At 53.5% G+C, this 53934-nt stretch overlaps 5 non-coding genes across 5 annotated transcripts; 3 read left to right on the forward strand and 2 right to left on the reverse strand.

Moving 5' to 3' along the window:
• Window positions 1–9209: 9209 nt before the first annotated feature.
• LOC120385245 lies at window positions 9210–9426 on the reverse strand. The gene has a single exon (XR_005589369.1). It is a non-coding gene; the product is annotated as a small nucleolar RNA U3 (small nucleolar RNA).
• A 9837-nt stretch (window positions 9427–19263) lies between these two features.
• Window positions 19264–19336, reverse strand: TRNAR-UCU. Its single transcript has one exon. It is a non-coding gene; the product is annotated as a tRNA-Arg (tRNA).
• An 8970-nt stretch (window positions 19337–28306) lies between these two features.
• Window positions 28307–28386, forward strand: TRNAS-UGA. Its single transcript has one exon. It is a non-coding gene; the product is annotated as a tRNA-Ser (tRNA).
• Window positions 28387–29615: 1229 nt separating this feature from the next.
• On the forward strand, window positions 29616–29688 carry TRNAF-GAA. Its single transcript has one exon. It is a non-coding gene; the product is annotated as a tRNA-Phe (tRNA).
• A 3379-nt stretch (window positions 29689–33067) lies between these two features.
• TRNAQ-CUG lies at window positions 33068–33139 on the forward strand. Its single transcript has one exon. It is a non-coding gene; the product is annotated as a tRNA-Gln (tRNA).
• The last annotated feature ends 20795 nt before the right edge of the window (window positions 33140–53934 follow it).

Below are 53934 nucleotides of genomic sequence, written 5' to 3' on the forward strand. Positions count from 1 at the left end.
ATTCATTTGTGCTCTGCACACGGTTTTGAATCCCATCTTCCTGCAATGCTTTTAGTTTTCACCCCTCGCTTTCTAGTAGACAAACTGATCTCCTCTCAAAGAAAATGACAGACTCAAACAATGTGTTACTTCTTGCAAACAAAAACCTTCTCAGAAACTCAGAACTCTCTTACTTTAAATAAAATGCTCTAAATCCCAGATTAAAAAAATTCTCTCAGTCCTGTATTTCTTAGTTTTTCTCTCTCAAAAGGGAACATCCTCATCATCTCCCCAAACACCCTCAGGACACCCAAATTATTAAAATACCCTCAGCCGATGCAAGGCCAGAGCAGTGAACCAGAGCTAGTGTCTAGGCTGAGCTGTTCTGAAGGAGTCAACTCAAACATTTTCTCCCTGCTTCCTTGGCAAGGTCTGACTGAGAAAACAAAATTCCCAAACTGAAAATTTTCTGCTGAAAACCAATACTAGTCTGTTTGGGGACTTTGGTTTGCAAGTATTATTGTTATTATTCTCTTCTGATTTCTAAATCAGTTCAGTCTTTGTCCTCAGGTGTGTTTCCAGATGTTGAGTTGTGGGAGAGGCCAATTCATGATGTCTCTTCCCCTCTTTCATAGTTTCTTCCAACTTGCTAGAAGCTCCTTTGCTACCATGTGAGTCAAGCAGTGTCCATTGTCTCTGCGCTAAAAGGTCTCGAGAGCCTGCATTGCATACGGTTCCTGGGATAGTCCTTGGGACTGTGGATCCCTTCAATGGGCCAGCAGCGAGTCTGGCTCCTCCATTGTCACACCTGAAAGACTGGTGGGGGCATTTCCCAACCTCCTAACATATCTCAGTAACGCACACAGAGCAAAACTTCATAACTTCCCAACCAATGCGAGCACACACAATCCAACACGATATTAATGTTCAACAGATGAAGACTTTTGAAATGACACCTCTACCAGGCAGACTTTGTACAAACCATCTCATCATTATATGAGAGTGGTAATATGGGGCTTGCAGGGTGCTGCTTTGAGCACAGCGTGCCACACCTGGGCTTCCACTGCAGTGGAGACGTACCCTTAGAGTCCATCGCTCCTGGGATAAAGATGGCAGCAGGGCTGGCCTGGGTCATCTGACTTGGGCTCCTGAGCTAAAGCTGAGGGCTAAAAACTGTGGTGCAGATATTTGTGTTCACACTGAAGCCTGGGTTCAGAAACCCTCATGGAGCCTCAGAGATTGGGCCTGCCCATATGTCTGCACTGTAATTTATAGAGGTTGGGAGGGAGTTTAGCAAGTGGAAATGGTAAAACCACATTGAGGGAACTGGACCACTGACCTATCAGCTCTAACACCCAAACTTTCAGTAACTCTATTATCAGTGCCTGTGAGTGTAATTTAAACCATAGGTCCATCTAGCTCTGAATCTTGTCTTCTGACAGTAGCCAATACCAGGTGCCACAAAAGCCACTCCTCAAGGTACTACTGGGAGTTCAACCGAGGATCTCCTGCTTACAAAACAAAGGTTTTAACCAGCTAAGCTATAGTACCTGCTATTATTTAAAGTATCATGTTTGCCCACACCTGACTTTCTGCCAATCCCCACTGGGCCCTGACAAGTGTTGCTTGTGTTTGGATTCTGTAAAGCAGAGGAGCAGATGAAGTTTTGCTCCCAAGGTGTGTGTGTGATTCTTTGGACAGGTCTACACTACAAAATTAGGTTGGTGTAATTACATTACTTAGGCTGGCAATGCAGTTCTATAAACGTAATCCCAGTGTAGATAGTGGCTCAGCAGTCAGAACTTTCTGGAGCTATGAAAGGGGAGGGGCCCAGACTCTGTAGCAGGAATGCAGGGCAGGTGAGTTCACGGCAGGCATGGTGGGATACTGGTGGAGGCCAGTTATGGTGATATAATGACCAGCAGCATTTACACTGACAATTTGTCACTTTAAGTTTGCTGCAAAAGCTCAAGACCTCTTGTTGAGGTGGTTTTATTTTGTCACCAAAACAGGGCAGTTTTGTCACCAGACGTGGCATTGCAGTGTGTGCACCAGCCACAAGCTGCCGACCGAGGGAGCGTTGTGTGTTTTTCACACACCTCAGCAATATAATGATGCTGAAGTAACCTTGTAGTGCAGACCTGGCCAAAGATATATATATACACACACACACACACACACACACACACACATACACACACACACACACACCTTGCAAGGAAAACCTCACCTGCTCCTCTGCTTTGCAGAATCCAAACACAAGCAAAGCTTGTCAGGCCCCGGTGGGGATGGCAGGGAGTCAGGTGTGGGCAAACATGATACTTTAAATAATAGCAGGTACTATGGCTTAGCTGACAGACTGCAGATTATAACGGTGAAGCCAAATCCTTCCCAAACTGACAGTTGAAGCAGAAGATCCCCTTGGAAAGATCAGGATTTTGCCTTTAAAAACAAGGAAAATGTGCATTGCTCTCTTCTGTCTACAGCGAGAGATTGAAGAAGCGCAATAGATTTCATTGACTGGAGGTTGAGAGGGGATTTAATCACTGTTTTTAAATACACAGTTTTAAAAAATTTCCAGAGAGAATATCTGATTTTAAAGGGTTCTTTAATTCACCAGATAAAGGTTAGAACACGACCCCATTGGTTTGCAGTCAATGTCACAAAATGCCAACTGGAAATTACCATTTTTTAACTGTGAGGCTAATTATCTAATGGAACAAGCTCCGTAAGGGACATGGTTAATTCCCCATCTCTGCCCTGTGTAAATGAAGACCGCAGCTCTTGCTGCAAGACACCTGGTGTGTGGGTGTCCCTGTTCCCTTCAGAACCTCTGGTACATGGTGCTTCCTCCTCCCAGTTCAAGATCCCCATCATGTGGGTGCTCCCATCCCGGATCCCCGGTGGGTGTCTCTGTCCCCCACCCCATGAACTAGCTCCCGTGTGTGGTTTCCCCTGCCTGCCCCCATCCGGGATCTGTGGGTGTCTCTGTTCCCCTTTTCAAGATCCGTGTTGCTTGGGTGCATCCCTCCCCCCAAATCAGAATCCCCAGCAGGTGGGTGCTCCCATCCCCCCATCCAGGCTCTGCAGGGGGTGTCTGTATAAAAAGAGACTGTGTCTCACTGTCTTGCCCAGGCTACACTGCAGGGGCTATTCACAGGTGCGATCCCACTACTGATCAGCATGGGAGTTTTGACCTGCTCCGTTTCCCACGACCTGGGCGGTTCACCCCTCCTCAGGCAACCTGGGGACCCCAAGCTTCCCCGGGATCACCATATTGATGCTGAACTTAGTGCAGACACCTGATCGGCACAGCCCCCTGCAGCCCAGAACTCCTGAGCTCAAGCGACCCGCCGGCTTCAGCCTCCCCAGGCGCTGGGATCACAGGCACCAGCCACAGGGCCCGGCTTGTTTCACAACTTGGCAGCTGGAGCTTTAAACTCTGCTTGTGAGCTCTGTGCCTTGGCCAGACGGGGACAGCCTGGAACTGGGAAATGCTCCTGCTTCACCCGCCCCCATCTCATGTTGAGCTGCAGGCGCCGCTGTAAATCCCAGATAAGATCCCGGATGTTCGGTGCCCCCTTCCCCGCCCAGCTGTCCGGTACCTCTGCCCCCAGACAGAATCCTGGATTAGCAGACAGACCAATGGAGAAATGCCGTTGAGTCCAGGGTAATACTCCACTGCCATTTTACCTTTTCAGCTTGCTAAACTCCTTCCCAACCTTGTAGGGTCCCAGAGCCTAGTATTGAGCCTGAGCCGAGATGTCTACAGTGCAAATTTACCACCGCAGCGCAAGCCCCGGGAGCCTGCACTGGCACAGGACAGCCGTGGGTGTTTCATTGCAGTCTTGGACATAGCCCAGCATTATGTCTACACTGCCATTAACACACCCAAGTCACTATTCTCAAACCCTGGGTCAGTTGATTCAGGCTTGTGGGGCTTCGCTGCAGGGTTATAAAATTACAGTGTAGACACTTGGGCTTGAGCCCAGCCTCCGAGACCCCACGAGGTGAGGGTCTCTGAGCCTGGGCTCCAGTATGAGCCCCAGGAGCCCAAATCAGATCATCCAGGCCAGCCGGACCACAGGGATTTTGTCACAGTCTAGATGCCCTCTCAGGGTATGTCTACACTGCAATGTAAGTCCAGGGTTAGCAGAAGTCATGTCAGCAGCCCCAACACATAAACATAAACCACGAGGAAAGACCCACCCCCAGATAAGCTGGGCACTGTCCTTCTCCCTACGGTTTGTAAGTCCAGCAACCAAAAAGTCCTTTAACATGAGCCATCCCCTCTCTGCACCCCACTCACAGCTGTTGTCCTTAGTCAGTGCAAGCCCAGGGTGCCTCTGTAGAGTTCACCTGCCATCCTGGGTGGAAAAGGGGAAATAAGAAGGCTCCATACTCACTATGTTGTCTAGGGACTCACTCATCCCTCCACTGCCACCCTGTCCTAAAGTTGGTCTAACACCTACATTTTAGTATTGAAACCCAGGCCCCAGCCCGCTTGCAGCTTTGGAACCCCTGTCCCTGCCTAGCAAGTGCTATTGAACTGAGGGTGAGTCCCTCAATCGGGGTCTGCCAAGCACAGTTGTGCTGCCCTCGATTCACACAACAAGGATAACAACCCTTTATTTCTCCTGCCCCTGTAACATGGAGACTGGGCATCCAACACCAGCCAAACATGATCATTTCGGCAAGCAACCCAACCTATTTCCACATACTGTAAAATCCACATGCAGACTCCTACCACAAAACCTTGCAAGAAAATCTTCCTGAGGGGGTCTGAAGCACTTGCTGCTGGAGGAAGGAGGGAGCTGTGGGTTGGGATTGAGGGCACTGGGAATAGGAGGAGGCTGTGGGTTGGGATTGAGGGGCACTGGGAATAGGAGGGGCTGTGGGGATGGGACAGAGGAGAAGGGTGAAGAGGTTCAGGCTCTGGTTGGGAGTGAGGAGCAGTGAGCATAGGAGGGACTGAGGGTTTGGATTGAGGGGCACTGGGAAAAGAGGGCACATGGGTTTTGGCTGAAGAGCATATTCTTTTGGGGATGCAGCAGGACAGTGGAAGGCAGCAGGTGATTCGAATTCCTTATGGATATTCTGTGTGTTTGTCTGTCTGTGTGTGTGTGTGTGTGCAGGGAGGAACATGCTCTATGCCCAGAGGCCTTTATTCCTCCAGGCTGCAAGGACAGAGGGCTGTCAGGAAGTTGCCTTCAAACCCACACACAAAAAGGCCCTTCTGAGGAAAGGGAAAATCCTGCAGAGAAAAAGTAACATCAAAGAGGATGTGAGAAAGACAGTTTAAGATCTTCATGAGTAGTTTATCACCTGACCATGGATTTGAACTGTGGCTCCTCAGATTAAAAGTCTGATGCTTTACCAACTAAGCTAGTCAGGCTCATGAAGAACAGGAGCAAGTTGGTGCAGAGGAGAAACTAGTCAAGAAAACAAGAGCAAGAAACAACAGGGGAAACCTGCTGCTCTCTCTGGCCCAGTCAACACTACGAGTTTATATCAAAACGTGTTAGTCTATAAGGTGCCACAAGACTCTTTGCTGCTTCTACCAACTGAGCTAGCCAGGCTCACATAGGAAAAGTGCAAGTTGGTGCAGAGGTGAAGCTAGTCAAGAAAATTCTTGGGTGAGTTCCCAAAGCCTGAAGTGTCAAAAATATTGTCACGGGTGGTTCAGGGTATATGTCCCCCCCACCAAAGGAAACGGAAAAAAATTGTTTCTCGCCTTTCTTCAATGTCACCGTATGTCTACTGGATGCTGCTGGCAGACACGATGCAGCAGTGCTACACAGCAGCATCCCCTTTCTTTCCCTTCCTGACGGCAGATGGTATGGGAGGACTGATATCTGTCATTGTCATCCCGTGAGTGCTCCTGGTTGGCCTTAGTGAGGTCGGACAGGGTGCCTGGGCAAAATGGGAATGACTCCCAGGTCATTCTCTTCTTTAAGCTTTGTCTAATGGAGATTCAGTCCTGCCTGGAATATCATAGCAGCTGGAGGCTGCCCTCCCCTTCCTGCCTTTGAGCTCTACTTGCAGAGGCAATAAAGACAGTGTTGTTTCAAATTCATGTACTATTTATTACTTCATCACACAAATGGGGGGATAACTGCCACGGAAGCCCAGGAGGGGTGGGGGAGGAGGAAGCAATGGATGGGGTTGTTGTAGGGGCACCCCCTAGAATGACATGCAGCTCATCATTTCTGCTAGATGTCTGGGGCTCTGACCTAGAGCAGCCATTTGCTTCTCTAGTTCTTTAGTAGGCTTGCCTGATAGTTTAGCCAGGACTACCTCTTCATTAAACAAAACTTAAAGAAGAGAATGATCTAGGTTGTCTGTGGGCGAGGACTGGCCTGCCACCCAAGGCCTGTGAAAGTGTGGGATCATTCTCCAGGATGGGTTGTAGATCCCTTAGACATACCCTTAGAGCCCCGACCAGGGCTATTCTATCTACTGCCCAAAATCCACAAACCGGAAATCCTGGATGCCCCATCATCTCGGGCATTGGAACTCTCACTGAAGGACTGTCTGGATATGTGGACTCTCTACTCAGACCCTATGCCACCAGCACTCCCAGCTATCTCCGTGACACCACTGATTTCCTGAGGAAACTACAATGCATTGGTGACCTTCCAGAAAACACCATCCTGGCCACCATGGATGTAGAGGCTCTCTACACCAACATCCCACATGCGGATGGAATACAAGCTGTCAGGAACAGTATCCCTGATGATGCCACAGCACAACTGGTTGCTGAGCTCTGTGCCTTTATCCTCAGACACAACTATTTCAAATTTGATGACAATATATATCTCCAGATCAGTGGCACCGCTATGGGCACCCGCATGGCCCCACAATATGCCAAAATTTTTATGGCTGACCTGGAACAATGCTTCCTCAGCTCCATCCACTCACGCCCCTTCTCTACCTACGCTACATTGATGACATCATCATCTGGACCCATGGGAAGGAGACTCTGGAAAAATTCCACCACGATTTCAACAGCTTCCACCCCACCATCAACCTCAGCCTGGACCAATCTACACGGGAGGTCCACTTCCTAGACACTACGGTGCAAATAATTGATGGTCACATTAACACCACCCTATACCGAAAACCTACCGACCGCTATGCCTACCTTCATGCCTCCAGCTTCCATCCCAGGCACACCACAAGATCCATTGTCTACAGCCAAGCACTGAGGTACAACCGCATCTGCTCTAACCCACAGACAGAGACCAACACCTACAAAATCTCCACCAAGCATTCTCAAAACTACAGTACCCACGAGGAAATAAGGAGACAGATCAACAGAGCCAGACGTGTACCCAGAAGCCTCCTACTGCAAGACAAACCCAAGAAAGAAACCAACAGGACTCCACTGGCCATCACATACAGTCCCCAGCTAAAACCCTCCAGCGCATCATCAGGGATCTACAACCCATCCTGGAGAATGATCCACACTTTCACAGGTCTTTGGTGGCAGGCCAGTCCTCGCCCACAGACAACCTGCCAACCTGAAGCATATTCTCACCAGTAACTGCACACCGCACCATAGTAACTCTAGCTCAGGAACCAACCCATGCAACAAACCTCGATGCCAACTCTGCCCACATATCTACACCAGCAACACCATCACAGGACCTAACCAGATCAGCCACACCATCACCGGTTCATTCACCTGCACGTCCACCAATGTAATATATGCCATCATATGCCAGCAATGCCCCTCTATGTACATTGGCCAAACTGGACAGTCTCTAAGGAAAAGAATAAATGGACACAAATCAGATATTAGGAATGGCAATATACAAAAACCTGTAGGAGAACACTTCAACCTCCCTGGCCACACAATAGCAGATCTTAAGGTGGCCATCCTGCAGCAAAAACTTCAGGACCAGACTTCAAAGAGAAACTGCTGAGCTCCACTTCATCTGCAAATTTGACACCTCAGCTCAGGATTAAACAAAGACTGTGAATGGCTTGCCAATTACAGAACCAGTTTCTCCTCCTTGGTTTTCACACCTCAACTGCTAGAACAGGGCCTCATCCTCCCTGATTGAACTAACCTCGTTATATCTAGCTTGCTTCTTGCTTGCATATATAAACCTGCCCCTGGAAATTTCCACCACTTGCATCCAAAGAAGTGGATATTCACCCACGAAAGCTCATACTGCAAAACATCTGTTAGTCTATAAGGTGCCACAGCATTCTTTGTTGCTTTTACAGATCCAGACTAACACAGCTACCTCTCTGATACTTGATACAGTACAGCTAATAACCATCTTTGCTAACTTGCAAAAGGCAAGGGGATGCTGGTGTGTAGCACTGCAGTACCACGTCTGTCAGCACCATCCAGTAGACATACAGTGACTGTGAAAAAAAGGCTGAATGGGCTCCATGGTTGCCGTGCTATGGCGTCTGCCCGGGCAATCCAGGGAAAAGGGCGCGAAATGATTATCTGCCATTAATTTCATGGAGGGAGGATTGACTGACGACATTTACTCAGAATCACCCACGACACTGTTTTTGCCCCATCATGCACTGGTATCTCAACCCAGAATTCCAATTGGTGGGGGAGAGTGCAGGAACTATGGGATAGCTACCCACTGTGCAACGCTCTGGAAATCGATACTAGCCTCAGTATATGGGCGCACACCGCCAAATTAATGTGCTTAGTGTGGCCGTGTTCACTTGACTTTATATAATCTGTTTCCAAAAACTGGTTTCTGTAAAATCGGAATAATCCCATAGTGTAGACATACCCTGAGACAGCTTTAGAACCCTCTACCCACTATACGGCCAAGAGACAGCAACTCTCAGATCCTGTGTGGATTATCTGATGGGCTTGGGGCCAAGAGCAAACTGCGTACCCCCTGGCAGAGCAGGAGAAGTAAAAATAGGGGCTTCCTGAAAAATGGGAAAGGAAGAAGAGAGAAGCAAGTGGAAAAGGAAGAGAACGTGCAGACACAGAACCCTACCTAAATTCTGAAATAGATTACAAGAAAAAAAGAGAAAGAGAGCAGCATAAAGCAAACTTAAAAAACTTTCAGTAAGAACTGAATTAGAAACCTTTAAAACACCAGTTTTCACACTACCTTTACTTTTCTTCCAAATTCTACCAAAAGAAATTAAGACTTGCCACTAAACAACAGCTTTAAACAAGCTCAGATAACAGAAAGAAAACCAAAACATTTATTTTTAAATTTGTTTTATAAGAACTAACCACTCAGTCTGCGTTCTCTTCTTCTCAGCTTCCCAAAAGGAAAGCAAGAACACTCATCAATAGCAGACAGCAGATGCATTAAGGCACCACTATCCACTTGCTTCATGCTCAGAAGAGAACAGTTTAACTTCTCATCATGGTTAGCAAGATCAGACGCTTTCAACCACACTTCTCTAGTTACAAACTATAGAAATGATCCCTGAAAGTACAGTTTTAACAAAGCTGTTCTCGGCTACACACCCAGGCTAATGTGGGCAAGCTTTCTTCCCATGGTGAATGTTTTCATACAACGGGTTTCACCCCCAGCGAATTAAAGAACAAAATCTAAAACCAGGTTCCCATTTCATTAAAGCACAATCGAGGCAGCTTTAGCACACTGGCCATTAGAAGATGTTTATGTCGCTATTTACAGACACACACACACCTCCTGATTAGCATGTGGAGCTCCTACCGACCAATCAAACCCTCTTGCTGTGCCATACCTCTCACAGGCTCCTCTGTGCCACATGACAGCCAGTCAGGCACAGACAATGCGGACAGGTCAGCCCTTTCTAGCATGCTCCGCAGCTGTTTCTCTCTGGCTTGCTCTCAAATTCATCTGCACTAGAAGTTTTTGCAGGGTTCTATGTTACCGGTGGTGCCTACACTAAATCAGTGGCTCTCAACCTTTAGAGACACCTGTACCCCTTTCAGGAGTCTGATTTCTCTTGCATACCCCCAAGTTTAACCTCACATAAAAACTACTTGCTTACAAAATCAGATGCAATATTTATAAAAATAAATCCCTTGAATATAAGTATTGTACTTACATTTCAGTGTATAGTAGAGAGAACAGTATAAACAAATCAATGTATGAATTTTAATTTGTTTCAAATTTGCTAGTGCTTTCTATGTAGCTTGTTGTAAAACTAGGCAAGTATTTAGATGAGTTGCTGTACCCCCTGGAAGACCATTGGATATACCTGTTTGAGAACCACAGCACTAAATCACCCTTGCTTTTAGAACCGGTGCCACTTGACCCAAGGCATTGTGAACCATTTCAGGGCTAGCAGACAGTGGCAACACAGCTGCACTAGGTCTGTTGTTCCTCCCTGCACAATTCCCACTTGGAAAGAAGAGATCTTCTGCTCTGACCCTATTTACTATTGTGAGCTGCATAGGCAACTTTCTCTGTTATATGAGCAGAATCCACACAATATATACTACCTGCATGCAGGGCCGGCTTTAGGCCAATTCAATCAATTCCCCTGAATCGGCCCCACTCCTAAGAGGGCCCCGTGCCTAAGCCCTGGTACTGCGTACTGGCAAGAGCTGGTGCGCTGTGCCGGAGTGGCCAGCTTCTCCAGGGGCAATTTAAAGGGCCTGGGGCTCCCAGAAGGGTTGGAGCCCCAGGTCTTTTAACTGCTACCAGAGCCCCACTGCTGGAGCCCTGGGTAGGGCTGCAGGGCTCTGGGGCTATTTAAAAGTCCAGGGCTTGCATTGCTTCTACCGCCCCGGCCCTTTAAATAACTCCCGAGCCCCACCACTTCCCCAGGGCTCCTCGGCTATTTACAGAGCCTGGGCAGGGGATGCAGGGAGCCCCGGGCCCTGTCAATAGCCCCTGAGCCCTGGGCTGATGCTGCTACCCGGTGGGGAGGAAGAAAGAGGGCACTCACTGTACAGGGTGGGCTGTACCCACACCCCCTGCCCACACCAGCCCTGCACCCCCTGTCCCGCCACCAGCCAGCCCATCTCCCGCCAGTCCTGCACCCCTGCCTGCCTCCTGCCCTGCCCGCACCAGCCCTGCACCCCTTGCCCTGCCTCCAGCCCCAGACCCCCTGCCCTGTCTCCAGCCAGCCCTGCACCCCTTGCCCTGCCCGCACCAGCCCTGCACCCCCTGCCCTGTCTCCAGCCAGCCCGTCTCCAACCAGCCCTGCACCCCCTGCCCTTCCTCCAGCCCCGCACCCCCTACCCTGTCTCCAGCCAGCCCGTCTCCAGCCAGCCCTGCACCCCCTGCCCTGCCCACACCAGCCCCGCACCCCCTGCCCTGCCCGCACCAGCCCCTGCCTCCAGGCAGCCCGCCCCCTGCCCTGCCCGCACCCGCCCTGCACCCCCCACCCGGTCTCCAGCCAGCCCCTGCCGCACCCCCCTGCCTGAAGCCAGCCAGTCCTGCATTCCTCTGTCTCCAGCCCTGCCAACCCCTGCCGCATGCCCTGCGACCCTGCCTGAAGCCAGCCATCCCACCCCACACACCCCTGTCTCCAGCCAGCCCTGCACCCCTTGCCCTGCTTGCAGCCAGACCCTACCTCCAGTCAGCCCTGCCCTGCCTCCAGCCAGTCCCATGTCCACTGGTGCCTGCAGTTCCCAGGGCAGTAACCCTGCACACCTGCTTCAGTGAGGCGGGCAGGGAGCAGCTGGGACCCACACATGTGCACACCCCCAGGGATTGGCGGTGACCCACACATGTGCACACCCTAGGGTGACCAGACAGTGAGTGTGACAAATTGGGACAGGTGGTGGGGTTATTAGGATCCTATATAAGAAAAAGACCCAAACATTGAGACTGTCCCTATAAAATCAGGACATCTGGTCACCCTAGCACACCCCCAGGGAGTGGCGGGGACCCACACATGTAAAACGGAGCTCGTTTCTAGTTCAGGCCCATCTTTTTAAAAAATAACTGTAGGTAGGGTTAACATAGAGCCGTATTTTCCCTGACATGTCAGGCTTTTTGGTTCTTAAATTGCCATCTGGATGTACGGTAACCCTATTGGTACAAAAAATACATACTGTGGCACATCCCTTAAATCAGAACTTTTTATAGGGAACCGGTTGCTAAGAAATGAAAGGCTTTTTTTTCCTTTTTTTTTTTTAATCATCCCTGCCGGGGCCCCGCCAAAAATGTTTGAATTGGGCCCCGCACTTCCTAAAGCCGGCCCTGCCAGCAGCCATGGGTGGCGGGGGAGCCCCCACAGCCCCACCCCACTGCGTATGGACCCTGCAGCTCCCAGCTCCTACGAGTGGACCCCAGAGCTCCCAGGTGCTGCGGATGGACCCAGGATTTCCCAGCAGGCATTGATGGCGGGAGGAACTTGCAGCCCCATGTCATTGCGAACAGACCCTGCAGCTCCAAAGACTCTGGAGCTCCCAGCCGCCACAGGCAGGAGAGGGAGCCCCCAGCGCTCAGACACCGCAGGCAGAGCCTGGCGTTCCCAGTCACCATGCGGGGTGAGGAGAAGCAGCAGCCAAATGCCATTGCAGGTGGCGCCGTAGCTCCCAGCCACTGCAGGTGGGTGCTAGAGCCTCCAGCTGCCATCGGGACCCCACGGCCCCTGGCCGCAATGGGCAGCGAGGGGACCCCACGGCTCCCAGCCGCCACGGGCAGCGAGGGGACCCCACGGCTCCCGGCCGCCACAGGCAGCGAGGGGACCCCATGGCCCCCAGCTGCCACGGGCAGCGAGGGGATCCCATGGACCCCGGGTGCCACAGGCAGCGAGGGGACCCCCCAGCTCCCAGCTCCCACGGGCAGCGAGGGGACCCCATGGCCCCCAGCTGCCACGGGCAGCGAGGGGATCCCACGGACCCCGGGTGCCACAGGCAGCAAGGGGACCCCACAGCCCCCAGCTGCCACAGGCAGGAACCGTCACCCAGCGACCGGCAGAAAACAGCAGCGGGCGAAGGCATCAAGCAAAACCTCAGCTTCTGCTGCTGCCACTCCTTCAAGTGGCTCTCGGTTTCCCCTGTTCACTCTGCGTCGCTGCCGCTCCACGGCATTGTCCTTCACCCTGCTGCTGAGAGCTCCTGTGTCGCCACCAGGGCCGGCTCTAGACCCCAGCGTGCCAGCGCGCGTGGGCGGCATTTTCCGAGGACGGTGGCAGGAGGGTCCGCGGACCTCCGGCAGGCATGCCTGCGGAAGCTCCACTGGAGCCGCGGGACCAGCGCACCATGTGCAGGCACTTCCCCCGGAGCCGCGGGACCGTCACCCGGCAGCGCACCCCCTGCGGCATGCCGCCCTGCTTGGGGCGGCCGGATTACTAGAGCCGCCCCTGGTCGCCACTTCCCCTGCTGTCACCTGCCTGTCTCCTGCAGCCTCTGCGCCGCCACCTAGTGGGGGAACCTTGCTACAAGTGCAGCCTGGGCAGCCTCTGTCATTGCAACACCATGGGCAGGGCGTGAACCGCCAGCTGGGGGAGACTAACGCCCTGCCCCGCCCCTTCCACCTGAGGCCCCGCCCCTTCTGCGAACACCCCTGTGCCCGGCGTACACCAGCCCTTAGATCCCTCTTGGTATTTCAATGCAGGCACTGACCTGTGAGAGGAAAACATCAGCTCCAAACACAGGGACTGAATTCCCCACATTTAATCTCGCTGCACTTTCCAGAAAGTCACAACGTTCATTTAATTCTTGTTAGGACAGAGAAAAAAATAAGTGACACTAAGTTTTTGGCTCAGTTAAATAAAAGTATGTGTTTAATTAACATAGTAAAAATATGTCCTGATTCCGCTAAATAACACCGCAACCGGAAATAAGAAGAGACAAATCTTGTCAGTGACGACTAATTTCACAAATGACCTTCCCATTATTAATTTCCACACCGCCCCCATTGGAGGTCTGGACATCTCCAGTGTCACTGCTCTGCATTCACCTTCCCCTTAGAATTGTTCTCGGACATTCCCAAATTTGGAAAATTATGCAGTTCACAATGTGAACAGTGACCCCGGCTCCTTCCTGCACCTGCTCTACATTGCTCCACAGCAGCTTCTCCCCCTGCAGAGTCACCCCAGCACTGCAGTGCAGCCGCCCAGGGTTTTGCAAAAATTAATAATACAGAGTTTGGAGGAAAGGAAACATTTGTGAGTTGTGGAAATAGCAAAAGGCAACAGTTGTGGTGTTACAAGAAGGGCAGTTTTTGGTTTAATAATAAAACCCAGTTATATAAATGTAACTGTATGTGCAGCTCTGTGCACTCACGTTGGATGGAAGCTTAGTAATTAAATTATACAAGAGGGTCAGGTAAAGTGGCTGCTACCACCACTATGTTTTGTGCCGAGAAGCCTTTACAGCCATTCTGAGGGAAAATGGGCCCTTTGCCCACAGAAACGGTCTATAGGGGACGGCTGCAGGCAGCAGGTGGAGAGATAATCTCATCAAAATGATTTGACTCCTGGGTAATGTAAGCAAAATCACTACAGGAATGTCCGGGGTTTCTATTGGCACTTAACTTGCCTGCCCCTGGCTGGCTCTGGTTGTACAAGATGGACGTTCAGTTGTGTAAAAAAAAATTATTACAGTGTAAGGGATGTTAGACAAAACAAAATGTTTTGTGTAATTGTGTAAGGTTTTAAAAACCTAAACTGAGACTTATGGTTTGTAATATAATGTCATGAAGGTTAAACTATGGAAGGAATGTGCTTTTTCCCAGGACGTGTGCAGTGTATATTGGAGAAAGGGTAAAAGAAATGCAAACAAAACATGGTACTTAGCTCAAACCCTATTAGGGCTCCAAAGGGAGCCACAATAGGTTGTGGTTTCTTTTTCAGATCTGTGTGTTTTGAAGCAGAAGATGAAAGTGGAAAGTAATCAGAACTCGGGTGGAAGTTGATTGTGTCCCTTTTAAGACAGTCTCTGAGCTGCTGATGGCTTTGGATCCAAAAGCCAAGCCCGAAAGCCGGTGTGAATGCAAATGACCTAGCTGATGGGGGAAGGAGAGAACTGCCCATCAGTGGCTGCACAAAGGAGCTGCAAATAATAAATACATCTGGTCAGCAAACAAGCTACTAGAAGACTCAGATTGTGGCCCTCCAGGAAAGGGAGGTGAAAAAACAAGTCAAGCCTGAAAATAAGGTGGACAGGTTAACCCTAAGGAGTGTGTGTGTGTATGTACAGTGCTAAAGCTAAATCTAAAGCTGTCTCTCAGCTATTACCTGAGGATAAACTTAAAGCTTGGTGCAGCAGAGAAACTATTGCAAACCGTGTCTGTTGTACAAGAGGGGAAACTGAGGCACACCACCTCATGAATTTCATAAATGACCAGTGAGTGGGGTAATTCACTATCTAACTATAGAACAAAATAAGGACAGCCTGGAGGTAATTCTTCTGTTTTTCCTGCAATTAGCAAGGAAATTTGTAAAAGGAAGTGGTATTATTATTATTAAGCACTAATCTGTCCCCACTGGGGGTGTGTGTGGAAATTGTTTCTTTTGTTTTTCAGACACTCTACAAGCAAGCTGGTGCCAGCAAAAGACTAACCCAGAATACCATGAATCTATGTTTTGTGTTGTTTGTCTGTGGTGTTTGTCTTGTTGTTAGCATTGTTGTGTTTCAATGAACAGAAAACCTCATGACATGGGTGGGGTGGCTTCAAAGGCTGACCTGGGGGAAGATGTGTGTGGACATTCAAAATGCTCGACTAGGAGGCCAGCACCTGTGTAATAGCTACCGTGGTATCTGGAAGTGAATCGGCAGCTGAGGTGGGCCCCACAAGCCCTATGGGAATAATGAGAAGGGGATTTGCTCACTGGGAATCAATGGAGGGGTGTGTAAAATGGTGTAAATCCAGAGAAGATGTTTGAATGTGCCCCTCCCTGATGGCCGTGGAGGAGCACACCCAATGGCCTGTGGCAAGGGGTGGACAATTGGGTGTACTGTGTATGAGGTGTTTTGCTGGAAATGTACATATTATTGGGGGCACAATTACACCAGCCCCTAACCAAATTCCACACTACACGCTGCTCTCTGGGCTTTGGCGCACAGATAGATCTGTGACTCTTACTGCTGTGAATAATCGAACCAGCGCATACAGCCTGATTCCACACCACGTGGTTAAGTTGGTTTGGACAATAACCCATTTCTCTGAGGACATTCAATGGACTTATGCTATGGACAAAAGCACGAAAACCTGCAATGGCAGCGTATTGCAACTGCCAGCAACTGGACATGTTAAGGGCTTGACCCCGTCGAAGGAGGAGAGGAGGTGTTTCGGTGGTGGCCGGGATGTTGGACCATGCTGCAGTGCTCAGGTCTCTCGGTGTTGCTGTGGATTGTTACAGCGGCTGGTGTATTGCTAAGTATACTTGTGATACGTTGCCTACGGAAATAACCTAGAAGTAATGGAGTAAGCCCCTCCCCCCTGTACTAGACAACCTGGATCCAACCTTCCCGGGCCCACTATAATGGGAAGTCTGGAACACTAATTGGAACAGGTGTGGCAGGCCCGTACGAGAGAAGGTGCAGGGCACTGTACTACACACGGGGCAGTGGGACAAATGGAATATCAACACCTTCCACCTTGATGCCTGGCCTTATCAGGAAATGTGTCACCACGTGTCCTATGTTTTGCTAAGGGGGAGAATGGGAACAGGGACACAGGCAAGGCTCTGTGGCGTCAGAGCTGGGATGGGGACACCGAGGAAGGAAACTGGAATCGTTGCTTGCTACAAGTTTAATCCAATAAACATCTCATTGTTTGCACCTTGGGACTTTGGGTATTGCTGCTCTGTGTACGCAAGAAGGACCCGGTAATGGGAGGGTGAAGGGATAAACCCTCTAACACTAACTAACATCTAACACACATTTCAACCTCTTCTTTTCACACCGTTGCTCATTCTCAGGGGCTGCTTTGTCTCCAGACAGATCCATTCTCTTTCAGAACAGCCTTGCTCTTTCCCTGTGTTTCACTCACTGAAGCCTGGTCTACACTAGGCGTTTAAATCGGTTTTAGGAGCGTAAAACCGATTTAACGCCAAAACCGTCCACACTAGGAGGCACCTTATATCGATTTTAATGGCTCTTTAAACCGGTTTCTGTACTCCTCCCTAACGAGAGGAGTAACGCTAGTATCAGTATTAACATATCGGATTAGGGTTAGTGTGGACGCTGATCGACGGTATTGGCCTCCGGGAGCTATCCCACAGTGCACCAGTGACCGCTCTGGACCGCAATCTGAACTCGGATGCAGTGGTCAGGTAAACAGGAAAAGCCCCGCGAACTTTTGAATATTTCCTGTTTGCCCAGCGTGGAGCTCCGATCAGCACGGGTGGCGATGCAGTCGAAATCAAAATAAAAAAAGAGCTCCCGCATGGACCATGCGGATGTGATCGCTGTAAGGGCAGGCAAATCCATTCTATCAGCGCTCCGTTACAGAAGATGAAATTCAGAATCCTTTTTTAAAAATCTCCAGACAGACGCCATAGCAGGGACTCAGCGCACTGCAGCGTGACAAGCGTAACGGAAAGCCAAAGAATCAAATGGATGCTCATGGACTGGAGGACTGAAGCTATCCCACAGTTCCTGCAGCCTCCGAAAAGTATTTGCATTCTTGGCTGAGCTCCAAATGCTTCTAGGGTCAAACACAGTGTCCGCGGGTCAGGGCATAGCTTGGCAATCTACTCACCCACCCCCCACACACCCCAGAAGCGAAAGGTAAAAAAATCCTCTGACTCTTTTACATGTCACCCTATCTTTACTGAATGCTGCAGATAGACGCGATAGTGCAGCACTCAACACCAACATCCTTGCCCCTCGCCATGGGCAGCTGATGGTACAAAAAGATAGAAATCCATCCTCATCATCAGTCTCAGATGATGGTACAAGAGGACTGGTAACCGTCCTTGTCATCAGCCTATTGGCCCTAATTTTTTCTGGTGGATGGATGGTGCAATATGGCTGGTAACCATCCTCATCATAGCAACAGGGGGCTGAGCTCCATCAGCCCCCACCCTTCATGTGTAAAGAAAAGATTCAGTTGCCCCTGGACTAGCAGTGGGATGCTGGGCTTCTCTCCTACACACTGCTTAATGTCCTGTCTGGACTATCATAGCAGCTGGAGGCTGCCTTCCACTCATTTCTCACTAACAAGTCAGTGTGTCTTATTCCTGCATTCTTTATTAATTCATCACACAAGTGGGGGGACAATGCTACGGTAGCCAAGAAAGGCTGGGGGAAGAACGGAATCAACAGGTGGGGTTGTTACAGGAGCACCCCCTGTGAATAGCATACAGATCATAATTTCTGCAGGCTCTGACACAGAGCAGCTGTGCTCTCTGGTTCTATGATACGGTGGTTCTCTAGTACACTTGCCTATATTAGGCAGCACTGATTCTATTTTTAGATACCAAAAAGGAGGGATTGACTCAGGGAGTCATTCCCAATTTTTGCTTTTGCACCCCTGGCTGATCAGCCAGGGGCACTTATGACAGCAGCAAATGGTACAAAACAATGGAAGGTGCAATATGGCTAGTAACCAATCTTGGCTTTTGCGCCCCTGGCTGATCGGCCAGGGGCACTAGCAGCAAATGGTACAAAAGGACTGGTAGCCATGATCATCCTCAGTTCCAATTTATGGAAGGGTTTGGATGGTGCAATATGGCTAGTAACCATCTCTGCTGTCATGCAAAAGCAAAAGCATGCTTCTGTGTAGCGCTGCTGAATCGCCTCTGTGAGTGGCATCTAGTACACATACGGTGAGAGTCACAAACGGCAAAACAAGCTCCATGATTGCCATGCTATGGCATCTGCCAGGGCAATCCAGGGGAAAAGGCACGAAATGCTTGTCTGCCGTTGCTTTCCCAGACGAAGGAGTGACTGACGACATTTACCCAGAACCACCCGCGACAATGATTTTTGCCCCATCAGGCACTGGGATCTCAACCCGGAAGTTCCAAGGGGCGGGGAGGCTGCGGGAACTATGGGATAGCTAGGAATAGCTACCCACAGTGCAACGCTCCAGAAATCGACGCTAGCCACGGACCATGGACGCACACCACCGATTTAATGTGCTTAGTATGGCCGCGCTCCACCCGATTTTATAAATTCTGTTTTACAAAACCGGTTTATGCAAATCCCGTAGTGTAGACGTACCCTGAGGTGTGGGAGTAAACACTCCCTTCCCTCTAGTCTCAGACAAACACTAGTATTAACTGTTTGCTACTGAGGGGTTTAGAAAGCATTTGTCAAAATGTCATTTCTGGGGGATTTTTCCCAAGATCCAGTATTTTGTATTCAGACATCTCCCAGCTTCCTTGGTGAAAATAAGGCCAAGATTTCCTTGCAATATACAGGAAAAGGCAGTTTTTCACCCCAGATGGGACTTGAACCCACAATCTCTGACTTAGAAAGCCATTGCCTTGTCCATTAGGCCACTGGGGCTCTGTGAAAGAATGGAAATGCTACCTCCTAAATGCATATTTCTCATAAGTTGGAAGTCTCTGTCTTACCCCCCATGAGGGATCCAGTGGCTGTGGGTGTTCTCCACGCTACTGGGGGTGTCTGGTGCCCCTGTCCCTCCTGGTTAATGGAGTGTGTGGGTGTCCCCCCGCCCGTTAAGGATCCGTGTTGTGCGGATGCCCCTGTTCTTCTCATTAAGAATGGTGCAATGGAGCGTCCCCCACCCCATGAACTAGCTCCCGTGTGTGGTTCCCCTGCCCCCATCCAGGCTCTGTGGTGTGTGGGTGTCGCTGTTCCTCTTTTCAAGATCCGTGTTGCAGGGGGGCGTCCCTCCCCCACAAGTCAGAATCCCCAGCATGTGGGTGCTCCCATCCCCCCAGCCAGGCTCTGCGGGGGGTGTCTGTATAAAAAGAGACCGTGTCTCACTGTCTTGTCCAGGCTATGCTGCAGGGTCTATTCACAGGTGCAATCCCACTACTGATCAGCACAGAAGTTTTGACCTGCTCCATTTCCAACCTGGGCCGGTTCACCCCTCTTTAGGCAACTGGGGGACCCCAAGCTTCCCTGGGATCACCATATTGATGCTGAACTTAGTGAGGACACCTGATTGGCACAGCCCCCTGCAGCCCAAAACTCCTGAGCTCAAGCAATACACTGGCCTCAGCCTCCCCAGGAGCTGGGATCACAGGCACCAGCCACAGAGCCCGGCTTGTTTCACAGCCTGGCAGCTGCAGCTTTAAACTCTGCTTGTGAGCTCTGTGCCTTGGCCAGACAGGGACAGCCTGGAACTGGGAAATGCTCCTGCTCCCCTCGCCCCTGTCTCATGTCGAGCTGCAGGCGCCGCTGTCCTGCCAGGTAAGATCCCGGATGTTTCGGTGCCCCCTTCCCCCGCCCAGGTGTCCGGGTACCTCTGCCCCCCATACAGAATCCTGGATGTGTGGGTGTCCGTCCCTCTGCAGAGGATCCCAGAGTGTGGATGCCCTTGGCCCCCCCTACAACATCCTGGGTGTGTGGGTGCCACTCTCCCCCCCCCTACACCATCCTGGGGGGGTGGGACCCCAGGGGGTGAGGGCTCCCATCCCCCGAGACAGGCGCTCCCTGTCCTGCCCAGGCGGTGCTACAGCAGCTGTTCACAGGGGCAGCAACCCCACTGTCACCCTGCAGCTTTAACCTGCTCCAGGGGTGACCTGCTTCACCCTCCTTTGGGAGCCTGGGGACCCCGAACTTCCCAGAATCACCTGATTGATGCCGAGCTTAGCACAGACACCGGCTCAGCCTGGCAGGGTGCAGCCCTGAGCCCTGACAATCAGCTTCCCTCCGCCTCCTGCTGCACAGCGAGGGTCCCACGTGAGAGGCTTCGTGCCCAGTTTGTTCAGGAGCGTCCCAGGCTCCAGCTGTAAACTCCGCTGGTCAGTTCTAACCTTTGGCCACACGGGGGCGGCACTAACGGTCCCATCTAAACGCTGTTTGCGTTCGACCCTTCGGATCGCAGATTGTAACCCGCGGGCAGATCTCTGAGTGCAGCTAAATCCTTCCCCAAACTGAACATTGAAGCATCAGCTCCCCTTGGAAAGATCAGGATTTTTGCCTTTAAAAAAAAGGGAAATGTCTACAGCGAGAGACTGAAGAAGCTCAATTGATTTCATTGACTGGAGGTTAAGAGGCAATTTAATCACTGGTTTAAATACGTTTTACAACTTCGCAGAGGTGGGAATATGTGATTTGAAGGGTTCTTTAATTCACCAGACAAAGGTTGAACAAGACCCCATTGGCTTGCAGTCGATGTCAGAAAATCCCACCTGGAAATGACCATTTTTAAACTGTGGATAAATTCCCCATCACTTGCAGTTTGTAAATCAAGACTGCAGCTCTTGCTGCAAGACACCTGGTGTGTGGGTGTCCCTGTTCTGCGTTTCGGGATCCCTGGTACATGGTGCCTCCCTCCCACCAGTTCAGGATCCCCACAATGGGTGCTCCCATCCCCCCATACAGTCTCTGCGGGGAGGGGGTGTCTGGTGCCCCTGTCCCTCCTGGTTAATAGTGGAGTGTGTGGGTGTCCCCCCGCCCATTAAGGATCCGTGTTGTGCGGATGCCCCTGTTCTTCTCATTAAGAATGGTGCAATGGAGCATAAGGGTGTGTCCCCCACCCCATGAACTAGCTCCTGTGTGTGGTTCCCCTGCCCCCATCCAGGCTCTGTGGTGTGTGGGTGTCGCTGTTCCTCTTTTCAAGATCCGTGTTGCTTGGGTGCGTCCCTCCCCCCAAGTCAGATTCCCCAGTGTGTGGGTGCTCCCATCCCTCCCTCCAGGCACTATGGGGGGGGGTGTATAAAAAGAGACTGTGTCTCACTGTCTTGCCCAGGCTACGCTGCAGGGGCTATTCACAGGCGCAATCCCACTACTGATCCGCACGGGAGTTTTGACCTGCTCCGTTTCCGGCCTGGGCCGGTTCACCCCTCCTTAGGCAACCTGGGGAACCCAAGCTTCCCCGGGATCACCATATTGATGCTGAACTTAGTGCGGACACCCGATCGGCACAGCCCCCTGACCAGGCCAGAGAGAGCAGCAGGATTCCCGTATTGTTTCCCGCTCTTGTTTTCTTGACTAGATTCTCCTCTGCACCAACTTGCTCTTTTCCTATGTGAGCCTGGCTAGCTCAGTTGGCAGAGCATAAGACTTTTAAACTGATGATCCAGGGTTCAAGTCCCTGGTCAGGTAATAAACTACTCCCCAAGATCTTCAACTGTCTCGCTAGAGTCCTCTTTGATGTTACTGTTTCTCTGTAGGATTTTCCCTTTCCTCAGAAGGGCCTTTTTGTGTTGGGTTTGAAGGGCAACTTCCTGACAGCCCCTCTGTCCTTGCAGCCTGGAGGAATAAAGGCCTCTGGGCATAGAGCATGTTCCTTCCCTACACCTACACACACACACACACACACACACACACACACACACACACTATCCCTAAGGACTTAGAATCACCTGGTGCCTTCCCCTGTCCTGCTGGATCCCCAAATGAAGATGCTCTTCAGCCTAAACCCATGTCCCCTCTTTTCCCAGTGCCCCTAAATCCCAACCCTCAGTCCCTCCTATGCTCACTGCTCCTCACTCCCAACCGGAGCCTGCTCCTCTTCACCCTTCTCCTCTGTCCCAGCCCACAGCCCCCTCCTATTCCCAGTGCCCCTCAATCCCAACCCACAGACCCCCCCTCCTCAAGCTGCTCCTCAATCCCAACCCACAGCTCCCTCCCTCCCTCCAGCAGCAGGTGCTTCAGACCCCCTCAGGAAGATTTTCTTGCAAGGTTTCGTGTACGAGTCTGCATGTGGATTTTACAGTATGTTGGAAATAGGTTGGGTTGCTTGATCACTTGTGGCTGGTGTTAGATTCCCAGTCTCCATGTTATAGGGGCAGGAGAAATAAAGGGTTGTTATCCTTGTTGTGTGAATCGAGGGCAGCACAACTGTGCTTGGCAGACCCTGATTGAGGGACTCACCCTCAATTCAATAGCACTTGCTAGGCAGGGGACAGGGGTTCCAAAGCCAAGTGGGCCGGGGCCTGGGTCCCAATACTAAAATGTAGGTGTTAGACCAACGTTAGGACAGGGTGGCTGTGGAAGGATGAGTGAGTCCCTAGACAACATAGTGAGTACGGTGCCTTCTTATTTTCCCCTTTTCCACCCAGGATGGCAGGTGAACTCTACAGAGGCACCTCTGGGCTTGCTCTGACTAATGACAACAGCTGTGAGTGGGATGCAGAGCGGGGATGGATCATTTTATAGGACTTTTTGTTGCTGGACTTATGAACCGTAGGGAGAAGGACACTGTCCAGCTTATCTGGGGGTGGGTCTTTCCCTCATAGTTTATGTTTATGTGTTGGGGCTGCTGACATGACTTCTGCTAAACCTGGGCTTACATTGCAGTGTAGACATACCCTGAGAGGGCATCTAGACTGTGACAAAATCCTGCTGGCCTGGCTGGCCTGGATGATCTGAGTTGGGCTCCTGGGGCTCAGACTCCTGCATGAGTGAAGGGCAGCAGAACATACCTAGTTGGTCCTGATGGAAGGCTGGGTGGGTGGGTGGGTGAGGAATAGCGTTTTTGGACTTTGTAGAAGTGATTGAGAACATCACCCTAAACCAGTGGTCCCCAAACATTTCACACTGTGCCCTCTTACCCATTGCTGTGGCCCCTTGGAAGCCGCAGTCAAGAACCAAGGCTGGGAGTGGGTCTGTTGCTTGCTGGGGAGAGGGGTGCAGACAGGGGTAAGGGGGTCGAGGCCAGAGTCCCAGGCTGAGGGTGGGGTTGGGGAAGAGCTGGGGCAGAGTGGGGCTGAGTGCTGCTCCCTCCATGGGGGCTGACTCAGGCCCTGAGGTGCCCCCATGAATGTTCCTCTGTGTCCCCCTAGAAGTCACACCCCACATTTTGGGGACCACTGAACCCTACTCACTAAGCAGGGGCTAGTGATGCCAAAGCCCAGGGAAAGGGAGAACAAGTGTGGGGCCCCCAGCACTGGAACCATGTGAAGGGGCTGCAGGAGAGGGGCAATGGCTGGTGGCACAGGGAGTTAAGGGCAAAGGGGGCACAGGAGGGGGCAGGAGTTAGGGGTGAAGGAGGTGCAAGGGTTGGGAGTGCAGGAGCTAGCAGTAAAGGGGGAGTGGGGATCGTCCAGGGGCAATGGGGAAATGCCAAAGTACAAGCTTTGCCCAGGGCACCATTTTCCCTAATGCTGGTCTGAGCAAACAATTGGAAATGACCCTTCAGTGAGACCAGAACCATAGTGTAGAAAAGCCCCTTTGTTAAGTGGTGGTGGCTGAGGGCTTAGGGAAATGGGTTAGAAAGCAACAGGCGTTTTTCTGTGGAGGTTTGATTCTTGCCTGCTAGGCAAGGCTGGTGTGTGGTGTCTCCATGGCTGTACTTTCAGTGTCTGATCACCCACAGTACCACAGGGAGCCAAGTCTAGAAATATTCAGATGCTCTATGCCAGGGTTTCTCAAACTTCTTTTCACTGCAACCTCCTTCTGCCCAAAAAACCCTACTATATGGCCCTGGAAAGAGAGACCAAGCCCCTTCCCACTGGGCAGAGGCAGGGGAGACAAAGCCTGAGCCCTGCCCCAGTTAGGGGACGGCAAAACCAAAGCTTGGGGGATTCAGCCCTGGGTGGTGGGGCTCAGAATTTTGGCTTCAGCCCCAGGCACCAACAAGTCTAATGCCAGCCCTGGTGACCCCATTAAAACAGGGTTATGACCCACTTTGGGGTCCTGACTCATAGTTTGAGAACCACTGCTCTATGCTGATGGGAGAGAGTTTTCCTGTGGGTGTAGTTAATCCACTTCCCAAGAGGTGGCAGCTATGTCAGTGGGAGTAGCTATATCGGTGGGTGTGCAAGCTGTGGTGTTTGCCACATTTAAGAAGTTTAATCAAACCCCATTTTTAAAACCACCTGTGGTCTGGGAATGGCAAAGGAGCTCAATGAAGCAGGGTCTATCCTTCAAATTTGTGGAGATCACGATTCTATACTCCTATCAGTATGGGGGTATAGTTCAGTAGTATAGTGCTTAACTGCCGCTTAAATGGTCCTCAGTTCAAACCCCACTGTTCTCTTATAACCTTCTATTTTTTTTAAAAAAGGAAAACATTTTCATTTCCATTCTCCATTATGTTCAGGAGCTCCACTATACAGGGGTGCTTGATATGAATGTAAACACTCAACATTTTGCTGTCCAAATGCATAAAAACCTAGCAAAGCTGTCCATCGGCTGAAATCAGTTCCAATCCTCGAAGTGTCTAGTTTATGTTTTCATCAATTAAACAAAGGTATCATACAAATGTACATTTGCAGATCCCTCTTCTCCAGGAGCTGTGCTGTGCAGAAGAACAAGAACCACATCCAGCTGCAGTTCAGGAATCTGATGACCAAAGAGCCAATAAATGTTCTGAGGGCTGGAGAAAAATGCCGTCTAGTGAGCTATTGAACAAGCTCAACCTGTTTCGCTTATCAAATGAAGATTGAAAGGTGACTTCATTGAAGTGTTGAAGGGCCTTAATGGAGAGAAAAGATGGGGTATGAAAGGGCTCTTTAATCTAGCAGAGAAAGGCATAACAAGACCCAGTGGCTGGAAGGTGAAAAAAGACAAATTCATATTACAAATGTAACTTTAGCGCCCTCATAGCCAAAATGGAGTCTGCTCTGCAGGCAGCTCTGGCCAAGAGACAGCGCGCGCAGGAAGGCAGCAGGAGAAATCCCTTCCACCCCAGGGGCACCTGTTCCAAACCCCCCAGAGTGAACACACACACCCACCCACAGGAAAAGTACAATGGACATAACAAAGGGAGAGATTTATTTACAGAGGGATGAGAGGAGAAAAACAACAAGGTGAAATATAGAGGGAGCAGTAGAACAGGGTTGCATTTAAACCCAGGTCCGACGGGCCCAGTGGGAGCACAGTCTGACAGGGCAGACACTGAGCAATGTGTCTGCGCACAGAGTTCACGAGTCCTGAGCAACGTTCCAGTCCAGTGGTGAGTCTTGGGTGCTCCTGGTCATCTTCAGTGCCAGTGAACTCTCCCCAGCAAACCCTCCGGTGCCCTCTTCTGCCGCTCTCTGCAAAGCCCCAGAGAGCGACCCCCCTCCCCACTTAACTAGCTACAGCCTCCCTCCTTGTTCCCAATGCAGAGTCACCAGCCCCAGTACTCACAGCCCCATGCAGCTCTGGGCAGCCATGATACAGGGTCCGGCTCCAGCCTGTCCTTCTTCGGCGATTCCCCCCCTGGCACAGTGCACCTCCTGGCTCCTGTCCTGGGCTGTCCCGACTGGGCCTGTCCTTCTCAGGCTTTACGCAGGTTTTTCCCCTTCCATTTCCAGGGCCTGAAGACTGCCTTTCTCCTCCCTCCTTCTGGGAAAAAGATTTATAGGGGCCATGCTCTCTATACCCCAAAGGGGTTACACAAATAAGATGCAAATATTCAACAGCGAGGATGATTCACCACAGGGACAAGCTACCAAGGAATGTCATTTAATGAAGACTAGCTGCCTTTCTGGAATGTGTTTGCCCCAAAAGTAGCTCTTGTGTCACACAGGAGGCATTTGATATGCAGGGGTCAGACTAGATGCTCTAATGGTCTCTTCTGGCCATAAAGTCGACTAATTTCTGGAAAAACTGAGTGTAGCATTGGGAGCAGCGTCTGATGTTTTCCTGTCTAGCCAGATTGCCAGGGGCGGCTCTAGAAATTCCGCTGCCCCAAGCAGGGCGGCGCGCTGCACCGCTCGCGCCGCCCTTCCCGCGGCCAGGGCAGAAGTGCCTGCGGACGGTCTCGTGGTCTCACGGCTCCGGTGGAGCATCAGCAGGCATGACTGCGGAAGGTCCGCCGGAGCCAAATGCCGCCCTGCCAGGACAATGCCGCCCCACACGCCTGCTTGGCGCGCTGGGGTCTGGAGCCGGCCCTGCGGCTTGCTGCCTAGAACGAACGCTCCTTGAGTGGGGTGATCCACAGGGAGTAGCTCAAACCTCCAAAGTGCCTGGCCAGGGGCAGGACATTAGCACAGCAAGGGAGGGGTGTGGCAGTGACATCACAAAGGCCTTTTGCAGGACCTCAGACTATTGGTCACAGGTGGTGGGGAGGTGGTGACCTCACAGAGAGATGCTGACATCAGTCAGGCACGACAGTGGCAAGGGGCCAGGGAAACCTCAGACCCCCCTGTGGCTTTGCTGCAGCAAGTATTCGGGTTCACGGACGTGAGCGCCAGGAGGAACCTCTTTCGAGTTTTCTCCTTCCCTTTCCTGATTTAACTAGAAAACAGCCGTCCCTGTTTAGAAGGTAAGAGCCTCCTCGAGGTTTGAAACCTGTTCAGTCTGATCCATCTGGTGACAGTTGAATTTTAGGCATGGAAAACACGAGCTTAAGGAGGCAGAATTTTATTGCGCACCTGGGATTTTGTCCCTTAGAATCACAGGGGATATTAGGGTTTGTCCTTTTTTTTCACCTTTTCCTCCATCCATCCCTTCCTCCTTTCTCTTTGTCTCTTGCTTCTTTTGTCCTTTCTCCTGTTCCCCTCCCAACAGCAGGAGAAGTGTGTGTGTGCGTGTGTGTGTGTGTGTGTGTTGCGGGGGAGTGCTCAGCAGCTCCCACTGTGGGAGGTCCACCCAAAAATGTGGGGCTGAAATAGTGCTGGGGCAGTGATCCCCACCAGTTACCTGGGCCATCCTTTGGGCTCTCTGGTGAGAACCCTCAGCCTCCCGTCCTCAGTCTCTACCCTGATTGGCTGAGCAGGGGGTTATTGACAGGGAGAAGATTCAGGTCCTTGTTGTTCTCTTTTAAGCCCAAGTAAATAAGTCATAACCAGTCATATGTTTGATGAATTTTGCTGCTTCTCTGCATTAATTGTCTCTGAGCAGTTCATGATTCTCTCTAACATTGCAGTTCTCCTCAAATACTTGCTGACTAATTACTGTGCACTGTTGTTGGTCTGGAGCTCATCCGAGAGCACTTTATTCAGGTCATTCAATGTCTGAAATTCAAGGTCTGATGGTTAGTTTGAAAATCAGGGCTCTTGGGTCCTATTCTCAACTCTGCCACTGGCTGAGTGTGCGACCTAAGACAAGTCAATTCTCCTTTCTCAGCCTTAGCTTCTCCCTCTTTCAAGTAGGGATAATAATGATCCGCTCCTGCCTGCCTCAGGGTGGGTGGAGGATGGGGATCCATTGGCGAGTGTCACTAGGAGTATCAGAGGGGCCGTGTTAGTCTGGATCTGTAAAAGCAGCAAAGAGTCCTGTGGCACCTTATAGACTAACAGACGTATTGGAGCATGAACTACTGCACACGGCTAAGCAAAGAGAACAAACCCCAAATCCCCCCGTGTGCTTTGGGAGCCAGGTTTGCGGTGGGAATCCTGTAGTTCAGATGACTTCAAGCCTGGACGTTGTGATTCTTTACCAGTTTCGCTAGCATTGGGATAGTTTTGTGCTGATGGCCGAGTGGTTAAGGTGTTGGAGTTGAAATCCAATAGGGTTCCCCTGTGCAGGTTTAAATCCTGCTCACAGCAAGGCCTGTGTTTTAGCCAGTCCCTCACCCGGGCAATACCTCTGTACAACCCCCTGAGACACTCTCACCCTCTCCCCACCCCAAGGAAATCCTGTTCTGCTCCTTTCATAGAGATCCCTGGGACACCCCCTCACACTGTGTCCCTGAGGGGTCAGGCAAACTCTCAGCCCCTGAAGCCTCTGCCACTCACCTGGTGCCCCATAGATCAGCCATAGCCCTGGTTCTGCTCCTCTCTCTAGCGTGCGAAAGGAACCAAGTCAGCGACTCCATGGGAGCTACGGGGCTGCAGAACCAACAGAGCAAAAATAGGTGCTCAGCGCCCACTGGCAGCCAGCTCCCGCCCCACTACAGGCCTTGCTGACAAGCTCCTCCTCTTCCCCTTCAGCCCCTCCCACCTGCCAGTGATCAGCTGTTCAGTGGGGTGCAGGAGGCACTGGGCGGGGAGGGGGAGGAGCAGGGAGAGGAAGAGGTGGGGGAGGGAGAGGAATGGGGCATGAAGGTGCAGGCTGGGAAGAGATGGGACAGGAGGGGGCTTGGAGGAAGGGGTGGGGTGGGGTGGGGCAGGGCCTGGGGTGGAAAGTGGGGCTTTGTCACAGACCCTCTAGGGCCGGCCCTGAAGGGAAGCACTGACTATCACAGTGACAATACAACTGACCAGCATTGCGGGGAGGCTGAGGAGATCCGCACTCATCAGGTCTCTTCTCTCCCCCAGGGTGAGCCAGACATTGCTCTCTCCTGGCTCTCACTCTAGCAGCTGGACACCAAGGAGCCATTTCCCCACAGGAAGTGCATTGAGTGACCCTGTGGTGCTGGGGGGCTGGCACTGCTACTGCCTGTGGGGCTGGCAGGGGGGCTGATGTCTGCACAGACTCTCAGCTGCCAGGCCGGAGGGGGCACTTGGGACCTTACCAGACTGGCTCAGTGAAGACGGGGGGCTGACAGAGCAATACAGACGCTCTCCAGAGCACGGAGCAGCAGCCGCCCATGCAGCCAGGCAATGAGCATTTCCCACAGCCTGGAGCCGAGGGGGAGGCGGCAGCTGCTGCTCCAGCTCCTCGGGGACAGGCCCTGTCAGCCAACAGCCACTTCTTACTCCCCACAGCTAAGGGCGCCGGGTTCCTCCGGTGGGGGTGTGGAGCAGCCGTTCGTTCTCCTGTCCTTTTTGTGTGCAACTGCTGACAAAAACTTCCCAGACAGAGAAGCATCAGGCCAAAACACTACACCGCATCTGCCAAAGTAGCTCAGTTGGGAGAGCATTAGACTGAAGATCTAAAGGTCCCTGGTTCAATCCCAGGCTTTGGCAGGCCCTTTCATCCCTCTTTGTACAGGGGTGGCTTGTTTTCTGGGAGCACAGCAGTGCCTGCACCCAAGGTGAGTCCCTGAGTTTGGGCTCTGCAGTAGGAAAACATAGAAGGGGCTTCTGCCCCTAGTTGGCCCACCTGACCTTTAACAAGGCGAGATGGGAGCTGCCTTTCCCAACACGGCAGGAAGAGAGCGAGGCAGGTTGACCCTCAGGAATGGTGCCAGAGGGCTGCTGGGCAGTGACAGGCAGGGATTGGGGATGGAAGCTCCTCTGCGCAGCTGAGCAAGGGCAGTACCAGGGATGGGGCATCTGTAAAAGTGACCCAGCAACACCTCTCCTCCTCTGGGCACCTGGAGCAGAGGCAGCTGGTGCTGACAGCTCCAAGGGAAGGCTTAAAAGCCACAGAGCAACTGAGGTCAGGGCCAGAGAAGGGCAGGACCATGCCTAGGTGTGGCCTTCAGACAGGCACAAAAACACCCAGCCAGGCTGCTCCCTGCCGTGCCAAACACCCACTGAAGATCACCAGCATGCGGGGCGGCTGCTGATGCTCTGTGGCCAAGGTAACAAGATGGTAGCAAAGCAGGGCCAGCCCCTGTGGTGGGGCCTCTGACTGGTCCCACTCTCCATGCTCACTTTTGCAATGGGGCAGGAGATTTTACCCCAAGAGGCTTTTCCCCAGCTGGTGAGAAGCAGAAAAACACCCAGGCTCCGAAGACACTGTGTAGCAAGTACCCTCCAGCACAGGGACAGGCGCACACTTGGAAGAGGGAAACTGCTCCACACGCTAGCCCGGGCAGCCGCCCATTTTCTTTGGCAAGTCAGGAAGGGCAAAGGCGAGACTGGAAGCACCTTTGTGACACCCAACCCCCAACTCCTTCCCGGGGCTCTAGCTGAAGCCAGAGCATTGGCCTGAGCAGCCAAGAAGAGGTTCCAGCCCTGAAGGGAGCAGGACTTTCAGCAAAACAGTAAAACTGCAGAAACACAACCACCAAGGGACTTGAACCGTCAGTCCTCTGATCCACACTCAGACGCCTTATCCATTAGGCCACATGGTAACATGATAAAAACCCCTCCAAGCACTTCTTTGGAAAAGCCGGACACTGTGTTTCTCAGGTCATCTACTGAGGGGGGCCGAGACTCTCTGGGCACAAGAAATCGAGTTCCCAGCGACACGTGACACTTAATTCTCTGGAGCCAGGTGCAGGGATTTGGCAGGGAGGATCAGGCATGGGGGATTGGGGTGCAGGGGATGGACCGGCTGTCTAGGTGTGGAGATTTAGTTGCACTGAGGCACAGGAGGGAGGAGGAGGAGGAATCCTGCTGACAGGCAGTGGCTGTGCAGAAAAAGAGGAGGGGTTCTGGCAGGGCCGCCCAGAGGGGGGGGCAAGAGGGGCAATTTGCCCCAGGCCCCGGGTCCCGCAGGGGCCCCCACGAGTGTTTTTCGGGGCCCCTGCAGTGGGGTCCTTCACTCACTCCAGGGGGCCCGGAAAACTCTTTTTCTCCCATCTTCGCCGGCGGAGGGGGGGAGGTCGTTCCGCTCCGGGGCGGAAGGAGTCCCCGCCGGTGAATTATCGCCGAAGCGGGACCCGCCGCTGGGTCTTCGGCGGTAATTCGGTGGCGGGGGCCCCCCGCCACGGGTCTTCGGGGCACTTCGGCGGCGGGTCCCGGAACGGAAGGGCCCCCTGCTGCCGAATTACTGCTGAAGCGGGGACCCCCTGCCGCCGAAGACCCCGGGCCCCCGGAATCCTCTGGGCGGCCCTGGGTTCTGGAGACTTTTTGTGCCTCTCGTTTGCCTGCCTGCTCACTCGCTCTTGTGGTGAATGATTAAGAGGGTCTCAACTAGCTCAGTAGGTAGCGCATCAGGCTCTTAATGTGAGAGTCCAGGGTTCAAGCCCTTGTCTAGGCACTGAGCTTCTAAGCTGCCTTGTGTGCCAGGAGCCAAATGATTCCTGGTGCTGCCCACCAGCCACATGTGGATTCCCAGAAGCTGTGGCCATTTCCTGAAAAGGTTCCTTTCCTCAGGAATCAGGAGAGAGGTCACATCCACAGGAGCAGGCCTGGAACACAGTGTTTCTGGCTGGCAGGAAGCGCTGTGGGGCCAGGTGCTGAGAAAGCCCAGAGGGGGAGCAGCAGAGATGAGAAGCAGAGAAGCAGTGAGGACAGAGCACAAGTGTACAGGGGGTTCAGGTCTGGCTATTGTGGGGAACTTCCCTGGTTTATACACGACCCTGGTGCAATTGGCTGGAGAAAGGATCTGAGTCCCCACCCCCTTACCCAGAGGCTGCCTGACCCCAAGGACGCTCTTTCTACTCTCCTGTGCGGCAGAGACCTCGTCACCCCAACAAGGCCAGGCCCAGGAATCCTGGGGGGTTTGATGACCCCCAATCTTGTCATGATCACTTGAACAGGGCTACAGTGTCCCCACTCTGGGCACTTCCCTGACCCACTCCTCATTGCATGTGCTTCAAGCAAACACCATTTATTACCCAGCAATCAATGCAAAACATAAGGAAAGATGGGAAAGGAAAACACGTCACCCTGTTCTGTGGCGCAGGGAGATCACAACCAGCGTCTCTGGAGGGTCAGGGCAGGTCACAGTCTCTCCCTCACATGTCCCAGGCCTCCTCCCCAGGCCCTGGCTGTGCTGCAGGGACACCACGGGCTGGACACTTGCTCTGGCAGTGGCCATGTGCTCTAGGTGACAGGCCCCTTGTCCCAGTGTCAGCCCCCATGTAGGGGATATGATCCCCCTCCCCCTGAAAGTCTGGCCTGCAAGATCTCTTGACGGGTGGCATCTCCTTGCACTGGGCCTTCTGCCCAGGGTCCCCCTCGCTCTCCCACGCTGCTCACTGCACCCACCTCCAGCCCCAGTGCTGCTGCGGCTCTGCCTCCAGCTCCCTGGGCTGCTCCTCTGGCTCCGCTTGCTGCAGCTCTTCTCCCAGCACAGATCTGCTCCCTGGGCAGCTTCTGGGCTGTGTGCTGCTGCGGCTCGGCTCCTAGCACGGATCTGCTCTGGTTCTCCCTGGCTGGTGCAGCTCTGCTCCCTGGCTCTTCTCGGGCTCCTGCTCTCTCCTTAGCTCCGCCGCACTCTGGCCCAGGCAGTTCCAGCTCCCATGGAGGATGGGACCCCCTGGCCTGGTGACTCCCTCATTGCACTGCCTGGCCTGTCAGTGCGGCTAACTTGGAGCTTTGGCCTCTCCCCATTGCCCCTGGGGACTGTCAGTCTCAGGGTCCTGATTTCCCATTGGCCCTTCCCCCTTCTATTGGTGCTGGGAACTAGCCAACCGAACCCCCACTAACTTTTAGTATGGGGCTGACAGTCCCTTACACAAGCCAGCCTTGTGAGGGTCACCGATGTGCAGAGAAGGCAGCATGAGCTGGTCCCATGGTGTAATGGGCAGCACTCAGGACTCTGAATCCTGCCATCTGAGTTCAAATCTCAGTGGGACCTTGTGTTGGCTTGTGGTAAAGTCCTGGAACTTCCAGTGCTCAATTTCCCTGTGTCCAGCTCTGCAAGAGCAAATCTTTCCCCTCCTGCTGGGTGACTTGCCCACAGGAGCCAGGTCTTGGGTGGTGAATGGCCAAAATTGGTTGGGCCTCTAGAACTTGTTACCCTGTGTTTTGACCAGGTCATTGGGATTCTTGCTGCTTCACATGAGGCCCACAAGTTTGGCCATTTTGCTTGCAGCCACATGTTACCTCTTGTCCACTTGGCACTTGAAGGAAGCAGTGCCAGGGCCAGGCTTCATAGTCAGGGAAAGGCAGGAGGGAGGCAGAGTCCCAGGCGGGAGCCCAGCACCTCTCCTCCTCTGGGCACCTAGAGCAGAGGTGGCTGGTGCTGATAGCTCCAAGGGAAGGCTTCAAAGCTACAGAGCAACCGAGGTCACGGCCAGAGGAGGGGAGGACCATGCCTATGCATGGCCAGCAGACGGCCACAAAGACACCCGGCCAGCCTGCTCCTTGCTATGCCAAACCCCCACTGAAGACGTGCTTAATCCCTTGCTGATCAGGAGGAAAACCTGTCAAAATCTGTGTGGGAGGAGAACCCGCTTGGCTCGGAAGAAGCGAGGAAAACGAGTGAGTGAAAAAAATAACCAGAGAGAGAGAGAGAGAGAGAGTGAAAAGAACGTGAAAGGCAGAGAAAGAAAGAAAGGGAGAGAAAAAAACATTAGAAAAAGAAGGAAAGAAAGGAAGAGCATGAAAGGTAGAGGGGAAAGAAGAAAGCAACAACATACAAGCTAGAGAAGGAAAGGAATGAAAAAGAACGAATGAACCACAAGCGCTAGTTGAAGCTGGAATGGGACAGTCAGAGAAAGGACAGACTGACCTGTTAAGTAAGGTTGCACCCCAGATTCTCTATGTTGGGGGCACAGGCCTCCCATTTCTGTCCTGGCCCTGCTTGGTGGGACCATCCATAGGTGCCATGGGTGGCAAGTTTGTAGAAATTTTGGTCGTGCCCAGAACCCGCCCCCCCCAACTCCACCCCCCCAAACTCTGCCCCCACCTGCCTAAGGCTCTGGGCGGGGTTTCGGGGGGGGAGGTATGGGGTGCAGGTCCTGGGCTAGGGATTGGGGGTGCAGGCTTTGGGATGGAGTTTGGGTGCAGGCTCTGGGCTGGGGGTGGGGGTGTAGGAAGGGGTGAGGGGTGCAGGCTGTGGGAGGAAGTTTGGGTGCTGGGTGCAGGCTCCGGGCTGGGGCAGGGCGTGGGTGTGCAGGAGGGGGTGAGGGGTGCAGGCTCTGGGAGGGAGTTTGGGTTCAGGCTCCGGGCTGGGGCAGGGCATGGGTGTGCAGGAGGGGATGAGGGGTGCAGGCTTTGGGACAGAGTTTGGGTGCAGGCTCTGGGCTGGGGGCATAGGAAGGGGGAGGTGGTGCATGCTCTGGGAGGGAGTTTGGGGATAGGAGGGAGTGCAGGGGTGAGGGCTGTGGGGCTGAGGATGAGGGGTTCATGCTGTGGGGGGCTGGGGTAGAGGATCAGGGTGCAGGGGGATGAGGGCTCTGGCTGGGGCTTGGGGATGAGGGGTTCATGATGCAGGAGGGGGCTCAGGGCTAGGGCAGAGGTTTGGGGTGTGGGGTGAGGGATGAGGGGTTCATGCTGCGCAGGGGGGCTCAGGGCTGGGGCTGAGGATTAGGGTGCAGGGGGATGAGGGCTCTGGCTGGGGCAGAGGATTAGGGTGCGGGGGGATGAGGGGTTCATGCTGCGCAGGGGGGCTCAGGGCTGGGGCAGAGGATTAGGGTGCAGGGGGACGAGGGCTCTGGCTGGGGATGAGGGTTTGGGGCCTTGGGGAGGCTCAGGGTGAGGGCGGAAGGGCAGGGTAAGGGCAGCCTGCCTTGCTATTAGGGGTGGGCAGGCGCTAGGACCCTGCGGCAGCAGACAGCAGTTCTGCCGGGAGCAGATCTCCCGCAGCACAGAGCAGGTAGGGGAGAGGCTGGTGCTGCTTTCTGTCAGGCAGGGACACAGGCTGGCCGGGGGGAGGGGGGGACCCGCCGGGCAGGGAGAGGCCCCAGGGGGCTGGGGCCCAATCCAGGCAGGGCCGGGAGAGAGACCCAGCTCCAAATATTGCTGGAGCAGGGCCCCCAGCCCTGAATATTCCTGGAGCCCGGGCACCGCACACAGATATAACCTGCCGTCCATGAAGGTGCCTACTGGTACCCCATGCTGCGAGGAGGGGCAAGCCCCCATACCCTCCCTTGGGACACAGGCTCTCCCAATCCTGACCCCCTTCCCGCACGCTCCTGGGAATGGGGAAGGGGGAAGGCGGGTGCTGAGCAGCACCGTGGGTGTGTCTCTCTGGGGCGAAGGAAGAGGATATTTTTTGTACCAGAAGGAAAGAGCAGGGGGCGGGGGCGTTTGTGGAGCCGGGGCGCACACCAGAGACAGGAACTGAACGCAGCCCAGCGTGAGCCCAGTGCCAGTTGGAGCCGAGACGCCCGCACCTGGAGGACCATCTCCAGAACCTACCTTGATGGTGCCCATCACCGCTCCCACATGGAGCTTCCCACCTAGACCTCCCTGGACGAGGTGAGGTGGTGCATTGGCAAAGGGGGCGGTTTGAGCAGGGTTCTGTGTGTGTGTGTCTAATTTTGGGAAGTGAAGTCACAAACTGCTGAGGCTGGTTTCCTATTGGTGTGACCGATTTTTGCAAAGCTTCCCCCCCCCCGCATCTTCTTTTGGCACTAGGGCTTTCTGCGCTGCCGTTGACAAGGCAGAATCAGGGCCCCTGTTGTGCCAGGGCTGCACAGACACAGAGACAGTCCTTCCCCAGCTGAGATCAGGCCCTGTTGGGCCAGGCACCGCCCAGACACAGCAAGATACAGGCCATGCCCCAGAGAGTTTACAGGCTCCACACCCAAAAAGTGGGAGGGGAAACTGAGGCCCAGGGTCAAACAGCAGCACTGAGAATAAAACCCAGGAGTCCTGGTTTCCTCCAGCTCTAACCACTAGACCCCACTCTGCTCCCAGAGTTGGGGACAGAAACTGAGGAGTCCTGGCTCCCCAAAAGGGTGGGAGTGGGGTCTAGTGGTTAGAGGAAAGGAAGATGGGTGTCAAGACTCCCAGGTTCCAGTCCCAGCACTGGGGTTAGAGTGCAGTCTTGCACGTTAGCACTGATGGGGCTGGGAGCCAGGACTCCTGGTTCTTTCCATCCCCGAAACCACCTTGCACAGCAGGAGGGGCTGGGCAGGAAGTGATGATGGGGTGAAAACTACCAAGAAATGCAAATCCTTGAAGGAGCCTGTGCCAGGAACCTGGTGGTGCACAAACCATGGCCTCATCCCCACCTCTAACCCCTTGGCTGGCACTGATCGTGCCCCTGTGCCCCCAATCCACCCCTGTGGGCCCTGGGGGCAGGGAAAGCCATGGTGCTGGGCCCCCATCCAATTGAAGTATTCAGTGTCGCAGTGACGTTATTGATATAAATGGGGACCATATAGAACCTGGGTTGCAACCAAGGTCCTGTGGTGGCACCAAATCCTCAGTAAAGGGGGTCATATAAGGTGTCTAAGACCAGGTTATGGGTTGCTGGTTATAATTATGCTGTATGTATCATTTTAGTTGAAGTTATGAATGTTGGCTCCATGCTGTCAGTATTTCAAGTTTGTGCTGTGCTTCTGGGAAGCCTGCAGACAAGCTGGTGTTAGCTCTGCCTAGCCTATTTGATGGCCCATTAAGGACCATTAAGGACACAATGGACCCATGGAGAGAAGGCAGACACGCCTTGTGACTCAGCAAAGTATGCAGGGACTGGCCCATGTGACTCCAGACTCCATATTTTTGCTGTAAAATTCCACAGTGAAGACAAAGGGATTCTTACACCTGGAAAAGTCTATATAAGCCTAATGCCTCATCTCCATCTGGTCTTCAATCCTGCTTCTGACCTCTGGAGGGACTTTGCCACAAACTGAAGCTGTACACAGGGGACTGAACGACCCATCCCGGTGGGGGATGTATTCCAGAGACTTAAACCTGCAGTTTACTCCAGCACTGCTGCAAGCCTGAACTAAGAACTTTGCCATTACTGTATGTAATTGATTGCATTTAACCAATTCTACCTCTCATCTCTACCTTTTTCCCTTTGTAAATAAACCTTTAGATTTTAGATTCTAAAGGATTGGCAACAGCGTGATTTGTGGGTAAGATCTGATGTGTATATTGACCTGGGTCTGGGGCTTGGTCCTTTGGGATCGAGGGAACCTTTTTCTTTTATTGGGGTGTTGGTTTTCATAACCATTTATCCCCAGGACGAGTGCACTGGTGGTGATACTGGGAGACTGGAGTGTCTAAGGAAATTGCTTGTGTGACTTGTGGTTAGCCAGTGGGGTGAGACCAAAGTCCTTTTGTCTGGCTGGTTTGGTTTGCCTTAGAGGTGGAAAGACCCCAGCCTAGGGTTGTAACTGCCCTGTTTAAGTAATTGGTCCTGATTTGGCACTCTCAGTTGGGTCCCGCCAGAATTGCTCCGTCACACGCAGTGACCCAAGGTGTGTGCACAGAGTGGGGATGGAGTGTGTGTGTGTGTGTGGGTGGGTGGATGAATGGATTGATTTTTGCATGTGTTTGTGTGGTTTTCTGTAAGGGTTTTGTGTGTGTGTGTGTGTGGGGGGGGTGTTATTACAGCTGTGGGGGTTGTGTTTGTGGCTGTGCAAGTGTGTGTGTTCATGTGGCTGGATTTGTGCATGTGTTTGCATCTGTTAGCAGTTGTGTTGATGTTGGCTGGATTTGTGCATGTGTTTGTGTATATTAGCAAGTGTGTGTGTGTGGTTGGATTCATGGATGTGTTTGTGTATGTTTGCAATTGTGTGTGTGTGTGTGTGTGTGTGTGCGCGCGCATGCTCTGCTGCCCTCTTTCGGCGCAACAATCGTTTCTCTGTATGTCACAGCCCCCATACCGTCGACCCCGGTGGTGATTTCCCCATCTTACAAGGGCTGGCTGCCCTGACCCTTCTCCCCTCTGCGGAGTGTGGCGGGGGCTGCAGCTCACCCCCTGTGGGGCAGGAGTGCCAAGGTGCAGGGCACTGGGCTCCGATGCACCTGGAGAGCAGCTCAGGTGAGGTGGGGCAGGGCGTGTGGTGGCCGTTCTGTGTTGCCTGGTGCTGGGCTGTTGCACAGTCCCCAGCCACGCCGCACAGCGCACCCTGAGAGGGAGCAGGGGGCCAAGCAGAAGATCCAGCACGAGGGGGAGAGGATGTGTAGTTGGGAGGAGGAAAAGCCTTGGGCTGCACTGGGGGAGTGCAGAGCAGGGGTGACACCCCAAAAACCTGCAGCAAAGGGATGGACAGGTGGGGTGGGTGGATAGAAGAGGCAGCGAGACTAAAATCTAAAAGGGGAGTGTGGGGTCTAGTGGTCAGAGCGGGGGGGGGATTGGTGGTCAGAATGCCTGGGTTCTATCTCCAGCCCTGGGAGGAGTGGGGGCCAGTGATTAGAGGTGTGTCGGGGGAGCCAGGACTCCTGGGGTCTCTCCCTGGCTCTGACTCTCTCTTGTGCAATCCCTCGGCAGTTACCCAACTCGCCAGCGTGTGGGAGCGAGGGGCTGGGGCCGGTTGTGACACAGCCCAGAGTCCTGTGCTGCCCCTTTGTTACCCACCCCGGGGCAGGGTGGGGGATGGCCTGGGAGATCCGCTAAGACAGGCGCTTCTGGTGGGTTTGTGTGGGTCACGCTGCCCCTGCTGGATAGACCCCTCTAGGTCAGAACCAGTCTCAGCCCGGTCAGACCCTGGGAGCCCAGCCCCTCTGTCGCCACGGCCATGTCTATTGGTCTCCTGGAAAGGTGCATTCTCATTGGTAGCTGTCCAGTGGCAGTGAGTTCCACAGGCCTCGGCACACACTGTGTGGGGCAGGAGGTCCTTGTGTTGGGAGGAGTGGGAGTGAACTGTGTGTGGTTGTGTCTCTGAGCACAATTGCGAATATTCTGGTGTGTGTGTGATTGTGAGTGTGGCTGGGGTGTGATTGTTTCTCTCTTTGGGGTTGGGCTAGCATGCCCTCTGGGTGTTGTGTGTGAGTGGTCTTGGGATTGTGTGAGTCCCTTTGTGAGTGTGTGTGTGTGTGTGTGTGTGTCAGTCACTTGCTGCAGGATACAAAATCCTGCAAAGCCATTTCCTACTGGTTAGCCCAGCAACACACTGATATAAACAGTGTCACAGATGCACACACACATACAGAGGGACACACACGTCTCTCCTGGGCCAGTTTGGACAATTTCCCATCACGACCCGGCACAGTGCTGGTGCCCCCACATGGGGGTGGGCAGTGACCGGGCGGGGGGCGGGGGCAGATGTGCTGGATTCAGACGGAAGCACTTTGGGAAAATCAGTCACAGCCCTTAGCAGAGCTGGGACACAGACCCAGTGACCCCTGCACCACCCTGGGAGGGGAGTGGGGTCTAGTGGTCAGAGCAGGGAGGGGGCTGGGCACCAGGACCCCTGGGTTCTATCCCTGGCTCTGGGAGTGGAGGGGGTCTAGAGCAGGGGGACTGGGAGCCAGGACTCCTGGGTTCCATAGGGGAGACTGTTTTTTCCTGGGCTCCCCTCCCTAGAGATCCCAGCCCAGCCCCCTAGTGGAGAGTGAGTGGGAGCCGGGGAAGTTGCTCTCCCACTTCAGAAACATGATTCAACCCCACCCCCCCATGGGCTGTGACATCATGGACCCCTCCCTCCCCAAGGCAGACAGTAGAAGCCCCGCCCCACCAGAGAAGGGGGGGTCTAGTTGCACCCACAACAATCCCACTCATGGTTGCAAAGAAACTCCCACATCCCCACAAACCACTGCTAGGACAGGATCTACCGCCCCCCAGAGAGCCCCGGCCCCGCCCCGCTCCAGCTCCTGACACGAACTCCCGTGGCCCGGGTTTCGGCCTGGCCCTGCACCCCCCCCCCCCCCCCGCAGCGCCACGCCCCCAGCGCCTGCGTCGCCCTTGGCCTGGGCTCTCCCCACTCAGGGGCGGGGCTGTTGGATGGAGCCATACGGGGGAGGGGCAGGGCTGGGAGCCAGGACTCCTGGGTTCTCCCCCAGCTCTGGGAGGGGAGTGGGGCTAGGGGGTAGAGTGGGGGAGGGGTTGGGGTGCCTGCTGCCCTCGCGGCGACCAGCAGAGCCCCCTGCCGCTTGCCCCCCCCAACCAGGCACTGGGTGTGCTGGTGCCTGGAGCCGCCCCTGGTTCCAGCCCCTCTGCCAGGCAGCTCCCCCAGCCTGACACACACACCCAGCCCCTGCACCTGCCCCACCCCAGGGCTCCTCAGCCCAGAGGGGAGCCCCGGCTGAGTGGGGAATCAGAACCCCTGAAATTACCCTGGGACCAGCATGATCTGCCTCCGCCCTGCCCTGCTCCGCATGTATTTGGAGTGAGACAGTTTCCTGTCCCAACATGTGTCCTGCCCTGTGTCTCTTCTCCTCCCCAGCTCCCTCCAAACCAGCCCATTTCCCAGCACCCCCGACTGGGTCTCTGGCCACCCCCTTCTCCCCTCCTGCCCCAATATCTCCCTGCCCCTACAGGTCTATAGGGCTGGATCCCTCCCTCCCGCTTCTCCCCTCATTTCCTGCCTCTGGGGTCTATGGAGATGGGTGTCTCCTCTGCCATCCCCTCCTGCCCCCCATATCCCGCTGCCTCTAGGGGTCTATGGGGCTGGGTCTCTCCCCTCCATCCCCTCCTGCCCCCAATATCCCTCTGGGGTTCTGTGGGGCTGGGGCTCTCTCCCTGCCCCTGTGCTCCCCCCTGCCCCGCATGTCCTGGGAGTGACTCAGTTTCCCTGGACCAACATTTCACACCCCCACCCCCACCCGACATGTCTCCCTCCACCCCACCCCATTTCCCCTGCACCCCAGGCTGGGTCTCTGCCAATCCCCCGTCTCCCCTCCTGACCCCAAGATCCCCTGTCCCTGCAGGTCTAGGGGGCTGGGTCTCCCTCCTCCCCTCTCCCCCATCCTCATCCCTTCCCCCAATATCTCCCTGCCCCAGGCTGTCTATGGGGCTGGGTCTCTCCCTGAAGCCCCGCCCCCAGCGCGGGGCTCACAGACAATCCCCGCCCGGCGGCTGTGACGTGCGCTGGGGCTGTGACGTGCGCTGATGGGCTCACTCTCTGCAGGCGACTCATTCACTGGAGACCAGAACGACAGTGGGTGTCACGTGTCCATGGGCGGGGCTATGCAGATGAGCATTGTCTGGCGGCAGGACGGAGAGCAGCGAGAGGAACCGAAGGAGCCCGGCGGAGAGAATTCTCTGCGTGTGGACAGAATCCGGTGTGGGGAGTTCGTGCTGTGGGTGCCTGCACCGGAGTCACTTCGGGGAAGTGATTGCCACTGAGCTGCATAGTGACCAAAGGCGTGTGAATGGGGTGTGGTGCCTGGCCGGGAGCAGCTCATGGTGATAAGGAAAGCAGTAGGAGCAGCAGATTCTGTCCTAGCAGAGGGCTGTGTGGGGTTTCTGTGCAACCATGAGTGGGTGTTTTGTGGGTGCAACTAGACCCCCCCTTCTCTGGTGGGCGGAGCTGCTACGGGCTGCGGGGGGGGGGGGGGTGGTCCATGATGTCACAGCCAATGGGGCGGGTTTTGAATCATGTTTCTGAAGTGGGAGAGCAACTTCCCGCTGCCACTCACTCCACTAGGGGCTGGGCTGGGATCTCTAGGAGGAGCCCAGGAAAAACAGTCTCCCTATGGAACCCAGGAGTCCTGGCTCCCAGTCCCCTGCTCTAGACCCTCCACTCCCAGAGCCAGGATAGAACCCAGGGTCCTGGTGCCCAGCCCTCCCTGCTCTGACCACTAGACCCCACTCCCCTCCCAGGGTGGTGCAGGGCCACTGGGTCCGTGTCCCAGCTCTGCTAAGGGCCTTGACTGATTTTCCCAAAGTGCTTCCTTCTGAATCCATCCAACGAAAAGTGGGGATTCACCCACGAAAGCTCATGCTCCAATACGTCTGTTAGTCTGTAAGGACCCACAGGACTCTTTGCTGCTTTTACAGATCCAGCACATCTGCCCGCCCTGCTCAGTCACTGCCCACCCCCGTGTGGGGGCACCAGCACTGTGCCGGGTTGTGATGGGAAATTGTCCAAGCTGGCCCAGGGGAGAGGTGTGTGTCCCTGCTGCCCCCTGCTGGTGGGGCTGAGCCCTACTCTGTATGTGTGTGTGCATCTGTGACACTGTTTGTATCAGTGTGTTGCTGGGCTAACCAGTAGGAAATGGCTTTGCAGGATTTTGTATCCTGCAGCAAGTGACACACACACACACACACAAAGGGACTCACACAATCCCAAGAACACTCACACTCAACACACCCACAGGGACATGCTAGCCCAACCCCCAAAGACAGCAACAATCACTCCCCCAGCCACAATCACCCCCCCACACACACCATAATATTCACAATCGTGCTCAGAGACACAACTGCACACAGTTCACTCCCACTGCTCCAAATACAATACATGCTTCCCCACACAGCATGTGCCAAGGCCTGTGGAACTCACTGCCACTGGACGGCTACCAATGAGAATGATCCCCTCATGCAGGATCATCTGCTTGGCCCCCCACTCCCTCTCAGGGTGCGCTGTGCGGCGTGGCTGGGGATTGTGCAATGGCCCAGCACCAGGCAACGCAGAACTGACACCACACGCCCTGCCCTTGCCTCACCTGAGCTGCTCTCCAGGTGCATTGGAGCCCAGCACCCCACACCGTGGCACTCCTGCCCCACAGGGGGTGAGCTGCAGCCCCCACCACACTCCGCAGAGGGGAAAAGGGTCAGGCCAGCCAGCCCTTGTAAGATGGGGAAATCTCCACTGGGGTCAGTGGTATGGGGGCTGTGACATACAGAGAAATAGTTGTCGTGCAGGCAGAAGGCAGCAGGGCACGCGCACACACACAATTGCAAACATACACAAACACATGCATGAATCCAGCCTCACACACACAATTGATATTATACACAACCATCCGCACAAATCCAGCCAACACCAACACAAGCCTGGGAGCCAGGGGAGCCGAGCAGGCTGGGGCTGGGTCACTCCACTTCCCGCAGGAATTAGCTGGCCCCCCATGTCCCACGATGGCCTGGGACCAGCCCCCTTCTGCTTCCCTCCATGGAGGCCTGGGGCCCCAGCCAGCTCTGCTCCCCTGGCTCCCAAGCTTGGGAACCGCCCCACAGCACTCGCCGGCGGCGTGGCTGGGAGCCAGGGAGTGGACCAGGCTGGGGCTGGGTCACCCACTTACCATGCAGGGGTGTCTGGGGGCGGGGCCATGGGAAGAGCCGAAGCCCCCTGCAGCAGCTCCCCACCCCAGCTCACCTCTGCTCCGTCTTCTCCCCTGAGCTCGCCGGCGCCGCTCCACGTCTCCCGCCTCCCAGGCTTGCGGTGCCAATCAGCTGTTTAGTGCAGCAAGCCTGGGAGGGGAGGAGAATTAGAGTGGGGGCGGCGTGCTCAGGGGAGAAGACGGAGCAGAGGTGAGCTGGGACAGGGCGCGGTTCGCCTGCACGCACCCCCCCATTGCTTGCTGCAGGCAGCCCTCCCCCCGCACCTCCCAGCCCCCTGCCCCAGCTCACCTCCACTCCACTGCCTCCCCTGAGTGCGATTTTTGGTGCCCCCAACCACTTGGCACCCTGGGCGGCCGACTAGTTGGCCTAGTGGTTGCACCGGCCCTGGCCACTGCCTATCAGCAGGATTCCTCCTCCTCCTCCTCAGTGCGACTAAATCTCCTCACCTAGACAGCCGGTCCGTCCGCTGCACCCCAATCCCCCATGCCTGAGCCTCCCTGCCAAAGCCCTGCACCTGGCTCCAGAGAATTAAGTGTCACGTGTCACTGGGAACTCGACTTCTTGTGCCCAGAGAGTCTCGGCCCCCCTTAGTAGCTGACCTGAGAAACACAGTGTCTGCAAAATCAGCAAAGAGTCGTGTGGCACCTCACAGACTAACAGACGTATTGGAGCATGAGCTTTCGTGGGTGAATCCCCACTTCGTTGGAGGCGTCAGTGTCTGCCTTTTCCAAAGAAGTGCCTGGAGGGCCTTTTCTCATGTGGCCTAATGGATAAGGCGTTTGACTTCCGATCAGGCGATTGAGGGTTCGAGTCCCTTCGTGGTTGTGCTTGTGCAGTTTTACCTTTGGGCTGAACGTCCTGCTCCCTTCAGGGCTGGAACCTCTTCTTGGCCGCTCAGGCCAATGCTCTGGCTTCAGCTAGAGCCCCGGGAAGGAGTTGGGGGTTGGGTGTCACAAAGGCTGGGGCATGAGCCCCAGGTGCTTCCAGTCTCGCCTTTGCCCTTCCTTGTAGGAATGTTACACTTCCTAAGCGCTAAGGGGGTTGGAATGCCGCCCCCGGATTTAGAGCGGCTGAAGTGATTCCCACACCCCCACGCTCCCGATCAGGAGACACACAGATAAAGCGCTGACCAGGTGCATACTTTGGGAGTACACAATGCATAAGGCACCAATCAGGGGAGGGGGCGAAGTAGTTGGATTATGTTAGCACATGCGCATAATAGCATGATTTATGTAACCATTTATAATAAATAGACGTGGACAGCCCCATTGGGGGCGGCTCCACGGCGCTCCACGGGAACAGACTGACTGATTCGGCTCCGTCATTACTACATCTGGTGACCCTGACGTGATACCCCCTGCTCATCGGCTGGAACAGCCCCCGGTGCACCGATATTCGCTAGAAAAGCTTCATTTCATGAGTATGGGGGCGGATTTGTCAGCTCGGCAGAAAGTTCATGCGAAAGAGTTGCAAGCTATTATAAAACAGGCTGGCGGGCCAGCCTCTCTGAGCCAGTTAGAACAGTTGTTAATTGAAATCAATTGCCAATGTCCTTGGTACCCGGATCGCGGGTCATTGTTGGTAGATGATTGGATAAAAATAGGGGCGACACTGCACGCAGAGCCTAGAGCTGCGGTGCAGTGGCTCCTGCTTTGGCAGCGATGCAAGGAGGCTCTGGAGACAATCGGGATTGGAGCGTCCTCCAGGGCTAGCCTTCTCGCCCCCGCGCCTTCGGCCCCCCTTCCTTACCCTCGGATTTTGCCTCCCAAGCCGCTTCAGGCGGTACCCGACTGCCATGATGCATGTCCGGGTACGGATGGCTCTTCACAGCCGAAATATCGGCTGTCTCCTTTTCAGGCAATGATACAGAGGAAGAAGGAAACAGGGCAGCTGACAGGCCAGGAGATAACAGAGCTACTGGCTGCCTTCCCGGTGACACATCTCCCTGGCAACGCAGAGGGGGAGGTCATAGTGGAAATCACAGCCCTCCCCTATTCTGTTCTCAGAGAGGCGAGGCAAGCAGTTACCGAGTCTGGGTTGAAATCCACCTTTACTCGAGGCATGTTAGAAGGGATTGCAAATGGGTATAACATGCTCCCCCAAGATTGGAAGGATTTTTGTAGGATGCTTTTAAGCCCCGCGCAGTATGTTATTTGGGATAGTGAATTTCAACAGCAGGCATTACAACAGGCGCGGGCCTCGGGGGGGGCCTATACTCCCGAGCCTTGTATGGAGCCGGACAGTTTGCCGGCTTACAAGAGCAGGCTGCGAACATCCCTCTCGTTACGCTCCAGGTTGTGGGGCGCTGTGTTTTAAAAGCTCTGTTTAGAGTACCGGTGACGGGGACACCCTCCCGGTCCTTTACCGTCACCCGCCAGAGCCCTCAAGAGTCGTATGTGGACTTTATTAACAGACTACAGGAGGCTATCCAGAGGCAGGTAGATAATCCTGATGCCCAGTGGGAATTAATGAGGAAACTTGCTTATGAGAATGCTAATGCGGACTGCCGCAAGGCGTTGCAGTCCATTGTGACCAAACCGGAGTACTCTCTGGCAGAAATGTTAAAAGCGTGCACAGATGTGGGCACTCAAGTGAATCAGATGAATTTGCTGGCAGCAGCCATGCAGCAGGGGTCCAGACCCCAGGGAAAGTGTTTTAATTGTGGGAAACCAGGCCACTTTAAGAGGGAGTGTCGGGCCCTTGGGGGGGGGGGGGGGGCAATACCGGGATGCGACAGCAGTTCAATAGGCCAAGGTCTATTTGTCCCCGATGTAAGAAGGGTTACCACTGGGCAAATCAATGCCGCAGCAATCCCCCGCCCAATGCCCAGCCTCCGGAAAACAGGGCACCGGGCGCTCCCCCAGCCCCGGCCCAAAGGTGGGAGGAGTTACCGTCTATGACACCCCGGCGGCCACCCTAGAAAGTGCGGGAATTGATTTGTTGTTGCAGGAAGATAAGGAGCTCACTTTCCCCGGGGAGGTGGTGGCGGTTCTTATCCAACTCTCGGGACCCCTGCCCCCGGGCACGATGGGGCTAATCTTCCCTCATTCCCATGCCGGGAAATATGGCGTTTAGATAGTCCCCAGGTTAATAGATAGTAATTATGTGGGAAGAATTTATGTTCAGATTTGGGCTCATATGCCAAAACAGCAGCACCAAGGGGACTCATGGGCCCAGATGGTGATCCTTCCCTTCCCTTTTTGGTTAATATATTTTGCTATTGCCCGGCCAAGTCCTGCCGTTTTCATTGCAGCTTTTCTTGGCTGTTCGCCAAGTTCCCCTTCCTCTTGGCTGTCCGCCAAGTTTCAGTTGCGGAGGTGTCCTTGACTGGCCAGTGGTTTTTTTTAGCTTTTTTTCAGTTAACCCATTCTGTTCTTTTCGGATCCCATTGATAGTCATGCATTTTTTTATTAAATTGCTAAATTTTTAATGAAGCATTTTATGGTCCCTTTAATTTAAGCCCAATATATTGTTTAAACCTGTAATTATTGTGCCAGTTTTTATTATAATTTTGAATTGGGTGTTAACCTGCGCCTTTAATTCAATCAAATTTGGCAAATGGATGTCACGCTTTATTCCCTTTTTTCCTTGGAAATATTTATATGTTACCATTAATACCTACTCTCATTACATTTGGGCCACCCCCCAGTGGGGCAAATAGGCCAAACACGTGATTAATCATGTTCTTGCTGCGGTGGCCGTAATGGGCCGCCCCCCCCGGCAGATAAAAACCGATAATGGCCCCGCCTACATTTTTTACAGATTTGCAAATTTCTGCACGCAGTGGCAAATTAACCACGTTTTTGGTATTTTGTATAATTCCACAGGTCAAGCCATTGTGAAACGGATCAATCGTACACTTAAAGAGTACCTACAAAAGCAAAATAAAACAGTGGGGGATGATGGGCCAACCATGGGAGCCAAGCAAAATTAATTAGCGATAGTATTGTTTACCCTAAATATTTTAAATGTCTTTCAGAATTTTATAGTCACTGAATGACATTTAAGATAAAAACCCCGCTCCCATGCCCATCTGTCAAATATAGGCAGAGCCCAGACCCTAACTGGTATGGCCCCGTTCCATTGAGAATTTGGGGACGGGGGCATGCCGCTGTGCTTACTCCCACAGGTCCGTTGTGGGTCCCTGCCAAGAACGTGCGACCGTGGCACAATGACGTGGCATCAAAGCCTCAAAAACCCGATATCCAACTTCAATCTGCCTAACCAAGACCTTTCCAGTGTGCCGAGCCACAAAGACGGCACCAAAGGTTACCTGGGGGCAGGTGAAACGACTAGCGCAGCAGGCTCAGCAAACGCTGGAAAATAACAAGGCCAAGCCTACCCCCGAGAATTTTACTGCTGCTATTTTTGCTTGTTTGATTGCTAATTTTTTTACCATATTGTTGTGTTGTTTTTGTGTGTTACAGGCTAGGGCCGAACCTGAATAGCATAACCGTATGTGTTATAATATATGGGCTTAACTTGTGATCCTTGCCTATTAGTTTTCCTTTTGTTTATAGCAGGCCCCTAAGATGCATGGCCTGTTAGGCTCCTGCCTGGTCCCAGTATGTAAGCCGCCGGGCAGTGCTGCACATGCAACGGGGATGTTTAATTTGTAATGCCATATTAGATAATTGAGCGGCAATTGATTACCTGCTATTGCTCAGCCATGTGGGATGTGAGGAAGTATATGGCATGTGTTGTTTTAATCTGACAGACAATTCTAAACGGATTTATGCACACATAAATAACCTCCAAGAATTGGCACAACACATTCAGCAGGACAGGAACCCATCATGGTGGAATGACCTTTGGGCGTGGCTGCCATCCATGGGATGGGTCCAAATTGTTTTGCAATATGCTTTGATTGTTATTGCCTGCTGGATTGGTTTCTGTTGCTTTGCTCAGTGTATTCCTAATAATATTAGGATGTGTTTTACACCCTGTCGGCGCAAACCCCTGCCTACATTCCAAGCCGTCATGTATGCCCATAAAATCATGAAACATGCGGACCAGGCACGGGTCGACAAAACAGAAAAGGAGGGGATGTAGGAATGTTACACTTCCTAAGCGCTAAGGGGGTTGGAATGCCGCCCCCGGATTTAGAGCGGCTGAAGTGATTCCCACACCCCCACGCTCCCGATCAGGAGACACACAGATAAAGCGCTGACCAGGTGCATACTTTGGGAGTACACAATGCATAAGGCACCAATCAGGGGAGGGGGTGAAGTAGTTGGATTATGTTAGCACATGCGCATAATAGCATGATTTATGTAACCATTTATAATAAATAGACGTGGACAGCCCCGTTGGGGGCGGCTCCACGGCGCTCCACGGGAACAGACTGACTGACTCGGCTCCGTCATTACTACACTTCCTGACTTGCCAAAGAAACTGGGCGGCTGCCCGGGCTAGCGTGTGGAGCAGTTTCCCTCTTCCAAGTGTGCACCTGTCCCTGTGCTGGAGGGGGGTTGCTACATAGCGCCTAGGGAGCCTGGGTGTTTCTCTGCTTCTCGCCAGCTGGGGAAAAGCCTCTTGGGGTAAAATCTCCTGCCCCACTGCCAAAGTCAGCACCTTGAGTGGGAACGGTAAGAGGCCCCACCAGGGGGGCTGGCCCTGCTTTCCTACCGTCTTCTGTTGTTGGCCACAGAGCATCAGCAGCCACCCCGCATGCTTCAGTGGGGGTTCGTCATGGCAGGGAGCAGCCTGGCTGGGTGTTTTTGTGCCTGTCTGAAGGCCGCACATAGGCATGGTCCTGCCCTCCTCTTGCCCTGCCCTCTGTTGCTTTTAAGCCTTCCCTTGGAGCCGTCAGCACCAGCCGCCTCTGCTCTAGGTGCCCAGAGGAGGAGAGGTGCTGGGCTCTTTGATGAAGTGGGGGATTTTCTTAGGGTTTTCTGTGTTTTCCAGTGGTTCGCATGCACAGGGAGTGGGACTCAGTGTCCCCAGGTGTTACTGGTTTAACGAGGTGAGGGGAAATGGAGTTTGTTGTTACAGAGGACCGGAGAGGGACTTGGGACCCCGGCTGATGGCCTGGAGGATGGAGACCCCAGCGACTGGTGACCTGGTGACCCGGAGACCCAGCTCAAGAGTCACAGCCGGTTCTGGCCAGTGAGAGGACAATGGGCTGCGGGGAGAGGACCCCGTGACCAACCTGTTCCAGCCAGAGGGGGGCAGAGAGGGGAGGAGGCCCAGGCAACCTTGTTTACCTGGAGAAAAGACAATGGACAGAGGTGGGGCCTGGGGCCGGGGATATCAGAGGCCTAGCTGGGGAGCAGGGGGGCTCTGGGCTGGCGAGGGGAAGCAGGCAGAGCCCAGCTGGCTGCAGGGGGACTGGGATGTGCTGTTATTGTGAGAGGCCAGGCCTGAGGCCCTGAGAGTTTCCTGTGATGTGTTCAACTCTTAATAAACCCTCCTGTTTTATGCTGGCTCAGAGTCACTCCGGTCTAGAGAACAGGGGGCCTCAACCCCTTCGGGGGTGAGGAGGCCCAGGGGGTCCAGAGCGCGTGGACTCCCTGAGGGGCCCACGGCGAGAGACAGACGTGCTAAGGCTCAGAGAGGTGCGGCTCCAGGAGGTGGGGGGCCTGACCCCGAGAGAGAGTGGACCCCCGAGAAGGGCTGTCGCACTGAAAGGGGCACCCCCCACGGACCGCACGGGGCCAAGAGTGGGCACGATCTGTGAGTCCGTGACAGGCAGTGACATCACAAAGGCCTTTTGCAGGACCTCAGACTATTGGTCAAAGGTGGTGGGGAGGTGGTGACCTCACAGACAGATGCTGACATCAGCCAGGCAGGACAGGGGCGAGGGGCCAGGGAAACCTCAGAGAACCCTGTGGCTTTGCTTCAGCAAGTCTCCTTCTCCAGGTCTCTCTTTGAGGACTGAGAGAGTATTCGGGTTCACCGACGTGAGCGCCAGGAGGAACCTCTTTCAAGTTTTCTCCTTCCCTTTTAGTGATTTTACTAGAAAACAGTCGAACCTGTTTAGAGGGTAAGAGCCTCCTCTAGGGAAGGGGTGTCCTGGGGGTGTCACAGTTCGGATGCCGGTGCTCCCCCGTGTAAGGAAGTTCCCACCACCCTGCTCTGTGTTCACAGGGCGGGAGAGAGCAGCATCCACGGCAGTGATTTGCTCCTGGCTGCCGGAGCAGAGCAGCAGGCTCAGCTGTCAGAACTTCCCGGAGTGATGAAAGGGGAGGGGCCCATGGCTCTGTAGCAGGAATGCAGGGCAGGCGAGTTCACAGAGGGCGTAGTGGGATACTGGAGGAGGAGGCCAGTTATGGTGATATAATGAACAGCAGCGTCTACACTGACACTGCAAAGAGTCCTGTGGCACCTTATAGACTAACAGACGTTTTGCAGCATGAGCTTTCGTGGGTGAATACCCACTTCGGATGCAAGCAGTGGAAATTTCCAGGGGCAGGTGTGTGTATATATAAGCAAGCAAGAAGCAAGCTAGAGATAACGAGGTTAGATCAATCAGGGAGGATGGGGCCCTGTTCCAGCAGCTGAGGTGTGAAAACCAAGGGAGGAGAAACTGGTTCTGTAATTGGCAAGCCACTGACACTCTGTCACTTTAAGTTTGCTGCAAAAAGCTCATTGAAGTGGTTTTATTTGGTCACCAAAACAGGGCAGTTTTGTCACCAGATGTGGCATTGCAGTGCCGACCGAGGGAGCATAGTGTGTTTTTCACACACCTGAGCAATATAATTCTGCTGAAATAACTTTGTAGTGCAGACCTGGCCAAAGATTCACACACACACACAGCTTGCAAGAAAAACCTCACCTGCTCCTCTGCTTTGTAGGGCCCAGGTGGGGATGCAGGGAGTCAGGTGTGAGCAGACACTGTACTTTAGCCACAGGCAGGCACCCTGGTTTAGCTGGTTAAAGGACCTGTTTTGTAAACAGGAGATGCTGGATTCAACTCCCAGTGGTGCCTTGTTGAGATGCTTTTAGAGCACCTGGTATTGGCTACTGTCAGAAGACAAAATACAGAGCTAGATGGACCTTTGATCTAGCCCAGTGTGGTTTTTCTTATGGTTTAAATTACACTCACTGGCACTGATGATAGAGTTACTGAAAGTTTGGGAGTTAAGAGCTGATAGGTCAGTGGTCCAAGCCCCACACGGATGGCCCCCTCCTTCTGGGACAGGGATAGGTCTGAGCTCTTGCACCAAATGCTGATTGTGGCTGCCAGAATCTGTGGGCAGCTCATTTAGTTTGCACCCAGGGTTGAGTCCTTGATTCACACAACAAGGATAACAACCCTTTGTTTCTCCTGCCCCTATAACATGGAGACTGGGAATCCAACACCAGCCACAAGTGATCATTTCGGCAACCAACCCAACATATTTCCAACATACTGTAAAATCCACATGCAGACTCGTACACGAAACCTTGCAAGAAAATCTTCCTGAGGGGGTCTGAAGCACCTGCTGCTGGAGGGAAGGAGGGAGCTGTGGGTTGGGATTGAGGAGCAGCGTGAGGAGGGGGGCTGTGGGTTGGTTCTGAGGGGCACTGGGAATAGGAGGGGGCTGTGGGTTGGGACAGAGGAGAAGGGTGAAGAGGAGCAGGCTCTGGTTGGGAGTGAGGAGCAGTGACAATAGGAGGGACTGAGGGTTGGGATTTAGGGGCACTGGGAAAAGAGGGGACATGGGTTTAAGCTGAAGAGCATCTTCATTTGGGGATCCAGCAGGACAGGGGAAGGCAGCGGGTGATTCTAATTCCTTAGGGATATTCTGTGTGTTTGTGTGTGTGTGTGTGTGTGCAGGGAAGGAACATGCTCTATGCCCAGAGGCCTTTATTCCTCCAGGCTGCAAGGACAGAGGGGATGTCAAGGAGTTGTTCCTTCAATCCCCCCCACACAAAGGCCCTTCTTAGGAAAGGAAAATCCTGAAGAGAAAGAGTAACACCAAAGAAGACTCCAGAAAGTCAGATTTTTACAATCATAGTGAGAAGTTTATCACCTGACCAGGGACTTGAACCCTGGACCATCAGACTAAAAGGCTGATGCTCTGCCAACTGAGCTAGCCAGGCTCACATAAAAAAGTGCAAGTTGGTGCAGAGGTGAAGCTAGTCAAGAAAAAGCAAGCGGGAAACAATTGGGGAAACCTGCTGCTCTCTCTTCCCAGCCCTGGCCTGGCCTGGTATTAGTGCAGATTAAAAAGATGGGAAAATATTGGCATCTACCAGCCTCTCATAGCTGTACAAGACTCAGGCACAATACAGAGGTGCCCATCTGCAAGTGCCGAATGGTTGGATTGGCTAATGCAGCCTGTAGACGTCCAGGGCACACTGGGATATCGAGCCAAGTGTCCATCACCATCATCATTTCAAAGGGATAATGATAATGATGGGAAGGTTCACAACTGACTCAGCAGTTGCATACAAAGGTGCACGTTTGGCAGTTACAGTGGGAAATTCTGGCTCCTTCTCAGGCTCAGGTTGGCCACCCCGGTCTAGATGTAGAAGTTACAACATTTAAACTTGAAAGAGGGGCCAATTTCCCCATCATTTCCCACCTTTACATCCAAACACGATGACTTTCTGAATGAACCTTCCTCGTTCAGCCAGAAGATCTTGGGGTGGTTGTAGGAGTCACTGGATAAAATTCTCTGGACGCTGTTCTGAATCAGGTCAGAGCAGAGGTACCTAGTGATCTAGTCTGGCTGTAAAATCTATATATCAACACTAAATATGGTGTGAAATTAATCCTCAGAAATGGCTGTTCCCCACCCAGACCCCAGCAAAGGGCTCTCCAAGGAAGGGGGCTGTTGAGGAAGGAAAGAAGAAAGATGTCCTTCTCTCCCTGGAGGAACTGGGCTCTGCGCTTTGGACAGAAAGGAGGGGAAGGAAATGGTCACACGATGGCAGCAGAACCTAAGAAATGAAACACAACAGGCTTCTGAGCACGTTGCTTCTGAACAGTGAATGAACCTGACTCCCGTATCATGAAAAGCCAAAAAGCCGTTTCTTTCTATGAACGGGAGAAAAGAGTTCCAATAATTCCTGCCTGTTTACTCTTGAATTATTTTACATTATAAAGAAAATTGTAACAAAATTAGTCTGAACTTGAGCTGCCTGTTATTAAAAGCTGGTTCCCCAATTCAGTTCCAACTGCCCTGCTAGAAACACCCAGGTCCCTGCTCACCCCAGGAAGAGGAAAAAGAGAAACCCCCACTGGGCACTGCCCTTGGCGCCAGGCTGCTGTCCCGGGGTGCGGGTGGGGACTGATTGTTTGCTGCTGAGGAGGGAGCCAGGAGAGGCCTCTGGTGCTCTGCTCCTAGCATCTGCCCGGCCCAGGCTGTCCTCTGCCTCAGCTGCTGCTCCTGGCCTGCTCTAGAGTCAAACACGCAGGGCCCTCAGGGAAACAGAGGCTGGGACAGGGCAGCAGCCTGGGCTGAGCTGGGAAGATGCTGGGAGTTCACGTTCCCTGAGAACTGGCCTGGCTCCCTTCTCAACAGCAAACAAATCAATTCCACGTCACCTCCCCAGAAAAACCAGCCTGGCGCCAAGGGCAGCAGGGGATGATTCCC

Source organism: Mauremys reevesii, linkage group 17 (assembly GCF_016161935.1).
Source record: "Mauremys reevesii isolate NIE-2019 linkage group 17, ASM1616193v1, whole genome shotgun sequence".
Classification (NCBI taxonomy): Eukaryota; Metazoa; Chordata; order Testudines; family Geoemydidae; genus Mauremys; species Mauremys reevesii.